Source organism: Ictidomys tridecemlineatus, chromosome 1 (genome assembly GCF_052094955.1).
Source record: "Ictidomys tridecemlineatus isolate mIctTri1 chromosome 1, mIctTri1.hap1, whole genome shotgun sequence".
Classification (NCBI taxonomy): Eukaryota; Metazoa; Chordata; class Mammalia; order Rodentia; family Sciuridae; genus Ictidomys; species Ictidomys tridecemlineatus.
The window spans coordinates 209,458,500-209,530,588 of record NC_135477.1 but is presented as its reverse complement, the minus strand read 5'-3'; the positions used below and the strand labels follow the sequence as shown (position 1 = coordinate 209,530,588).

Here is a 72,089-nt window from a genome sequence, read left to right as displayed (position 1 = left end):
CCCTCATATATTTTGGAAATTTTTCATTTGTTTGATATATCTGAGCAGATTTTCTATTCAACAGTTTTGGAACCAAAATATCAGCAATTTGTTCTCTAGTATAACATTCAATTATATAGGTATTCTTTTTTAATTTTTTTTTGTTTGTTTTAGTTGTAGATGGACACAATACCTTTATTTTATTTACTTATTTTTATGTGGTGCTGAGGATCAAACCCAGTGCCTCACACTAGCAGGCAAGCACCCTACCACTGAGTTACAACTCCATCCCTATAAAAGTATTCTTAAAAGAAAAATATCTTGCTTTTTTTAAAATATTTATTTTTTAGTTATAGGTGGACAACAATATCTTCATTTTTTTTTATGTGGTGCTAAGGATCAAACCCAGTGCCTCACACATGTTAGGTGAGCGCTCTACCTCTGAGCCACAACTCCAGCCCCAGAAAAATATCTCGTTTGATTTTCTAATTTTAAAAAAATCAATTAAAATATTGTCTTTGACTCTTTCTGTATTTTGCTGTATCTTACACCAAAAATTTTACAAAAGGACAATTCCTAGAATGTCTAAGACTATTTTATCATAAGGCCAAATCAAATTTGATAGTAAAAAAAATTTCCCTCCAAGTTTTAAACTACTGTATCAGGTAAGGCCCCCTGCCCCAAAGAACAAAAAAAGGATGGTACACACAAAATGGGAAAATTTGAAGCAATTTTATTTACAAGTAGACTAATTACAAAGCAGTAGGTGAGTTTTGGGGAACCATAAGAGATAAGAGAATAGCTGTTGCCATCCCTAAAGGAGAAAGGGGAGAACTTGCTGGAACCTGGAAAGGCAGAGAGTAATACAGAGTGGGCTACCTGAACAAGAGGGGTGGCCTTTTGCAGAGGGACACAGCAGCCTGGGGCAATCTCACAAGAAGGAACCAGGGAAACAAATACCCTGAACTCCTATCCCTCCTTTCCTCCACAGAAAGACAGAAAGTATAGGTGCCTTTGATATAATTCATTCAGGATAAACCCTTCCAGGACAGAGAATGTTCCAGAGAAAAGTGGAGAATACATCTAGAGGGACAAACCGAAGAAGGCCAACACTTGCCTATCCAAATAACATCAGATTCTATTCCATATATAGGAAAGGCAGGTGATTTAATAAAGCTATAAAGAATTGTGAGATAACTAGTCCGAATGGCAGTCACAAAAATACCCACAATAACCACCGTTCATCCCAGGTATCCCACTCCTCTGTCTATACCCAAAGGACTTAAAATAAGCATATTACAGGGATACAGCCACATCACTGTTGATAGCAATCAATTCACGATAGCTAAACTATGAACCAACTTAGGTGCCCTTCAACAGATAAGTGGATAAAGAAAATGTGGTACATATACATAGTGAAATATTACTCAGCCATAAATTAGAATGAAGTTACGGCATTTGCCAGTAAATGAATAAAAGGGAGACTATCATGCTAAGAGAAATAAGCCAATCTCAAAAAAACAAAGCCCAAATATTTTTCCTGATATGCAGATGCTGACTCACAATAGGTGTGCGCATGGGAGGAGATATGAACATAGCTTTCCTATGTTCGTATGTGAATACACAATGAATGTAACTCCACATCATGTACAACCACAAAAATGGGACATTATACTCCATGTATGTATGACATGTCAAAATATATTCTACTTTCATGTATAACTAAAAAGAATAAATGGAAAAAAAAATTTAAAGAATTCAAACAATAGTAAACGCTAGAGAGGATATGGAGAAAAAAGGAACACGTCTTTACACTGTTGGTAGGATTGCAAATTAGTACAGCCATTGTGGAAATCAATATGGAGGTTCCTCAAAGGCATGGAACACCATATGACTCAGCTATAGAACCCCTTGGCATTTATCCTAAGGAATTAAAGTCATCATATTGTAGCAATACATGTATACTGATGTTTGTTCCAGCACAATTCACAATAATCAAACTATAGAACCAGTTTAGGTATCCATCAACAAATGAATGAATGAAGAAAATGTGGCGTATATATGCAGTGGAGTTTTATTCATCCCTAAAGAAAAATTACATTGTGTCATTTGCAGGAAAATGGATAGAACTTGAGACCATTATGTTAAGCAAAATAAGCCAAACTCAGAAGGTCAAGGGTCGTATGTTTCCCCTCATATGTGGAAGCTAAACAGAAAAAAGGAAAAGAAAAATGGAGAGATGGGGATCTCATAAAAATCAAAGAGAGATCAGTAAAGGAAGGATGGGGTTTGAAGGGGAGGATATGTAAAGAGTGATATTGGCCAAATTGTATTGTTATATTGCATGCATGTACAAATATGTAACAACAAATCCCATCATTATGTACAACTATAATGCACCAATAAAAAATGTGGAAAGAGAAAAAAAGGAATTGTGAGACATTTTTCTTTATTCCCTAATATAAGTTTAAACCATGAGCTATTAAGTCAAGAGCCCACTGTAAACCTTACACAGTATACTACCATGCTCCAAGCCAATAAAAAAGTCATTTAATAAAGAACAGAACTGTTGAATAACTGACAAGTCCTTGTAAAGCCTTGTGTTCTACTATAAACTTTAAAATGTTAAAGGTGACTTAAAGCACTTTTTGAAATTACTCAAGAGTAATGAGAAAAAGAAACTGAAAGACTGATACTAGGAACAGATATATAGTCCACAGAGCACTTCATCTTCTCTTTCACCTCTGCCTAGGATAAAGATCAATGGATAGAAAAACAGTAGAATACTGGTCAAATTATATTGTTATATGACATTATATAACAACAAATTTTATCATATGTACAACAATAATGCATCCATTTAAAAAAAATGAAAGAAAGAAAATAGTAGAATAAGCATTTAGATAATAACCTAAAAATCCAAACTGGTAAAGAGGTTATAAGAAAGCACCTGGTTTCACTGCATCAGTGCAAACCTCCCAGCCCAGCAAATTACATCCCAGACTCCTCCTAGAAGAAGTTGGAGTGGAATGAGCTGATGTTTGTTATCTCAAAAAAAAAAAAAATCCTAGAAACTGAGAAAAGAATAAACAACACACTTCTCAGACAGGGCTATCAAACATCACCTTAAACACAGGAAGGTGAAAGGGTCACATTTAATCGTGCATAAAATTGAAGAAGGACAAATCATGATTGAATGAATTGACAGTAGTTCCTTCTTTATTCAAACTCTGCTGGCCTCACAAATCAGAAAAAGTCATCACATATCTTCAGTGTTTGAACTCAGCATTTGACAAGACTCTCACTTGTAAACAAGACAGGAGAATGTGGCCCAAATGACCACTAAAACAAAAAAAAAGGCAAATTATGAATTGGTGTCAGCCAAGTGTCTCTAGTGCCATGGGATTTTGTCTTCAGTTATGACCTGTTCATGGAATTAATGGCTGAGTGTACAGCCTACTGGCCTGTGCACTTCTTTCATAGCTGGGAGGTGGAATTGATAGATTAAATGGCAGAGGGAAGATCCAACGGCTATAACAATGAGCTAAATTTAACAATAAAAAGTTTAATTGAAATTAACGTAAAACCCTACACTAACACTTTTTCATTCATAAGAACAGAATTAGAAAAACATCAAATATCACCATTTATTTCTTGCTTTTATTTTTCTGTCTTCCAAAACCTATCAAAAGGTGAAATTACTCAAGAATAATTAAATTAAATTAATTTTTTAAAGAAAAAATATTTAAAAAGACAAACAGAATGAGAGAAGAAAACTAAAGAACAGGAGATGTGAGCAATAGTTTGAGAGATGAAAAGTACAAAATAATTGATTTGGCATAAACCATCACCAAAGCACCTGCAAGGAGTAATTCCAATGAGAATGAAGCCAATTCATCCCCAAGAACCTTGAAAAGACCTAGGACGAGGTGTTGCTCAAAATACTGCAGAAGGTACTAGTAAAACAAGAGCGAAAAGCAGAAGAGTGTGAAATCACTACAATAGTCTCCTCTGATTCTTGGTTTTGCCTTCTGATGTTTCAATCAATCATGTTCCAAAAATATTAAATGGAAAATTCCAGAAATAAACAATTCTTAAGTTTTCAATTGCATGCTATTTTGAGTAGCATGATGAAATCTCTCACCACCCTGTTGTATCCCACTCCATCCCAGCCTGTCTGCTGTCTACCTTACCTACCAGACACTTAGTAGCCAGCAAGGTTATCAGATCTACTGTCCCAGTATCACAGTACTCGGGTTCAAGTAACCCTTATTTTACTTACTAATGGTCCCAAATCACAAGCATAGTGGTGCAGGCAGTTCAAATATGCCAAAGAGATGTTGTAAACTGCTTCCATTAAGTGTGACGGATCCAGGGACTGTCACCAAAAAAAACAGCACCATGTATGTTGATTATTTTAAATTAAAGGTCTTAGAGAGAAGTAGGTGCTGGAAGAAGCTTTCCTCATTGTCTGCCTGAAGTCTGGGCCCACCAAGGAACCACATCCAAATCTAATTATCTCCCAAAGGCCCCGTCTCCAAATATCATCACACTGGGGGTTAAAGCTCCAACATGTGAGTGGCAGGTAGGGACACACTTCAGTTCACAGCAGAGTGTAATTACTTGTAGTGTTTTTTAGTGTTGGCCTGTTTTGTACTTTGTAAAACTTAGTACAAATATATAGTTTTGGGGGTTGTTTCTTTAAAAAGAAACCACTAAGAAAGAATATCACCCCCTATTTTACTAGGGGGTAAAATAGGGGGTGATATTCTATGAGAAGCTAAGATATAGCTTACCTCATTTCAACTTACAGGAATTTTTTTCAATTCACACCCAAGAAAGAAGGATTTAATTTATTTGTTGTACATGAAGCTAAAACACAGTGCTAAGTGTACCAGGATACCTGGATGTGTTAGGTTTTTTGGTATCAAAAAAACTTAAGGTTACCTCAAGCACTGAGGTGTTTTTTTGTTTGTTTGTTTGTTTGTTTTTTGTTTTTAAATGAGTTTCATTTGGGATTAAGATAAATAGGAATCTCTGCTAACTGGCAAGGCGTTATGGGGCACAGACGCATGGGAGAGCCTAGTCTGCAGTTTCAGAAGTATAATGAGACAATGCAGCAATGAAGACAAGAAACCTCAGGTGGCTTCAGCCCCTGGGCATACTGCCCTGCACTATTTACAGTGACTCAATGTCTCTCTTTCTCTGCTTCTCCAGTTCACCTGCCTTCAACCACCATCTCACTCTGAGTTATCTGTTCTCCACCCTACGGCTAACATAACTCCTGACTTCTGCCAGTTTATGACTTCTGCAGCCTCTTAGCATCTGCATCCTGCCCTCCATCTGGAGATCCAGGTATGCTTTCATTACCAATCACCTACTTCTTTCCCTTTATCAATCACTAATACAAACACTTGAGAAAAGCCAATTGATTTAGCTACTAACCAAAGACTATTTCATACATTGCTAGTCCAGTGGTTCTCAAACTTGAGCATGGAATCAACTGGACAGCTTATTAAAGTACAGATTGCTTGTAATCCCAGAAATTTGGGAGACTGAGACAGGAGTATCACAAGTTTAAGGCCAGCTTGAGCAATTTAGCAAGGCCTAAGCAACTTTGTGAGAATCTGTATCAAAAAAACAATAAGAAAGGGTTAGGGATAAAGCTCAGTGGTAAAGTGCCCCTGGATTAAATTCCCAGTATATATATATATATATATATATATTAAAAATTAAGAGCTGAGGCTGGGGCTCAGTGGTACAGCACTCATCTTGAAAGTATGAGGCCCTGGGTTCAATCCTCAGCACCACATAAATAAAAAAATGAAGATATTGTGTCCACCTACAACTAAAAAAAAAATGTATGATTAAAAGACAATGACTGATGCCATCCAATTTATTCATTTTTGATTTTTACTTCTTGCATTTTAGGAGTCTTGTTAAGAAAGTTATTTCCTGAAGGGACAAGTTGGAATGTTGGGCCTATATTTTATTCTAGTAGGTACAGGGTTTCTGATGTAATTATTAGGTCTTTGATCCACTTTTTTTGTGCAAGGTGAGAGGGGTTAAATTTCATTCTACTGTATATAGATTTCCTGACTTCCCAGCACCATTTTTTGAAGAGTCTTTATTTTCTTCAACATATGTTTTTGGCTCCTTTGTTTAATATGAGACAACTGTAGTTAAAAAATAAAAGTACAGATTGCTGCATGCCACCTTCAGAGTTTTTGATTCAGTAGATTTCTAGCAGAGACTCAATAATTTGTCTTTCTAACAAACTCCCAGGTGATACTGATGTTTGTAATTTTGAGATCACATTTTGAAAACCACTGCTGTAGCCACAGGTGGATGGTCCTTGGGAATGTTCCTAGGCAATAGGCAGTGGATAAGTTATGTGGTTTAGAGGTTTTATGAATAAGGAACTTTCCAGTGCCATTTCCCTCAGGAAAAGATTCTGAACATAAAGTTTTTATTATGGCCTATGGCTAGGCAAGCCACACTCCAACATTTTCCTGTTCTGACTTTTTCTAAATGAGGTTCATCAAGCATTTATTAAGTGCCTACAATTGAGTGCCTATTCAGTACTTAGTGCCTTCTTAGTACATTATTTCATGTGGCACAATGAAGATACAAATAGAGAATCAAAACCAGGCCATTTTAATTTGTAATGACAGAGGACTTTGCTAAATAATTTTAATAACCTGTAAAAATGAATAGGAAGACACATCACGAGAAAAGTATAAGTTCTCAAAGTCTCCACTCAAATCATATTGTGGTAGGAACAGAAGGTTGAGGGGGACACAGACAAGAAAAGCCCATTCTAAAAACTAAAATAATGAATTATGAACTATTCAGAATTTCTAACACTGAGAAAACTGAAGTACATTAGGTTGGAAACATCTCAAAATCCAACTGCATGCAAAGAAATAAACATTTTTGAAAAGGAAGAGGTACTTGGCAGTTCTGCTACATGCAGGAAATAAACCAAATATATGCTGGTATTTGGGGCAAGGGCAGGTATGGTCTGCCTCCAAATTGGGTGCACTGTTTTTCCCTTGAAAGTAGAAGGGCAGAAAGTAGAAGTCAACTAAAAACCTGCTCCCTTTCCGGGGCATCCCAGGCTACAAATCTCGCCCTTCACTTCTCTGAATTTTGGCAGCATTTGCACTGTCTGAGTTCACAGTGTATAGAGTTGTATTACATCGTCCTCTAGTGGTTACAAATTTTTCTTCTCCGTTTTCTTCAAGGCACTGTTTATCTCAGCGCCTGGCAAATGCCTGTTTAATAACTAGAATTAATGACATAGGTCCTATGTTCTACTTAATGACTGAGACTAGATATGACCTACCTCAGCTTCATTAGAAAAATGGGTGTTTGAGAGTCTTGGGCTTAGGTAAACTTCTGCCATCATTGATCTTTCTTTAAAATAGATAATGCCATAGAGTTTACCATTGCCTCTGCGATGGACTGAATGTCTATGGCCCCACATCCCAAAACTCATGTGGAAGCCTTAATCACAAATGATGGTATTTGAAGGACCTTTGGGAGTTGGTTAGGTTTAGGAGAGGCCATGAGGGGGGAGCCTCCATATTGGAATAAATGGCCATCTAAGAAAGGAAAGAGACTAACATTCCCTCTGTGCCATGTGAGGACACAGCTAGAAGGCAGCCACCTGCAAGCCAGGAAATGAGCCCTAGTCAGTACCCGACCATGCCAGCACCCTCATCATTTATTTCTCCAAAACTACAAGAAATAAATGTGTATCACTTAAGCACCCTCAGCATTCTGAGCTACACAGCCTCTTGTACAGCTTCAGTGTAAGTTTTGGACATGCCAGGGAACACAAAAAATTTCAAAAATAATAAGTACAGGTTTCTTCTTGATATGACCAAAAGTAGTCAGTGAGTGCATTTGAAGCTGGTCTCTAGAATATTGTGACTACAAAGGATTTCAGAGCGAGCCTTTGCATCTCAGTCATGTCTGAAATGCAAACACCTCACTTCCTGAATAGGGAAAACATGTAAACTTAGGACACATTCATCCTTTTTTAAAATTTACTTATTTATTCTAATTTGTTAAACATGACAGCAGAGGGCTGGGGATGTGGCTCAAGCGGTAGCGCGCTCGCCTGGCATGCGTGCGGCCCGGGTTCGATCCTCAGCACCACATACAAACAAAGATGTTGTGTCTGCCGAGAACTAAAAAATAAATATTAAAAAATTCTCTCTCTCTCTCTCTCTCTCTCTCCTCTCTCACTCTCTCTCTCTTTAAAAAAAAAAAACATGACAGCAGAATGCATTTTAATCCATAGTACACACATAGAGCACAACTTTTTATGTCTTGATTGTACACAAAGTAGAGTCACACCATTCGTGTCTTCATACATGTACTTGGGGTGATGATGTCCATCTCATTCCACCATCTTTCCTATCCTATGCCCCCTTCCTTCCTCTCCCTTCCCTTTGCCCTATCTACATTTCCTCCATTCCCCCCATGCTCCATACCCCCATCCCCATTATGGATCAGCATCCTCTTATCAGAGAAAACACTTGGCATTTGGTTTTGGGGGACTGGTTCATTTTACTTAGCATAATTCTGCCAAGCAACCAGCACTGGCTTCATTAAAGAAGGTTTGAATCGTGAGTAAAACACCAGAGAATTTTAAATTAAAGAGACAAGACTCTAATTACCTTTAAAACCAGCTCTAGGACGGCTTCTCCTAGCTCCCGCCTCCAGCCACCTAATTCGGTAGCGAGGTTTACTCAAGAAGCTAGCTAGAGAGAGAGAACACACTAGGGAGTGGACTTTTTTATTGGGGAACAAAAAATTCCGGGGAAAATCCCATCCAATAAAGGTTAAGGGGGGCAGCATCCCAAGGTCAGGGGCTATGATTAGGTCTTCGGGGCAGTGGCCAGACACGCCTCTGCACAGACAAGCCCTCGGACTGGAGAAGAGTGGGGAAAGCTACGACACAGCTGTGTCTAAGCGACTCTCACCCAGCCAGGGAGGTAACTCAAATCACGTGCAAGGATGGCCTTCCACACATAATATTCTCCAACTCCATCCATTTATTGGCAAATGCCATAATTTTAATCTCTTTTAACACTGAGTAAGACTCCATTGTGTATATATACCACAGTTTCTTTATCTATTCATCTACTGAAAGGCATCTAGTTTGGTTCCACAATTTAGCTATTGTGATATTGATATTGATTTGGCTGCATTACTACAGTATGCTATTTTTAAGTCCTTTGGGTATAAACCAAGGAGTAACATAGCTGAGTCAAATGGTGGTTCCATTCCAAGTTTTCCAAGGATTCTCCATACTGCTTTCCATATTGGTTCCACTAATTTGCAGTCCCACCAGCAATGTATGAGTGTGTCTTTTTCCCCACATCTTCATTAATACTTATTATTGTTTGTATTCCTAGTAGCTGACATTCTGACTAGAGTGAGATGAAATTTTAGAGTAGTTTTGATTTGCATTTCTCTAATTGCTAGAGGTGATGAATATTTTTCTCATATATTTCATATATGTTGATTGATTGTATATCATCTTCTGCCTGTTCAGTTCCTTGGCCCATTGATTGATTGGTTTTTTGTTTGTTTGTTTGTTTTGTGTGTGTGTGGCTGTGTGTGTCAAGATTTTCAAGTTCTTTATGCATCCTAGAGATTAGTGCTCTATCTCATGTGTGTGTGGTTAAAAATTGACCCCCATTCTGTAGGCTCTCTATTCATCTCACTGATTGTTTCTTTTTCTGAGAAGAAACGTTTTAGTTTGAATCCACCCCATTTATTGATTCTTACTCACTCGTCCTTTTGTCTCAGTGTGTTATATGGTGTTTTAGGGGACTTATTGCTTTTCTTTTAACTTTGTCCATATGATAAGCATTTATTGCTTCTACTGTGTACAAGGCACACTGAAGTCAGTTTAGGGACATGGGGGATACACCCTTATCCTCAAAGTGCTTATAGTATAGAGAGAAACCAGAATACATACAGCTTCTATACCACCAGTATTTTAAAGTTACCCAAGACAGGGATAGAGGGAGAGTTTTAGGACTTCAAAAAAGAAAGAAGTCACCTCTCAAATAATTCTCTTTGGGTATATAGCATCTGCCTTTCATTCCTGAATGAAAATCATTCAATTGCAAACCAACCACAGGAAATCAACAGTATATATCAACATTCTATATAAATTTCATATCAAAGATCTGGGGGTATAACTGATATCATTAGTGTATATTGAAACTGACTAAGGACAAAGGACATCATTCCTGCTCTTCAGATGACAAAAATTTTACTAGATTTTTTTTATTGGTTGTTCAAAACATTACAAAGCTCATGATCATCTTTCATACATTTGATTCAAGTGAGTTATGAACTCCCATTTTTACCCCAAATACAAATTGCAGAATCACATCAGTTACACATTCACATTTTTACATAATGCCATATTAGTGATTGTTGTATTCTGCTGCCTTTCCTATCCCCTACTTTCCCCCCTCCCCTCCCCTCCCATCTTCCCTCTCTACCTAATCTGTTGTTGTTCAGTTCTCTCCCTTGTTTCCCCCCCTTTCCCCTCACAACCTCTTATATGTGATTTCGTATAACGTTGAGGGTTTCCTTCCGTTTCCATGCAATTTCCCTTCTCTCTCCCTTTCCCTCCCACCACTCACCTCTGTTTAATGTTAATCTTTTCCTCATGCTCTTCCTCCCTGCTCAGTTCTTAGTTGCTCTCCTTAAATCAAAGAAGACATTTGGCTTTTATTTTTTAAGGATTGGCTAGCTTCACTTAGCATAATCTGCTCTAATGCCATCCATTTCCCTGCAAATTCCATGATTTTGTCATTTTTTAGTGCTTCGTAATACTCCATTGTGTATAAATGCCACATTTTTTTTTATCCATTCATCTATTGAAGGGCATCTAGGTTGGTTCCACAGTCTAGCTATTATGAATTGTGCTGTTATGATCATTGATGTGGCAGTATCCCTATAGTACGATCTTTTAAGGTCCTCAGAGAATAGACCGAGAAGGGTGATAGCTGGGTCAAATGGTGGTTCCATTCCCAGCTTTCCCAGGAATCTCCATACTGCTTTCCAATTGGCCACACCAATTTGCAGTCCCACCAGCAATGTACAAGTGTACCCTTTTCCCCACATCCTCGCCAGCACTTATTGTTGTTTGACTTCATAATGGCTGCCAATCTTACTGGAGTGAGATGGTATCTTAGAGTGGTTTTGATTTGCATTTCTCTGACTGCTAGAGATGGTGAGCATTTTTGCATGTACTTATTGATTGATTGTATGTCCTCCTCTGAGAAGTGTCTGTTCAGGTCCTTGACCCATTTGTTGATTAGGTTATTTATTATCTTATTGTTTAATTTTTTGAGTTCTTTGTATATTCTGGAAATTAGGGCTCTATCTGAAGTGTGAGGAGTAAAGATTTGTTCCCAGGATGTTGGCTCCCTATTTACTTCTCTTATTGTTTCTCTTGCTGAGAAAAAACTTTTTAGTTTAAGTAAGTCCCATTTGTTTATTCTTGTTATTAACTCTTGGGCTATGGGCGTCCTATTAAGGAATTTGGAGCCCGACCCCACAATATGTAGATCAGAGCCAACTTTTTCTTCTATCAGGCGCAGAGTCTCTGATTTGATATCAAGATCCTTGATCCATTTTGAGTTAACTTTTGTGCATGGCAAGAGAAAGGAGTTCAGCTTCATTTTGTTGCATATGGATTTCCAGTTTTCCCAGCACCATTTGTTGAAGATGCTATCCTTCCTCCATTGCATGTTTTTAGCCCCTTTATCAAATATAAGAAAGTTGTAATTTTGTGGATTGGTCTCTGTGTCCTCTATTCTGTACCATTGGTTCACCTGCCTGTTTTGGTACCAGTACCATGCTGTTTTTGTTACTATTGCTCTGTAGTACAGTTTGAAATCTGGTATCACTATACCTCCAGATTCACACTTCCTGCTTAGAATTGCTTTTGCTATTCTGGGTCTTTTGTTTTTCCATATGAATCTCATGATTGCTTTATCAATTTCTACGAGAAATGCCATTGGGATTTTGATTGGCATCACATTAAACCTGTAGAGAACTTTGGGTAATATCGCCATTTTGATGATGTTAGTTCTGCCTATCCATGAACAGGGTACATTTTTCCATCTTCTAAGATCTTCTTCAATCTCTCTCTTTAGGGTTCTGTAGTTTTCATTGTATAAATCTTTCACCTCTTTTGTTAGGTTGTTAGTATTTTTTTTTTTGAGGATATTGTGAATGGAGTGGTTTTTCTCATTTCCATTTCAGAAGTTTTGATGCCGATATACAGGAATACCTTTGATTTATGCGTGTTGATTTTATATCCTGCCACTTTGCTGAATTCATTTATTAATTCTAGCAGTTTCTTTGTAGACCCTTTTGGGTCTGTTAGATATATTATCCTATCATCCACAAATAGTGATAATTTAAGTTCTTCTTTTCCTATTTTTATGCCTTTAATTTCTTTTGTCTGTCTAATTGCTCTGGCTAGTATTTCAAGAACTAAATTGAATAGAAGTGGTGAGAGAGGACATCCCTGTCTAGTTCCAGATTTTACAGGGAATGCCTTCAGTTTTTCTCCATTTAGAATGATGCTAGCCTGAGGCTTAGCATATATAGTTTTTACAATGTTGAGGTAAGTTCCTGTTATCCCTAGTTTTTCTAGTGTTTTGAACATAAAGGGATGCTGTACTTTGTCAAATGCTTTTTCTGCATCTATCGAGATGATCATATGGTTCTTATCTTTAAGTCTATTGATGTGGTGAATAACATTTATTGATTTCCGTATATTGAACCAGCCTTGCATCCCAGGGATGAATCCTACTTGATCATGGTGCACAATTTTTTTGATATGCTTTTGTATTCGATTCGCCAGGATTTTATTGAGAATTTTTGCATCTAAGTTCATTAGAGATATTGGTCTGTAGTTTTCTTTCTTTGAAGTATCTTTGACTGGTTTCGGGATCAGGGTGATGTTGGCCTCATAGAATGAATTTGGAAGAGCTCCTTCTTTTTCTATTTCTTGAAATAGCTTGAAAAGTATTGGTATTAATTCTTCTTTGAAGGTTTTGTAAAACTCCGCTGTATACCCATCCGGTCCAGGGCTTTTCTTGGTTGGTAGTCTTTTGATGGCCTCTTCTATTTCTTCCTTTGTTATTGGTCTGTTTAAATTGTGAGAGTCTTCCTGACTCAATCTGGGCAGATCATATGACTTAAGAAATTTATCGATATCTTCACTATCTTCTATTTTATTGGAATATAGGGTTTCAAAATACTTTCTAATTATCTTCTGTATTTCTGTAGTGTCTGTTGTGATATATTCTTTTTCATCCCGTATGTTAGTAATTTGAGTTCTCTCTCTTCTTCTCTTCGTTAGATGGCTAAGGGTCTAATATTGCATAAAAAAATATCAAAGATATTGACTGTAACCTGAACAAATGTATCATATAGTGGGAGAAAGTTGCTTCTGATTAACAACAGTCAAGTAATGTATCCGAACCAAGATCTTTTTTTTTTTTTTTTTTTTTAAAGAGAGTGAGAGAGGGGAGAGAGAGAGAGAGAGAGAGAGAGAGAGAGAGAGAGAGAGAGAGAGAGAATTTTTTTTTTTTAATATTTATTTTTTAGTTCTCGGCGGACACAACATATTTGTTGGTATGTGGTGCTGAGGATCGAACCCGGGCCGCACGCATGCCAGGCGAGCGCGCTACCGCTTGAGCCACATCCCCAGCCCCCGAACCAAGATCTTAAGAATATTTTCCAGCGTGTGCTGGGGATGTGGCTCAAGTGGTAGCACGCTCGCCTGGCATGCATGCGGCCCGGGTTCGATCCTCAGCACCACATACAAACAAAGATGTTGTGTCTGCCAAGAACTAAAAAATAAATATTAAAATTCTCTCCCTCTCTCTCTCTCTCTCTCTCTCTCTCTCTCTCTCTCTGCCTCTCTCTTAAAAAAAAAAAAAGAATATTTTCCAGCTTAAGCTCAGCTATTTTTCTATTTTTTAATTTCAAGATCTTCGTTAGCTTTATTTTCCAATTCTACAAGCAGGCAACACATCATTCCAGAAAAAATGTTCCCTTGGGAATATTTTAAGCTTTATAATATAAGTTGTACCATATCTAGGAGCTAGGATTGTAGTTGAGGGTAAAAATAAATTTTATCATTTTGCTGGAAAAATCTAATTTCAAAACTTTTGCTGACAAAGGAAGGGTATATATAGAATATAAAGAACTACAACTCAGTAATAAAAGATAAACCACCTATTCAAAAGTTGAGTGGTCTTCTAGAAAAATTTAGCCTTGGCCTATAAGGACCAGCCCCAATATGTTGTGAGACCCAAGAAAGAGGGGCAGACAGCTTTAGAATTGTACCAAGTGTGATTTATTGGGGGGCTTACTGACATAAAGGTGGTCCTAGGCAGTGGCAAGAACAGTTAAGACCCCACAATTAGGGTCAGAAAGAGAAGAGTGGAGGTGGGTTAGAACAAAAGTGACTTTATCCTAGTTAGAATGTATTTAGTTTATCTTAAGCTAATACCAAAGAGGCAGGCACATTCCTAGAGCTGGGATCTAGTTGTAAATCTCCACATACCATTCAAATGGTTTTGCACATTTACAGTTTGCTGGAAAACTATGCAGGAAAACCTAACTAAGATAACCTTGGGGCAATCATAGCAATTATGACTCAAGATGGCTGCTCTCATGTGAAACTGAATCCATACAAATGGAATGCTTAGACACTTTTCAAAAGAGGGCAGTTTTCCAAAGAGGTCAATAAGTTGTGAAAGAGTGCTCATTTTTTTATTAGTTATCAGGAAACATAAATTAAATGAAATACCACTAAGTATGTACCTGTCAGGATGACTTTCAATTAAAAATACTGATAGTAACAAATGTGGCACAGATAGGAAACAACTCTCATACATTGTTGATAAATTATAAAATGGTACGATTATTTGGGGGAAAGACCTGCCATATTCTTGTAAAGCTAAAAGTGCTTGAAGTGGTCATTGCATGTGACTTGACAATTCCACTCCTAGATACTTACCAAAGAAGAAAGAAAGCCACAATCCAACAAAGACATGTGTAGACCCCAGAATGAAAACAACACAAATATCTATGAATAAGAGAAAGAAGAAATTATGGTATATCGATACAGTGAACAAAAGTAACAAAATATACAGCAACAAAAAATAATAAACTACTGATACACATGGCAACGCTGAGAAATCTCAAAAATATTATGTTGAGTGGAAGAAGTCTTACTCAAAAGAGAACCTGTTAGTCTCCATTTATGTGAAGTGCTAGAACAGGCAAACATACTCTATGGTGGAATGAAAGTAAAAACAGCTGTTTCCTCTGTTGGTGGATGCCTTCATATATTGACATGTTATCATCAGTGCAATAATATTAACAGGAAGAGCGTCAGGGAGGTGACAAGTTCAAGAGGGCAGAATCTTCAAAAAAAAAAGAATAGGGTTAGTGCCCTTATAAAAGAGACCCCAGAGACATGCCTGGCACCTTCCACCCTGTGAGGACACATCAAGACTATGCCATCTATGAACAAGGAAACATCCCTTACCAGATACTAAATCTGCCAGCACTTTGATCTTGGACTTCCCAACCTCCAGAACTGTCAGAGATAAATTTTTGTTGTTCCTAAGTTACCCAGCCTATGGTGTTTTGTTACAGCAATCTAACCAGACTAGGACAGTGGAGTTAGAGATTGATTGAGGAGGAACATGAGGAAATTTGTGGAGTGATGGCAGTGTTTCATATTTTAATGGAAGTTTAGTCTCAAAAACTACTGTAAGTATTTCTCAAAACTTGACAAATGTTGACTTAAGATTTGTGCATTTCATTATATATAAATTTTATATCAAAAATCTGGGGGTATAACTCTTGTCTCACATGCTCAAGGACCTGCATTTGATGCTCAACAATGCAAAAGACAAATAATTTTATATCAAAAGAAATAGAAACAAATATTGAATTTAACAATACACATACTGAAGTATTTAGGGGGGAAGTACTAATGTCTACAATCGACTTCTAAATGCATCCAAAAACATGATGGAGCTGGGCATAGTGGCTCATACCTGTAATCCCAGCAGCTCAGAAGGCTGAGGCAGAAGGATTGAGAGTTCAAAATCAGCCTCAGCAATTCAGTGAAACCCTAAGCAACTTAGCAAGACCCTATCTCTAAATAAAATATAAAACAAGGGACTGGGAATGTGGCATAATATATTGCCAATAGTAGAATCTAGATCACAGGCATGTGGGCATTTATTCAAAATTCTTTCAACTGAATGATGTGTTTGGAAATTTTTGTAATAAAATATTAGAAAAAAACACATATTCAATAAACTTAGAAAATAAGTTTAATGGCATAACACTGAAATAACTGTATCTTATAAATATTTTTAAAATACGGTTGTAGTCAGGATTCATATAATCATATTATACTTTTATAAAATCGGGGGGGAGGTTTGGTGGAGGGAGATACTGAGGATTGAGCTCAGGGACACTCTACCACTGAACCCTTCTTATTTTTTTTTTATTTTGAGGCAGGATCTCTGTAAGTTTCCCAGTCTGGTTTTGAGATCCTCCTACCTCAGCCTCCTGATTCACTGGGATTACAGGTGTGCCACCACACCTGGATAAAATTCTGTCTGTATTTATATTGTTCCATGTTTTTTCGTTGTAGTATTTATCCTTTAAACTACACCAGTGTCATGATGTCAAAATCAATTACTATTCCCTTATAAATGACTGTTCATTATAAAACATGCAGAAGGAGAAACGCTACAATGCAGGTCAATCATTTGAAGTTCCAATCTCATCTGGCTAAGTGAGTTATCTGTCTCACCTTCTTTCATATTCTCCAATTTCAACTGAGGTACAAAGATGAAAAGAACCCTACCATTCTGCCAGTTCTGCATTTGGTGGGGAGGTTTTTAAACTTTTTTTTTTAATATTTGTTTTTTAGTTGTAGTTGGACACAATATCTTTATTTTATTTATTTATTTTTATGTGGTGCTGAGGCTGGAACTCAGTACTTCACATGTGCTAGGTGAGCATTTTACCACTGAGCCACAATCCCAGCCCTGCATTTGGTGGTTTTTATAGGGTAGTCTCCAGATTTTCCTGTGTAGTGCATAATACCATTATGAATACAATTTTAGAATATTAATTTCAAATTATAAAAGTAATAATATTGAGGCTAGGGTGTTTCTCAATAGTAGAGTACTGACTTAGCAAATATGGGCCTTGGGTTCTATTCCCAGTGCCATCAAAGGAAAAAAAAAAGCAATAATATTGAGTAAATAAAAAAAGTATTCAGAAAAACTTTTTAAATGTTTGAAAACTGACACAAAGTAAAATTAAACCATCCATAACCCTCTACCCAAAGATTAACATTTTCCACATTCCAGTGTCTCCTTCTAGTTCAAATTTGTCAAATGTTTAGGTGCCAATTTGAAATATTATAAAAAGAAAAGAGATCAGACTAAGGTTGTATTGCCCACCTGTGTCTCAGTTTCCATATAAGTAAATAGGTGATAACAATGGTACTGTCTCATAGAGTTGTTATGAGGAATGAATCATTACATATAAAGTCATTAATAGAATGATTTAGACCTCATAAAGCCTAAATAAATTATTGTTATTATTAGCATTTACCTAGTAGTCTTGCTAACAATTATTGCAGCAATTGATATCCTTGTATCTATGTGTTTGTGCATTTGTGTAATACATCTGTGAACTCTTAGATCACGTACTTTGAATTTTTATAGATATTATCAAATTGCCCTTGAAATAAGCTATATGAACTAACAATTCCATCAACAATTCAAGAGACCTTATTTTCCCACAAACTTGACAGTATATCATGAATTTTTTTGATTAAATGGTAAATATTATTATTTTTGTGGTAAGACACATAGAGAACTGTGAAGGGACTAAGATTTTACCCTGCAAGCTCATAATCAGCCTGCCACAGTTTCATGGATGCTGGCAGAAAGCACCAGACTCCTGTGTCAGAGACTATGTTAGTCAGCTTTCCTTTACTGTAATAAATGCCTGAGGTAGACCAACTTATATAAAAGAAAGTTTATTGAGCTGGGGTTGTGGCTCAGTGATAGAGTGCTTGCCTAGTTTGCATGAGGCTCTGGGTTCAATACTCAACACCACATAAAAAATACAGATATAAATAAAAATAAAGGTATTGTGTCCATCTATAACTGAGGAAATATTTTTAAAATAAATAAATAGAATATATTTTGTCCATCTACAATTAAAAATTTTTTTAATTATTATTATTTATTTATTTTTTTTTTTTTTTGGCTCACAGTTGTGAAGTTTTCAGCCCATGAACAGTTAGCCCCTTTGCTTTGGGCCTATGACAGCATAGTAACTCATGGTGACAGTGCATGGTGGAAGAAGTCCATTCACCTTATGACTAGGATAAGAAAGAGAGAAAGGACTCCCAAGTTGGAGACCAAGGGTTTACCTCTGGGGGACACTCCAGATCCAACTACAGCAGAGACAAAGGACTTTATTGCTCATCATACAGCAGGCAGCAAGAACCTTATGTTTGCATCATTTTCCTTGCCCTCCCCACCTCCTCCTTAGTCCATTGGGGGTAAAGCACAAAAGCCTAGGCATATGCTGTGCACACAGCAAGTGTGCATCACAACTGAGGAAGCCTGAATTTAACAAACCCCAATTTTTTTTGGTACCCAGAATTGAACTCAGTGGTGCTTAATCACTGAGCCACATGCCCAGCCCTATTTTGTATTTTATTTAGAGACAGGGTCTCACTGAGTTGCTAAGTACCTCAATTTTGCTGAGGCTGGCTTTGAACTTACAATCCTCCTGCCTCAGCCTCCCAAGCTGCTGAGATTACAGGCATGTGCCACCGCACCTCGCTTATTATTTATTATATTTATTTTTTTATTCTGAGACATGTTCTCACTAAATTGCTTAGGGCCTAGCTAAGCTGCTGAGGCTGACCTCAAAATTTCAATCCTCCTGCCTCAGCCTCCCAAGCCTCTGGAATCACAAGCAAGCTCCACTTCACCTGGCTAAAGAAACCTCAAATCTTTTAAAGGTACAATGAGCTAACTTGTCCAACTTTTGCCACAGAAGTAAATATATTCTTTATTATCTTGATCAGCAAATGAATTTTCCCTCTGCCTCAGAGGAAGATACTATCTCTGCCTCAGAAGACTGTTTATTATACAAACATACTTGAAGAGTTTGGAACAAAAACTGGAAACTGCTGGGGAAAAATGCAGAGAAACAAGAGGCCCACAGAGAATTGCCTTCCAAAAAGACTCTTTTCGGTTTGTTTTTCCCAATGTTTGTTGCTACCAGTTGAGTTTCTAACCATATTTCCCTCCACTCTGGATACTACCAACACTGGCACAGAGTAAGCTCCCACTAAGAAATCTCCTTTTGACTGGTGGGGGGGTATAGATGTATAAACAAATACTTGAAACGCCTACAGCATAATTATAATGAATGCCTTGAAATCCTCTGGCAGATATTTTTTTAATATTTATTTTTTAGTTGTCGTTGGACACGATACCTTTACTTATTTTTAATGTGGAGCTGAGGTTCGAACCCAGGGCCTCTCATGTGCTAGGTGAGCGCTCTACTGCTGAGCCACAACCCCAGCCCCCTCCACTGGCAGATTTTGATCAGCTACTTGAGGCTGAGCGTGAGCTGTTTCTCATCATCTTCTCATTAGCATTCTTCTAATCTTCCCTGTAGATCCTTGGTGTTTTCATTTTTAATATCTCACATTTAATGCTGCAAATGGGATTATCGCACACTGTTATGGGCCAGGCTATATGGGCAATGACCAAACAGATTCCATTTTATCCTGAGACTCCATACCATATAAGAAATGCTTCTCCCATGGGAAAGCCCCACTTCTGTACCCATTAATAGTTACCTAGCATAATAACATACTTGGCAACACAAAATAGCAATTCTTATACAATGTAAAATTGTTCTCTTTACTTTCCATTTTTCTTGGGCAATGTACCTTGTCAGAGATTGTTTTCTAGACATTAGTAACCATTCTCTAACTTGTACTGAACTAGGGTCATTTTGACTCTTCCCTTCTGCTTGCTTGCTGCTGTGCCAACCTGGAGAGTCCCATGGGAAATATCAATGTACCCATTGCATTGTCTCACTAACTGCCCAGTTCAGCTTCTGTACCTACTTGCTTGCAGCTATGTCAACCCAGAAGTTGTTTTTGCCTTTAAATACCCTAAAATGCTCAGGCTCGGGCTGTTCCTGCGGGGAGCAGTTGCCAGCAGGCCTGCTAAATACTCTTCAATTTGGACAAAACTGGGACTTTGTGTGTTTTCTAAGCAACATGCCCCACAACAACACAAGAGTCCCTAACTTCTAAGAAATCAAATCCTAAGAACTATTTAGTGCTTCCTTTACACCTCTGCCTTATCATGTGACGCCCAATATCCCTGAGAATTCCAGAGCACTCACATCCCCACTCCTCTTCCTATCTAGTTGAAGATGTTTGTGGAATTATTGAGCGTTGTCATTTTCCTTTTCTGCTTTCAAAAGAAGAATAAGAATATCTTTAGCATCAGGTAATGTCATCTGATGAGTTTGGGGTAAATTTATCCACCAAAGTATATTATCCACCAAACATATTAGGGGTTGACTTTTATGAAATAAAATGCATTTTATAAAATCCATGTACATCTTATTGTTATCCAAGGTTTGATACCACTTATATTCAGTGTTCTTAACTGCAAATCACTGCCACCACTCTGATTCCTGCAAAAATGAATTTTTAAAAGAAATAATGGATAATTCACAAAACACTTTGGAAGATCAGAGAGCCAGACTCTAAAGCAAGGCATCCTGAAGCAATGCCCAACCATGCCATAGAGGCCACTCTGCCAAAAAAAAAAAAAAAGAAAGAAAGAAAGGAAAAAAACACTGCCACAGACTCTTGGAACCAATGATTCAGGACTGGTCATCAGAAGCTCTGTCACTGCTATTTTCAAAGAAAAGGCCAAATGCTTCCTCAGGGTAGAAGGTCAATGCCCCTACTTGTCACCACCCAACTAAAGTCAAGTCATGTCTGGATATGTTTAATCAGTGAAACCGAAGTTACATGCCAAAAGTAGGGAAATGTGAATTCTCTGGTTAGACCTCAGGAAGGTGAAACATACAATGTGGAAGATAACCACAACACAGGTAGCCCTGTATATTGAAGGTGAAGATGAGAGAAGCACTCCATAAGGTATAGAAGAGTGGGCTGAGCAAGAAAGAAAGGTTCAAGGCCCCTATATCTAGAAATTAGTGTCTTATATGCCCAGCTGTGAGGCGTTCTCTTTTCTGTATGAATTGGATTGAAGACCTGACCCTACTTGTTCCCATTGTTTACCTTATGATATCTGATGAGAATGTTGTCCAATTTTCTCCCATTAGTTACTTTAGAACAGCTAATTTTACCCCCATTTTACTCCCATTGGTCATTTTAAAATATTGAATCAATGACCAGAGTTGTCATGATAATAGGACTATCCCTGTCTTGTCCTCCAAAAGCATCTTTCTCATATCCTCTCTCCACCATCTTGGCATCCCTGAACTCCTACCTAACAAAAACATCAGACAAACTGATGGATATTCTACAAAGTCATTGGCTTGTCCTCTTCAAAAATTCAAGGTCCATGCAAGACAAGCAAAAGAAAAGGAAACTAATGATGAAGCCAGAATTAGACAGGCACATAGGCAAGGGTGGGATCCAGAGAATGGAGGGATTGAAATGTTAATTCCCTCAGAGCCCTTCCTCCACCCTTACCAAGATAACCTGCCCTTGCTCCAAACTGTTGCTGAAGTAAACCTGTTCCAGGGATTGTCCCTCCCTCCAAGGAGTTATAAAAGTTGTTAATTACGCCCCCTTTCCTGATAAAGATCAGATCACTCCTCCCTGGCTTCTCCAGCCTATCTGCTTCTCATCTTTTGGCCATCCCACCAGAGCATCTCCTGGACCTAGTCACCTATGCAGGAGGGGAAGAGAGTAGCAGAACATATAAAACATATATGCCTAGGACATATAAAAAAAAATGCAGAACACCTTCACTTCTGGGGATACCAGGATACCAGCTATGGCCCCCTTCTCCCTCCCAGGAGAAGTCTGTTACTTCTTTTTAAATAAATCCTGCTTTATATGCTTGCCTCAGCGTGCTTCTCTAATGTTATACTTCAACATGTAGGGAAGCAGAACTCATCAATAAAACAGGACAATTAAAAGCAATACGTGATTCTGGATTGGATCCCCATTAAGTATTTTATGGGGAAAAATCTGAATGATGTTTGTGGGTTAGAAAGTACTGTGGTATCAATGTTAATTTCCTGATTTCGAGAGATACATTATAATTTTTTGAAGAATGTCCTTATTTTTAGGAAATAGACATTGAAATATTTAGGAGCAATGTGGCATCGTGTTTATAAATTATTCTCAAATGATTCCATAAAACAAAACAACAAAAAAATGTACCTGTATATAGAGAAAGAGTGGTAAGGCAGAGGTAGTAAATTGCTAACAACTGAGGAATCAGGCTTAGGGAATACAGATGTTCTTTGAATTCTTGCAACTGTTTCAAAGTTTTTTGTTCTTGTTTGGAGTGGGGGTGGGCATCAGGGACTGAACTCAGGGGCGCTTGACCACTGAGCCACATCCCCAGCCCTGTTTTGTATTTTATTTAGAGACAGGATCTCACTGTGCTAAGCACCTTACTTTTGCTGAGGCTGGCTTTGAACTTCTGATCCTCCTGCCTCAGCCTCCCAAGCTGAGCCCCTGAGATTACAGGCATGTACCACCACACCTGGCTTCGAAGTTTTAAATTCTTTCCACTTTAATAATTGTAAACTATTTCTAATAATTATTGTAATTCCCTGCAACAATCTACTTCAAAATCGGTATAAATAAAAGCATAGAGTTAATTTTAAAAATCACTTATGAACAAAATAAAAGAACTTTTAAAATGTCCTAAAATCTATGAGTCTTAAATTCTGTGTTTTATTTATGTACTAAATTTTACAATTAAGAAGCCACAGGTGAGGGGCTGGAATAGTCTAGCTCCTCAAAGGTCTTCTCTTCATATTATTAGGTTAAAAAATAAGGTACAACAGACCTGCAGTGGCATGTGGCTGTGATCCCAGTGACTTGGGAGGTTAAGGCAAAAAGATCTCAAGTTTGAGGCCAGCCTCAGCAACTTAGCAAGACTCTGTCTCAAAACAAAAATAATAATACTAAAAAATCAAGGGTGTGTAGCTCAGTGGTAGAAAGTTTCTGAGTTCAATCCCGTACTACAAATAAATAAATAAATAATAAGGTACAATGTCCCCAGAGGATTTTGTATCAGAGTTTTTCTTAATATGAATAAGCTTTAATTTATTTTATTTCATTATAAAACAAGTCAAACAAAAGTCTCCAAATTACATTATGTAATATAATGAACAGCCACCCAATCTAAAATAAAACATTTCTGTTTTTCCCATCTGAAAACATTTATTAGTTCTCATTCTCCTTGACATATACTTGTATCTTACATGCACACACCCACAAACACACAAAAAGAAGAAGTAACTTATATTAACACAACTAAGGTCACATATAGCTATTGGTTTAACCATTTTATAACAAAACAATATCTGAGAATTATACTTTCTAGTAATAATCTCCTCATTAAAAATACTATTTTGAAAAATTGTAGAACTACCTAAAGATGATTTAGATATTTTTGTTTTCTTATTTTGTTTGCTTTGTATAAATCATAATTATAAGGGTTTGAGGGCTGCCTTCCTCTGTGTTCTTCACATAGAATGTGTCTTCTGCCAATGTTTTTTTCCTGTGCAAAATCTTATGAGTGGGGTCAGGGTTGTAGCTCAGTTGGTGGAGTGCTTGCCTAGCATGCATCAGGCACTGGGTTTGATTCTCAGCACTTCATATAAATGAGTAAATAAAAAATAAAGGTCCATCAATAATGTTAAAAAATATTTTAAAACATAAATTAAATTACATTTTTTAAAAATCTTATGAGAAGCTGAGTACAGTGGGGCACACCTGTAACCCCAGCACCTCGGGAGGGTGAGGCAGGAGAATCACAAGTTGAAAGCCAGCCTCAGCAACTGTGAGGCGCTAAACAACTCAGTGAGACCCTGACTCTACATAAAATACAAAACATAAAATACAAAATTGGGCTGGGGGCCTTGCTCAGTAGCCCCTGAGTTCAATCCCCACTGCCCCCCCAACACACACACACAAAAAAAATCTTATGAGTGTCAGATAGGATTGTCTACCCATGAGTCTTTTCTTGTTATACCTTATTTGGGAAAGCTTAGCATTTGTGCTTTTAATGAAGTATACTACCAAGTGGGCCTAACTCTCAAATTGCTAAATATTTTCCACAATAGATTATCATGGCCCTGCCAGCAAACTCCTTGTTACTATGGCTCTTTGTGTGTACTCAAATTAAGAGTACTATAAACTAATTGTAATCTGTACTGTTCAAAATCCTATTTTCACTTCCAACTCCTATCCCCAAATTTCCCTATGAGCAATAATAGTTAATATCTATTGAGTGATACGGTATATCATTTACTTTTCTAGATTCTTTTTAACATTAACACATATAACCCTCCCAGCAACGCTAAGATATTATTATTCCTGTTTTCCATATGAGGAAAAGGAAAGTCAAGTGACTGATAGTAAATGGCAGTCAGGAATTAAACTAGAAGAGACATAGGAGCCCATGTTCCTAACTTTCTAGCAACAGAAAAATACCCCTTTTGAAGGTCTATGTTTACAAATGTGTCTGGATTAAGTAGCACAGTTCCACAGACAAAATTTAAAGAAATTCTATACTTTTTAAAAAGGGGATAAAACAGTTCACAGCAGCACTTTACCAAATCCTGTCCTTCTTATGCTCTATGTTGGAGCACTTCAGCAATTACACAGCCTCTGCCTAGGCATCACGACCAGTATTCCAGGCCCCAAGCAAATAACACCAAAAAAGCAGTCATTTCTCTTCATTCTTTCATTAGTAGGTCTTCCCAGGCTCCCAATATTTGTGATAGAAATTCTAAATTCAAGAATAGTTACATTTTGGGCTGGGGTTGCGGCTCAGTGGTAGAGCGCTTGCCTCACTTTTCTTGCATGTGTGAGGCACTGGGTTGGATTCTCAGAAGCGCATAAAATTACATGAATCAAATAAAAGTAGAGCAATATGAAAAAAAATTAAATTTTTGACTTGATGACTTGATGTTTTAAAGATTTTGAGCCTTCTCATTAGAAAAATGTTGATCCACTTATCACGCAAGTTCGAGGCAGCGAGTGTGTTACAGTCTACACAGAGGGTAAGACTATTGAACTTGGTTTAATCACACGTGTGCATTTTCTGTGACCCGTCCCTCGCTGTGCTGCAGGAACCCGCTATAACCCAGACGGCCCATAGGTGGCGCTGCAAGGGCACGTAAGTGCCTCATCTTCTTCAAAGGAAAAGACTGATTTGGGGCGGGGATTCGAGCCGCCATCCCCACGGTGGGAGGAGCCAACAGAAGGAGACGGGAAGGCGAGTGTTTCCTTGTGCGCAGGCGCAGGGTTGGGCACTCCCCCGGGAGTGAGGGATGCTGGGCCCGATGACGTGGCCTGGCAACGTCCCTGCCGGTGCGGCCTCCCGGGAACCGGCGAATCGAAACTTCTCGCGGCCTAGTCCCAACTCGCGTGCGCTTGTAAACCGGAGCTGGGAACAGCGGTGGCGGTCTGGCCTGCAGGAACCTGACGGGGCTGCTGCCATGGGGGAGTGACGCGCCTGCGCCCGCTGTTCCGCGGCAGCGAAAAGACATGAGGAGACCCCGCGGCAGGGGTAGCGGCGGCGGCTCCTGAGCCCGGGATGGAGGAGAAATACAGCGGGGACGCGCTGACCGGCCCCGGCGGCGGCGGCAGCAGCCTCGGGCGGGTGGACGTGCCCAGCTCTCGGTAAGGGACTGATCCCGACTCGCCGCTCGCGCACTGCGGCCCGGGACGGCAGCTGCTAGCCCGGCGGTTCGAACACACCTTCTCTCCGGCCTCCCTTGGACTCCGTACGCGCTGCCGAGCTTTAGGTCCTCTCCCGCTGCTTCCCAGCCTGCTGCCTGCCTCTAGGTTCATTGGCGTCTGTGGCGCCCACTGCAGAATGGACGCTCTGAGATCCAGGAAGCTTTTGCTAGATTCCCTGGGTTTCAGGGCAGACCGTCAGCCTTAGAACCAGTTTCTAATCAGAGAAACATTTCTCATGGCTGTTTCTCCCTGGAGCAGTAGCTTGGTGACAACTTAACCTTAACGACGTCTCCCTGCGTAAATTGGGGGAAGGTGTCACTGTCATCTCTGAAAAAATCAAAGTACAAGCAGATTAACTTGGGTGTGCAGGTTAACCCAGCACATCAAGAATTAAGCCCCGTCGTTGAGTTTTCTTTTCCTTTTTTTTTTTTTTTGGTTTCTGTTATTATTTAAATGAGAAATGTATGCTCGCTGTCAAAAAAAAAAAATTATAGAGGTCCTCCCACCAACATCTAAATGCCAGAGACCAGGTAGCACAGTGACACTGTCCAGTGTCTTTCCTGACCTGCCCTAAATTCTGAGGTAGTGTTATAGGATGCATAAAATAAGGCCCAGCAATTTGATTAGAACTGGTACTTATTGCCTTCGTTTCTAATGAGGTTAAGTTTTAGTGGTTCTTCACAATTTTGAGATTTAAAAATTATTTTGACAAATTCCTTAGAACAGCAGTAACAGCCTTACTGATGTAGTTTTTGCATGTGAAAATCAAAACATCACATATGCTGGAGCAGAACTTCAACCAACTGCATTTTTGTAGCATAAATTTTCTAATCTATTTTGAGCAATTCATTTTGTAAATAACAGCATATCAGATATTAATTTTTGGCCCATGACAACTAAATGCAATATAGGGGAGTTGTAGTCTAGATTTGGTAGTTGCCAAGGGAAAATGTTGTAAAAGACATGTCTTTTGACAAAATTGGACTATGGACTACAGATTAAAGTATTATATCATATCATTGTTAAGTTTCCCGTTGATAACCGTGGTGGTTTTATAGCAGAATGCCCATGTGTATTGTGGGGTTTTTCTGGTTTGTTTGTTATCAGGAATTGAACCCATGGGTATTTAACCACCCAGCGACATCCTTGGCCCTTTTTTGTATATTTATTTAGAGACAGGGTCTCCTGAGTTGCTTAGGGCCTCACTAAGTTGCTGAGGCTGAGTTTGAACTCAAAATCCTTCCTGCCTTAGCCTTCGAGTCACTGGGATTACAGGTGTGTGCCACCGTACCCAGCTTCATGTTCTTTTTTTTTTTTTTTTAGTTGTAGTTGGACACAATACCTTTATTTTATTTATTTTTACGTGGTGCTGAGGATCAAAGCACGTGCTAGGCAAGTGCTTTACCGCCGAGCCTCAACCCCAGGCCCTCCATGTTCTTATTTAGGAGTAAAAAAACATTGATGTATTTTACTCACTCTCAAATAATCCAGGGGGAAAAAAATCTGTTTGAGAGCACAACAAAACAAATGAGACAATATATTTACAATTAAATTGTCTAGAAAAGGGCATACTATTCTGTGTTAATTTGAAATTATTTTTAAATGAGTTGTTTAAATGCTTTTTTACTCAAGAACTTATTGTCTTAGGTAGGTAAATGTGGTAAACAATTCTTTGCCATCTGTTTGTTCAGCACAGTTATCATTGCAGAACCAAAGTCAATTCTGGACTGGCTGAATTTGGATTCCAGGTTACAAAAGTTTTTCTTTATAGAGGCTAAAAACCAAAACTGGTTGTAATCTCCAACAAAAACTGACTATGGTGGCACATGCCTGTAGTAATCCCAGTTATTCAGGACGCTGAGGCCGGAGGATCAAAAGTTTGAGGCCAGCCGAAGCAATTTAATAAGACCCGGTCTCAAAATAAAGACCTGGGGATATAGCTCAGTGGCAGGGAACTTGCTTAACATGGGTTTAATCCCCAGTATCTCAAAAAAGCAACAACTAATTGATAAATTATTTAATCAAATATATTATGCCTAAATTCACACTATTTTAAATATCTTTATTTTATTTATTTATTTTTATGTGGTGCTAAGGATCAAACCAGTGCCTCACATGTGCCAGGCAAGCACTGAACCACTGAATAACAACCCCAGCCCCTTGGACTATTTTAAATAAAGTTTCCTTTCTCTTTTTTTTTTTTTCCTTGCAGAACTAGGGATTGAACCCAGGAGCGTTTAATCACTGAGTCACATCCCCAGCCCATTTTATTTTTAATTTTGAGATAGAGTCTTACTGAGTTGCTGAGGCTGGCCTCAGACTTGTAGTCCTCCTACCCCAGCCTCCCAAGTCACTGGGATTGCAGGTATGCACCACCATGCCAGGCTCTGTGTGTGTGTGTGTGTGTGTGTGTGTGTGTGTGTGTGTGTGCGCTTAATTTTAAAAAGATAGTAAAGAAACCAGGCATGGTTGTGCACTCCTGTAATCCCAGCAGCTCAGGAGGCTGAGCCAGGAGGACTGCAAGTTTAAAGCCAGCCTCAGCAAAAGCAAGGTGCTAAGCAACTCTGTGAGGCCCTATTTTTAAAAAAAATACAAAATAGGGCTGGGATATGGCTCAGTAGTCAAGTACCCAAGTTTAAGTTCAATCCTCAGTACCAGAACATAAAAGGAGTAAAGAAAATTGGTGTCAGAAAGACCATAAGAGTAATAATATTATCAAGAAGTATTTTACATAGGTTAATGCTCCATATGACTAAATCTTGTCATCCAAGTCCCCTGTTTTTCAAGTTTTGTTAATACTTTAGTCAGAAATTATTTAGAAATATTAATCACCTTCCCAAGTACATTATAAATATAGCTCAGTGGTAGAACACTTGCCTGTCTGAGGCCCTGGGTTTGATCCCCAGCACTACAAAAAGAAATTACATATGTAGGGGCATACAGGCAGAGATACAAAATTTACGTTTTCCTTAATGACTTAAGAGTTATTATGAGCATCATCTCATGAACTGAGTAAATATAGTACTGTCTTCAAGGGTTCCTTCCCAGTACTATACACCTATGCTGCTGTCTTGTATTTTGAAATATTATTCCTATTCCATGCTTGGCATTTCCTACACTGTCTTCATTACAGACTATATATCTCAACTCTGTGGAGATACCCTTCCCTTCCCTAGTTAGTTGTTTCCATGTGTGTTCTTTCCAGACTCTGTTAAGTGGATCACATAGATTTGTCTATTTGCCAGTCTTTCCCAGTAGAACTCAAGCTCCTTGAGTGTAGGGTCTCTACTATGCATTTAGTGTCCCAGCTATTACCTAGAAATGTGTTTAGTTGTAAGAAACAAAAATAACAGAGGCTGAAACAAATAGGGATTTTATCTTCTCACAACAAAGAAACCAGAGGTTGCTGGTAATTTGTTCAGAGACCTCCATCTGGGAGGCAAATTCTTTTTGTTTTTCCTCTCTGCCATTAATTCTTAGTGTATTGGCTTTCATATTCAGACTTGTTATAAAATGGATGCAGCAGTTTGGGATTAAAATTGTTTAGATAAATTTTAAATAAAAATCCTCCTATTAAAGCAGGAATAATGAGATTAATAGTTCCAGGTACATCTTGCCCCTTTATGTGGAAGAGGGATGGCTATACCTGAAAACACCCTGTCAGTAAGTGAACCAGGAACTATGTGAAGAATGACTGAATAACCCTATGGAGGATTTATGTATAATCGTGAATAGTTAAGAAGATAAGAACCCTCAAAAGCCTTTTGGATGAACTTTGGCCTTTTGGGCAATATATTAAAAAGAGCAAGCTAAGAAGTCCTGGGATTAACCCTGCCTAGCTCTCTGCACTTCTTTCCCATCTACAACCTGAGAGGAGGTGGGCTAGACAATCTCGAAGGTGTTTTTTTTACCTCTTATTTAAATGTTAATGTCCTAACCTTTTTCCCCTAACATACATTTACTTTCAGACCTAGATAACTGCTAGAGATTTTCGTAGGCTTTGTAGAAGGGTTCTGCTGGGGGGGTTGAAGCCTGGCTGTTGGGATGTTGAAATTAAAGGAAAGAAGGTAAGCAGGGCTAAGAAGAGAAACTTCTTTTTAATCTCCACATTTCTAGTCCAATGCCTCATCCTTCCTTTTCTCTTTGCTTCATGTTCAGACCTAACCAGAGGCTAAAACTTATGACTCTTGTGGTAATTGAGAAGGGATGTTGCCTGTCTGTGAAGGGCAAGAACATGGGGATCTAGTTACTTAGAAGACTTCTCTAAGGATCCTCCCTTTGGTATAGCTTCCCACACCCTTTCTCAGATGCATATGGTTCCTGGAGCTTTTCAGAAATCTCTGGATCAGGGCACTTGGATTTTCAATCCTTACTGTAATCACTTAGCAAGTTAGTGTCTTCTGGTTTCATCACAGATAGAATTTAGTCCCTATTTTTGTTTTCCTTAATTGTTTGGAGTAATTGGTAAATTGAAAGATATAATACAGGGCTGGGGCTGGGGCTCAGTGATGGAGCACTCACCTGGCACACATGAGGCTCTGGGTTCCATCCTCAGCACCACATAAAAATAAAATAAATATATTGTGTCCATCTACAAATAAAAAAATTTAAAAATTTTTTTAAAAAGACATAGTATAGGGACTGGGGTTGTGGCTCAATGTAGGCACAATGTGAGGCACTGGGTTTGATCCTCAGCATCACATAAAATATAAGTAAATAAAGTTATTTGTAAATCTACAACTAATATGTGTGTGTGTATATACATAATATGAAGACATTACAGGCTGGGTGCGGTGGCACACACCTGTAATCCCAGCTACCTGGGAGGTTCAGGAAGGATGATTGCAAGGTCAAAGCCAGCTTCGGCAACTAACAAAGGCCCCCAGCAACTTAGCCAGAGCCTTTGTCAAAACATAAAAAGGGGTAGGAATGTGGGGATGTGGCTCGTTGGTTAAGGCCCTGGGTTCCATCCCCAATGCCAAACAAACAAAAAAAAAGCATATTATAGCCAGACATGGTAGCACTTGCTTGTAATCCCAGCAGTGCAGGAAGCTACAATGGAGGATCGCAAATTTGAGGGCAGCCTTAGCAATTTAGTGAGACCTTGTCTCAAAATAAAAAAATAAAAAGGACTAGGAGTATAGTCAGTGGCAACTGGTTGATCAAGAACATCTTTATTTTTAGTTGTTGCTTTTTCAAAAAATAGACTGCATCTATATATATTATCATTCATATACATTGAAAAGAAACCAGGAGTATAACATACACCAGAATGTTAACAATAGTTACCATGTGGATAATGAGTTGTTTGGGTTTGTTTTCTGTTTGGCTTTTTTGTATTGTTTCATATTTGTTTATGTGTATATCTTTGTATTCTGTAATGTCTGATACTTGTATAAGAAGAAAATTACTGAGTTCCTTGTGATTTCAATTATACTGAAAGTTGTTTGTTTTTATTTTCCAGATTAACAAAATATATTGTGTTACTATGTTTCACTAAAGTTTTGAAAGCTGTGGGACTTTTTGAATCATATGATCTCCTGAAAGCTGTTCACATTGTTCAGTTCATTTTCATATTAAAACTTGGGTGAGTATGTTCCTTATTTTCTAAGTTAAACCATGCTAGCAGATGGACATAGTGCCATATACCTATAGTCCCAGCATTTGAGAAGTTGAGGCAGGAGAATCCCTTGAGCCCCGGAGTTCAAAGTCAACCTGGCAACATAGTAAGACCTAATCTGAAGAAAAGAAGTTAAAAAAAAAAACCCAAACACGCTGAACTGCATTTCCTATATAATCATTTCGTAGTGTACTGTGTCCTCTTCTACATATAGTAATTCATTCTTCCTAAATAGAGATTTTTAGATCTTGAAATTGATAGTGACTACTTTCTGCTGCCTTCTATTACTAAAAATATATTAAACCCTTGAGAGTATAATTTTGGTAATCTGGGAAAGAGATTCTTTACTAGGAAATTTTAAGCACCAGTTGTATGCAACTGGGGGAAACAGGAAATTGAACCCCCCAGGGCTTTGCACATGCTAGACAAGCACTCTTCCACTGGGCTACATCCCCAGTTCCTTTTATGTTATATTGTGAAATGGAGACTCTTTAAGTTATCCAGGTTGTCTTGAAATTAAAATCTTCCTGCAACAACCTCCCAAGTAGCCATGATTATAGGAATGTGCTACTACCTTACATGGCATGTTTTTATATAGCGTTTTGGCAAAAGTGGGAACATATAATTAGTACTTTCTTCATTTCTGTCACATTGTTTTAAGATTTGTTATTTCTGAGCTCTAGAGAAAATAAGAATTATTTTCTTTAGTATGCCAAGGTATTAAAAAATATTGAGACTCCTCTTGTGTGGCTTGTGAACTGACTGGTTCCAAAGACAATTACAAAAGAAGAATTCCCTAAAATGTTGCCATGGAAACATTGTTAAAATATGTACTGTTTTCCAGTACAGTTCTTCAGAGGATAGCATGCCTTTCAAGTTCTGGTACATTTGTTTAAAATAAGTGTCCTTACTTAAAACCACATCTTGTATTTAATATTGATTAGTATGTTACTGTCTCAATATTTACAGGACTGCGTTTTTTATGGTTTTGTCTCAAAAGCCATTTTCTTCTGGGAAAACAGTTACCAAAAACCAGGTAAGGTTTCTGCAGAATCATTTATTCCTTGCTCATTTTTTGATCAGGGATACTTAATAATTTAAACGCACAACAGAAAATTTCTACAAATAATCTGCTCTTGACATATTTGACATATTTGGTTTATATCACAAATTAGAAACCTATTCCATGATTTTTATTAGAATGACAAATTTAAGTATTTGATTTTAGAGACCAAGAACATTTTTTAAAATAGCATTAATATTTTAAACACCCTTTTACATTTCTTTCTCTGTTTCTTTTAATTAACTTTCTTCATTTATATTTGACAGCAGAATGCATATAATTCTTATTACACATATAGAGCACAATTTTTCATATTTCTGGTTGTATACAAAGTGTATTCATACCAATTCCTGTCTTCACACATGAACTTTGGATAATAATGTCCATCGCATTCCACCATCATTTCTAACCCCATTCCTCCTCCCTTCCCCTTCCACCACTCTTCCCTATCTAGAGTGCGTGTATTCTTCCCATGCTCCCCAACCCTACCTAACTATGAATCAGCCTCCTTACATCAGAGAAAAAATCGACATTTCATTTTTGGGATTGGCTAACTTCACTTAGCATTACTTTCTCTAACTCCATCCATTTATCTGCAAATGCCATGATTTTATTCTCTTTTATTGCTGAGTAATATTCTTTTTTATCCATTCATCTATTGGAGGGCATCTAGCTTGGTTCCACAGTTTGCCTATTGTAAATTGTGCTGCTATAAAACATTGATGTGGCTGTGTCCCTGTAGTATGCTGTTTTTAAGTCCTTTGGTTATAGACTGAGAGGGATAGCTGGATCAGATGGTGGTTCCTTTCCCAATTTTCCAAGAAATCTCCATACTGCTTTCCATATTGGCCGCACCAGTTTGCAGTCCCACCAGCAGTGTATGAGTGTACCTTTTTCCCCCACATCCTCAACAACACTTATTGTTGTCTTCATAATAGCTGCCATTCTAACTGGAGTGAGATGAAATCTTAGAGTAGTTTTGATTTGCATTTCTGTATTGATAGCAATAATGAACATTTTTTCATCTATTTGTTTATTGATTGTATATCATCTTCAGAGAAGTGTCTCTTCAGGTCCTTGGCCCATTTATTGATTGGGTTATTTGGGTTTTTTGGTGCTTTTTGAGTTCTTTATATACCCTTGAAATTAGTGCTCTATCTGATGCATGAGGGTAAAGATTTGCTCCCAAGATGTAGGCTCTCTCTTCACCTCATAGATTGTTTGTTTTGCTGAGAAGAAACTTTTTAGTCTTTCCCTGTTTTTGAATAATTGGAGCACTAAAAACTCCTGATGGAAAAGAATTTAAAGACTAAATCATTCAGTATTCCTAGTGAGAAACTAAGAAAACAGAAAAACTGTAAGAAAAAGATTTCAAGATACAACAACACAGGTAATGGAAACAATTCTGTCTTGCAAACCTAGAGTTAATCAAGGGATATAAACATTTTCTAATTTTAATTTTAAAATATGTAGTTATTTAGTTTTTAAAATGTTTATTTTTTTCTTTGTTACCCTTTTTATCATTTGTCTTTTATATTTATTTAAAATGAAGTTAGTGAAATATGTGACTGAAATTTTTCATTTTTTTTTTTTCTATTTATAGTGGATCAAAATATTTAAACATGCAGTAGCTGGATGTATAATTTCACTCTTGTGGTTTTTTGGCCTTACTCTCTGTGGACCACTAAGGTAAATAAAAATGCATATTTAGAATGTTTGTTTATATTTCCTCATTTTGAATGTTAATTTTGTTCCATTTTATTTCCTGTCAAATATTTATTTGTACAAATATTTCTATTACTTCTATAGTTTTGCATAGAATTCAACAAAGAGAGAGAACCTCTGGTTTGTGGATTAGTTCTTTGGGGAATACTATAATGTTCATGATCTATCATAGATATTTTACTAGTTAGCATCCAAGGAGTTTCAGAAAATGTTTATCATAAGTGGCTTTTTTTTTTTTTAAATCACTTGTTAGTGATCCTTTTACTTGATAATTTGGAGGCTAAAAGGTCTGTAATGGTAAATAAAATCAACCAATAAGGAGAAACCCAAGTACTTAAAAGCATTTGTGTGTCTGTGTGTGTGCACTGGGAATTTAACCCAAGGGTGATTTACCATTGAGCTACGCTCCTAGCCCAGCCCTTTTTTTTAAAAACAGGGGCTCACTAAATTGTTGAGACTAGCCTAGAATTTGCAATACTGCTTCAGTGTCCTTATATGCTGGGATTACAGGCTTATGCCACTGTGTCTGGCTTCTTGTTGTTGTTTTTATTTGTTCTTTTTAGTTATACATGCCAGTAGAATTTTTTTTTTCTTTTTTTTAAAACCAAGGATTGAACTCAGGGGTGCTTAACCACTGAGCCACATCACCAGTCCTTTTTTGTATTTTATTTAGAGACAGGGTCTCACTCATTTGCTTAGGGCTTCTATAAGCTGCTGAGGCTGGCTTTGAACTAGCGATCCTCCTGGCTTAGCCTCCTGAAGCCGCTGGGATTACAGGTGTGCACCTCCATGCCTAGCATATTTTGATATATTATACTTACATGGAATACAGTTTCCCATTCTTCTGGTTGTATATAATGTTGAATTAATTACACTGGTCATGTATTCATATGTGAACATAGGAAAGTCATGTCTAATTCATTCTATTATCTTTCCTAGTCTCATACCCCCTCTCTTCCCTTCATTCTCCTTCATCTAATTTTTTGGCCCAATTCAGCAAGTCACTTATAAACAAATATTTTGAAATAGTGTATCAGTCATCAGCTTAAAGGTGGTAAATTAGGTAGACTACTCCCATTTCATGTTCCCGTAGATGTATGTAATCTTTTGTGTGCACATGAGCCAGTTTAGAAAAGAAATACCTAAGGACACTTAATAGAATATGAAACTGTATGTAAGGCTTCTTTCAATATTTTTTCTGTTTCTAAAGGGTTTTGTTTACTTGCCAATGATGAGGGGGAGTGTGAGGACAATAGGTGAGGAGTAAAAAATGAAGGATATTTTAAAGGCTTTCACTCAGAGTAGTAGTGTGAACAGAGAGGAAGGTCATGAATGAGAAATGCTTTGTGTAAAGTTTTTTTCCCTCGAATAGCTTCTGGGTCCCTTTGGGTGTTTTGCTCTGTGCTTTGTCAGCTGCAGAGAATGTTAAATCCAAATGTCATATCTCTGTCCACAACTGCAATAGCATCCTGGAGGGTTGGGAAAGCTGGCAAAATTTCTCATTCTGGGTATAACTTTTTCAATTTGTTCTTGAATATAATTGAATGGTACTGTTGCTTATCATTTGTAAGATTTTAAATTTATTATTCACAAAGTTATTATTTAATTCATATGCTGTTAAATCACTGTCTCTATATATTAAGAAAGGGAAGGAAAGGGGAAATAACTTAAACTCTTACTTGGCTCATTCTTTAGTCATCTACCTCCTACTCTTGTAACTCTACCACCAACAACACTCTTCCTCTTATTCTTTGACTAAAACCATCATGCAATTACTTGATGAGAAAGACTCCTTTCAAGCTAAATATGGTAGCACAGGGGCTGGGGATGTGGCTCAAGCGGTAGCGCGCTCATCTGGCATGCGTGCGGCCCGGGTTCGATCCTCAGCACCACATACCAACAAAGATGTTGTGTCTGCCGATAACTAAAAATAAATAAATAAATATTTTAAAAATAAATTAAAAAATTAAAAATTCTCTCTCTCTTTAAAATAAATAAATAAATATGGTAGCACATGCCTGTAATCCCAGCCATTGGGGAGGCTGAAGCAGGAGGATTCCAAGTTCAAGGCCAGACTGAGCAACTTACCAAAATTTGTCTCAAAATAAGGACTGATGGGCTGGGGATGTGGCTCAAGTGGTAGCCTGCTTGCCTGGCATGCATGCGGCCGGGATCCGATCCTCAGCACCACATATAAACAAAGATGTTGTGTCCGCTGAAAACTAAAAAAAAAAAAAAAAAAAATATATATATATATATATATATATATATAAAAAACAAAAACAAAATAAGGACTGGTGACACAGCTCAGTGATGGAGTCAATCCCCCGTGCCTCCAAAAAAAGAAAGAAAGAAAGATTCCTTTCATGTTTTATAGTCTATCTAATTTTAGGTTAGTATTACTGTTGACATTTATTTTCTTAAATTTCCAAATTTTAATACAGCTAAGATTATCATCAGTGTGCTCTCATTACAGATTTTTAGGTAAAGAGAAAAATTGAAAACATTAATAAGCAGATGAAATAATTACTATTTAGAAAAGTCTCCTTATGAATAGTGATAATGATTTCTATTTTTTTAAAAGAAGTATTTCCACATAAGAAGAATAAATATAGATAAAAATATATTTGAAGAATAATAAAATGATATGCATGTATCTTAACACTCAGCCCCCAAAATAAAGCCTTATTAATACCTTTGGAGCCCTGTGACTCTCCTGATTATATCTCCTCCTTTTCCTGCCTTTAGATATAACCAATATCTTAGGTTTTGTTTTTATTACTGTCCACTTTTTGTAGTTTTCTTTTTTTTCTCTCTCTTTCTTTTCCTCCCTTTCTTTTATTTATTTATTTTTTAATATTTATTTTTTAGTTTTCGGCAGACACAACATCTTTGTTTATATGTGGTGCTGAGGATGAAACCCCGGCCGCAGGCATGCCAGGCGAGCCACATCTCCAGCCCCTCCCTCTTTCTTTTAGTGTTTAACTTTGCAAAGTTTTTTACTTTATTACTTTATATAAATGGAATTACATTGCATGTATTTTTCTGCAACATGCTTCTCCCATTCAGTGTTGATTATATATGTGTGTATAAATATATATATATATTTTTTTTTTTTATACACATACACACACCCACTTTGGGGGGGGCGGTACTGGGGATTGAACCAAGAGGTACTCAACCGCTGAGCCACAGCCACAGATCTTTTTATATTTTATTTATTTATTTATTTTCCCAGTTGCTTAGGGCCTTGCTCAGTTGCTGAAGCTGGCTTTGAACTTGGAATCCTCCTGCCTCAGCTTCCCAAACCTCTGAGATTATAGGCGTGCACCATTGTGCCCAACTCAGTATACAATTTTTTTTTTTTTAATTTTTTTAGTTATCGGCAGACACAACATCTTTGTTGGTATGTGGTGCTGAGGATCGAACCTGGGCCGCACGCATGCCAAACGAGCGTGCTACCGCTTGAGCCACATCCCCAGCCCTCAGTATACAATTTTTTTAAAATTCTTTTAATCATAGATGGACATTATTTGCTTATGTGGTGCTAAAGATCAAACCCAATGCCTCACATGTGCTAGTCCAGCTGAGCTATAAGTCCAGCCTAAAATTCACCTTTTCAAAGTGTACACTTCAGGGCTGGTTGTAACAAACACTGGTAGTCCCACCTACTTGGGAAGTTGAGACAAAAGAATAACTTGAGCCCAGGAGTTCAAAGCCAACCTGGGTAACACAGTGAGATCTTGTTTCCAAAAAAATAAAAGTGTACACCTTAACCAGGCACGGTGGCACACATCTGTAATTCCAGGGACTCAGGAGGCCGAGGCAGGAGGGTTGCAAGTTGGAAGCCAACCTCAGCAACTTACTAAGGGCCCTAAGCAGGACTCAGGAGGCCGAGGCAGGAGGATTGCAAGTTGGAAGCCAACCTCAGCAACTTACTGAGGGCCCTAAGCAGGGCCTTGTCTCAGAATAGAAAAATAAAAAGGGCTGGGGATGTGGCTCAGTGGTTAAGCAGCCCTGGGTTCAATCTCCAGTACCCACCTACACCACCCACCCACCCCCCCACCCCACCCCCCCGCAAAAAAAGTATATACTTCAGTATTTCATGTATCAATAAGATTTCATTCATTCATACTCCGTGTAATAATTTACTGAATGGAAATACTCTAGTTATGCTTTTATTAGTGGGTAAATGGATTAGTGGATTGTTTGCCCTTTGGACCTATTGCAAACAGTGCTGATATGAGCAATCTCAAGTATTTCTTGATATACACATACAAGAAATCCATATGATTAACATTAGGAGTGGTCTTGTTGGATATTTGTAGTGTTAGCCTTTCAAAGGTAGATAATATCAAAACGTTTTCCACAGCAATGTACCTACTTACTCTTCTCATAATGTGTATGTTTTTGTGAAATCAAGGGAAATACTTATTTTCTTTTCTTGTACTCTAGATGATGCTTCCTGATAAAGGTTAGATACATTTCATAAATGATATCTTTTTTCCATAGGACTTTGCTGCTATTTGAACACAGTGATATTGTTGTTATCTCACTACTCAGTGTATTATTCACTAGTTCTGGAGGAGGACCAGCAAAGGTAGATTTTCCATTATCAGTTACTCATAAATTAAAGTATTGTTGTAAAATATTATCCAAAGCAAAAAACAAAACAAAAAATCATATATTTTACTGTTTTATGTTGGTTTTGTTTTTTACATTTTTCTTACAAAAACATTTTTCTTGTGTTTATTTTGAAAGGATTAGATTCCTAGAAAGTTCAAAGAAAAGCAGAGATTCTACCTTTCAATCAGTTTCCCCCAGAGATTAACTTCTTACCTAACAAAAATACACTATCAAAAGCCAGCAAATTGATGTTGGTACAATCCAGAGATCTTATCAAGATTTATCGGTTTTATGTACACTTGAATATGTATATAGAGATTCATGTGGCTACCATCACAACCAAGATACAGAGCTGACATAAAACCACAAAGATCTCTTTCCCCCACCTTGTTCTTAACCCTGATAATCATTTTTGGAAAATACCTATAAACTTGTATTTAAAGTCTGATGAAGATTTGTCCAACATTTTGACAGTTAGGATCCCTGTTAAGTAATTCAAGTATTATCCTTTTTGGTAAAGTGAGTTACCAATCTATAATTTCAAACTGTTAAAGCTATAATGTTTCTGTATTACCAAATTAAAAATTTCCTGTGCATGGTATATTGTCCTGGACACACAGGAAAGAAGAAATAAAGACAAGGTATAACTGTGCTCTGAAAGGGACTTTCCAGTTAAGTTTATGTTCATTTATCAAATATAATGGTAATCACATATGAGTGGAGTAGAGGAAGATAAATAAAATAATAAAGGGAACAAAGTAACATGCCAAGTACAGCAAAGAGTGCCCAGAGTGTAGATTTCAAATTAGATCATTAGTGTGAAAACCTAGGCCATTCTTTTTTTTTTTTTAACAAATATGTTTCAGTTGTAGATGGACACAATACCATTATTTATTTATCTTCATGTGGTGCTGAGGATGGAATCCAGTGCCTCACCCATGCTAAGTGAGTGTTCTACCACTGAGCCCCAACCCCAGCTCCCCTAGGCCACTCTTTAATCATTCCCCCTCACTAACAGAGTACTCCAAGATAAAATTTAAGTGAATTGAAGAATATCGTGCTTTAAAAAAAAGATATTTATAAAAACATAAGAATAACTTATGGTTGAAGAAGAACTCTCCAAGCATAAAAGCAGTGGAGGAAAACTTAACCATAAAAATTACCACAAATAAAAACTGTTTTCAGGGATCATTTCTCAGTGGAATAGAGAAAGGAGACCAAGCAGAGGAGGAAGGGAGGTACTTAGAAACAAAATTTATCAAATTATATTGTGTGCATATACAAATATGTAAGAACAAATCGCACTATTATGTATAATTATAATGCAGCAGTAAAATGTGAAAAAATTACTACAAATAAAAGTTTTATATTTATTTTAAAATATAAATCACTCATATCAGTTAAGGAAAATGCTTAAGTTCCTCAACAGAAATGAGCAAAGAGCAGCGGAAAAACAGCTCACCAAAGAATACAAATGACTTTAAAACACTAAAAAAAAAAAAAAAGTTTGGTAGCACTAACAGAAGTGAAATGAGAGTGTAGATCTTATCTTACATATCCTCTCATTAGTATTAGTAATGAAATCAGAGCATCTGTCTAGGACTCATTGATTATATAAATATATAATTAAGATTCTGAAGCACTACAGAATTCTCAGCTGCCCTCTTTGTTAACATAAGATTAAAGTATATTTTCTCTATTTGAGTGTTCTTGATGTTACCATATCCTAATTCAATGAAACTTTAAGAACTTTTAAATTGTATGTTTTTTAATATATACTCTGTTTTGACATAATGCCTACCACACTGAAAATTTATCAAGTATAGTGGTCAATCATATGAATAGGATAGTATTTTAACTTTTCATTTTAAAACTTTATTTACTATAAATATTGTGTTATATTTTCATAAGTATTTATACTCACATATAAATATATGAAATATTACATATAAGTATGCATATTATGCAGAAAGTACCTGTAAATATCAAATGTATAGTAATGATATTTTAGATCATTTTTATACCTGACATTATGAAATATTTACATCAACTAGGCCATTGTATCCTTTCTATAATTTCCTTTCATCAAAATCCTTTCCCTGAAATGAGAACATAAAGTTTTTCAGGAGCTGAGAAAGTAGTTCCATGGTCCAGCACTTGCCTAGCATGCATGAGGCCCTGGGTTCACAAGCCCCAATGCCACAAAAAAAAAAGTTTATCAGTTTTTTACATCCTTATTAGACCTTAGAAATGACTTTGCTAATTTTCTTAACATAGCCTCATGGTTCTTCTTCCTTAGAGGAATGGTAGTAACTATAATGTTTTCTATTCTTTACATGTATGCAGGACAGTAACTCCCTGTTAATTATTCCATAGCTGATTGGGGCTTTTCACTCAAGTAAAGTAACATTGAGGAAGTTTGAGTTTATAAACATTAATATTTTGTTCATATTAACATGCCTAGCCATATTAGCAAGGAAATAATCAAATTTGTCAATATTATATGTCTTAAATAACCTTAAAACATTCTGCAGGAACCGAGGCGTGGTAGCACATGCTTGTAATCCTGTTGACTCAAGAGGCTGAGGCAGAAGGATGATGAATTCAAAGCCAGACCCACCAACTTCTCTCAAGGCCTTAAACAACTTAGCAAGACCATGTCTCAAAATTAAAAGAGGGACTGGGAATGTGGCTCAAGTGGTAGCGCGCTCGCCTGGCATGTGGGGGGCACTGGGGTTTGATTCTCAGCACCACATAAAAGTAAAAATAAAGATAGTGTGTCCACCTAAAACTAAAAAAAATAAATATTAAAAAAAAATTAAAAGAGTTAGGGATGTGGCTCAGTGTTTAAGCACTCCTGGGATCAGTTCCTGGTAATAAAAAATATATATTCTGCAGAATTTCTTAAATCATTTTATTCCTTATACTTTACTATTAATACTGTAAACTTATTTAAGGGCCTTAATGTCAGATATTGTTATTTAAATGTTGATTTTTAAAAACATATTTTGTTAGCATTTGTATAGTGATTTTAAGAATCAACCCTCCAAAATAGCCATCCTTTTTATTTTTTTATTTTCAGACAAGAGGAGCTGCTTTTTTCATAATTGCTGTGATCTGTTTATTGCTTTTCGACAATGATGATCTCATGGCTAAAATGGCTGAACACCGTATCCTTTTGCAGTAGATTGGAGTTAAAAAATCTTAAACTTATTTAAGAAAATAGAAGACTGGCAGAATGAAAAAGAGATGAATGAGTTAAACTGATCAATCATGATTTGACACTTTCACAGATTAATATAGACATCCTGAATCAATATTCAAAAAGTGAATAAATTCATTCTAAATATCTTATACCCCTCAATATTTTCTACATAGCCACAATTTTCTGAAATAGACACTGAAAGAATATTATGCTAAAAAAATCATTTAAATTCCATTATCTGATTTTTACTCTCTTGCTGTAAATTATTATTGCTAACTCAGCTCCCACTCTTCTCTTGTATAAACCCACCTTTCCAGTCAAATATGTCTACTCATTTTATTTTAAGTCCTGTTCTTTCCTATCCCCATGCCATTGCCCAATCCATTCAGCAGGACTCATAGCACCCATTTTGGTTCTTCTGGTTACTCATACTCACTGCCCTAAATCTTATTAGTAAACTAATAATAATTTACTTTGTGACTGCGAGAGAGGGTAGCACTTTGAAAAAGCTCCAGAATGCTTGTGATACAATGTCTCCTACTCATCCCCTTTTGCTTACTGCTTATTGTGGTTCTAATGTGGTCAAAGACTTCGAAGGCAGATTCAAGACTAATTTTATATGTTAGTCTAAATGTACAACTTTAATTCAAAGGACAGGAATGGTTCCTTTGTCCTACTTATAGTACATACACACCTATCTTTGGAGGTCAACTAAAATTTAGCCTCTGTATCCTAAGCACTATTATAATTATTTTGGAAACAACAAAAGAAACACATTCCATTATTAATTATTTCCTAGAACTGAATTTTAGGCTGTTTTGTTTTTAAGAGAAACATGTTATTGAGGGTAGTCAGGTGATACCCAGACTAGTCTGTATTCTGAACAATAATGTAGCTAAAATTTCAAAAGGACTTCATGCTTTGAAGAGTTAATATTTAGAATTTTTTCTTTACTCCAACTCCCTTAGCCGAAGGACATCATGACAGTGCTCTAACTCACATGCTTTATACAGCCATTGCCTTCTTAGGTGTGGCAGATCATAAGGTATGTTCCTTTCTTTGTTGTTAATGTGATCAAAAGATTTTGAAAAGTCATAGCAACTAAAACTTTAAAAGTGCGTTTAAGGGGCTGGGGTTGTGGCTCAAGCGGTAGCGTGCTCACCTGGCATGTGTGCGGCCCAGGTTTGATCCTCAGCGCCACATACAAACAAAGATGTGTGTCCACCAAAAACTAAAATAAATAAATAAATAAATAAATATTTAAATTTTTTTTTTTTAAAAAAGTGCGTTTAAGGGGCAGGGGATAAAGCTCAGTAGTAGAGTGCTGGCCTAGCCCTTGTGAGGCACTGGGTTCAATCCCCAATATCACCAAAAAAAGCATTTAAAATAAGTTATCAGGGTTGAGTGTGACGGCTTATGCTTGTTATCCCAGCAACTCCAGAGGCTGAGGCAGGAGGATCGCAAGTTAGATGCCAAGCCTCTGCAATTTAATGAGACCCTGTCTAAAAGGAAAAAAATTAAAAGGACTGGGGATGTGGCTCAGTTATAGAGTCCCCCTGGGTTCAGTCCCCAATAATCTCCAAATAAGATAAAATAAATAACCAGGGTGTAGAGTTCAGTAATAGAATGCTTCCCTAATATGTATAAGGCCCTGGGTTAGAATCCCCAGCACTACAAAGATAAATGTTTTTTTGATTACTGGTTAAATTACAATATTGCCTTCCATTTAAGTAGTTAGGTAATTGGGAATATAGGAAAAACATACTGGTTCCACTTCTTCAATGTATATTTAGGATTGAATATTAGACTGTGTGTTTCCAATAACACTTACCTAATTTTACTCATAGGGTGGAGTACTGCTGCTAGTACTGGCTTTGTGTTGCAAAGTTGGTTTTCATACAGCTTCCAGAAAGCTCTCTATAGATATTGGTGGTGCCAAACGTCTTCAGGCTTTATCCCAGCTTCTTTCTGTGTTTCTCTTGTGCCCATGGGTCATTGTTCTTTCTGTGACGACTGAGGTAAGAACAATAATTTTTTGGTAATTAAAATAAATTGCTATTACTTACAAGTTTTAGCCCAGGATATTGTATTTTAGTATAATATGAGGTTGAAAGTAGCTTAAATTATTGTTATTTTTTTCTTGGTAGTTTTTTAAATTTGGAATTAATGTTATTGCTTATAAAAATACGGGCAAAACATTATTACATTTACAGATCCCTCATCTTCCTATGGCCCAAACAAATCAGTGGAAGAAATAACAATTAGGTTCAAGGATTGTCAGTCAACTGACAAAAAGTTATAAAATTATTAAACAATATATTTTTTTAGGCAAGAGGTTTGCAAGTTAGCCTTAACAACTTAGTAAGGCCCTAAGCAACCTAGCAAGACCCTGTCAAGATAAAAAAATGAAGAGAGGGCTGGGGATGTGGCTGAAGCAGTAACACGCTCACCTGGCATGCATGGGGCTCTGGGTTCAATCCTCAGCACCACATAAAATAAAAATGTTGTGTCCACCGAAAACTGAAAAGTAAATATTAAAATCTCTCTCTCTCTCTCTCTGTCTCTCTCTCTCTCTCTCTCAAAAAAAATAAAATAAAGAGAGCTGGAGATGTGACTCAGTGGTTAAGAGATCTGGGTTTAGTCCTTGGTACAAAAAATAAATGTGTGTGTATCACATACGTACATTCACACATACACACACATACACACATACATACACACACAGGAGAATACTGGGGAGATGTACCAATTGTTTATAGCTCTTAGATATACTAAGTTGGCATTTTATGAATCATATTGAGTCTGTTTATACATATAAGGATTAACAAAAATATTTTATAGCATCGTGTGAAATATGAACTTAATGTGCACTTAGTATTGACTCTTTTCTTTTTTTCCCCAGAGTAAAGTTGAGTCTTGGTTTTCCCTCATTATGCCTTTCATAACGGTTATCTTTTTCGTCATGATCCTGGACTTCTATGTGGATTCCATTTGTTCAGTCAAAATGGAAGTTTCCAAATGTGCTCGTTATGGGTCCTTTCCCATTTTTATTAGTGCTCTCCTTTTTGGAAATTTTTGGACACATCCAATAACAGACCAGCTTCGGGCTATGAACAAAGCAGCACACCAGGAGAGCACCGAACACGTCCTGTCTGGAGGAGTGGTAGTGAGCGCTATGTTCTTCATTTTATGTAAGCATTTTTCCTTTTGTTTTAACATTATTTTCATTAGTGTTAAAGTCATTTACTTAATTTGGAAATTTGTTCACTGCTTGCATTTCAGTACTTTCTGACAGTTAATATGTTTGGTTTTGGTAGCTTGAACTTTGAAAGTTTCTGTAATATATACATTTTTTTCTTCGTAGCTGCCAACATCTTATCATCTCCCTCTAAAAGAGGACAGAAAGGTACCCTTATTGGATATTCTCCTGAAGGAACGCCTCTTTATAACTTCATGGGTGATGCTTTTCAGCATAGCTCTCAATCGATCCCTAGGTTTATTAAGGAATCACTAAAACAAATTCTTGAGGAGAGTGATTCTAGGCAAATCTTTTACTTCTTGTGCTTGAATCTGGTAAGATTTTTAAATATTAGTGTCATATCTTAAAAGCTCAATAATTTTAATTTTGGCAAAGTTGTTTAATTTTAGAACTTCCCAAATTTTAAATAATTAGAGATGAGCTAAAATTTACATTTTGAGTAATAGCAAGATCAAGAATCATTCAAATTACCTTAGTAAATAATTTTTGAGGAATTGTGGAAGCATTGTTTTGTATGCTATTTCAAATCAGTAAATACAGTAGTTTTTAAAGCAGTTTAATCTCCTCTTTATAGTATATCACTAAGACCACCAGTTGTGCTAATATTTTAGAGCCTTGTTTATTGATTTTTATAGACATATAAATAAAAACTATCTCTAATAGATTATAAGATGGATATATCTGATTTAGCTTAGCTTCTTAGAATTTATATGAAATGAGGTTTCTTGTATAAGTGGCAGTTAAATGACTGAAGATGCAGAGTTTAAGCAGATCTTCATAGATGATTTTGGTAATTAAAGGTTAAAAATCCTCATAAATAAATTCTGATCAATCTCTGTTGAAATATATTCCCAACATACTCTTTCTGGGTTTTGTTTTGTTTTGTTTACTTTTTTTTAGCTTTTTACCTTTGTGGAATTATTCTACGGTGTGTTGACCAATAGTCTGGGTCTGATATCAGATGGATTTCACATGCTTTTTGACTGCTCTGCTTTGGTTATGGGACTTTTTGCTGCCCTAATGAGTCGATGGAAAGCAACTCGGATTTTCTCCTACGGGTAGGTACAGTGTCAAGGTAATACAGTACAATGAAAAAAATCTAAGTAAACATTCCATCTTAGGGTAATAAAATTATATTACTTTTAATATAATAATTTTCAGGAATTTATTTTTCTTCTAGTTTGAAGTAGATGAAAGAGGATGTGAACTAAGCATTTGATAAATACAAAATGTCAGTGAGCTCAAGTTTACACTCCTTAACAAATTCTTTTTTTATAGGCAGTGAGAAAGTTAAAATCTTTAGATGTTTGCCCAACATGTTTCTTTGAAGCAGTGGACTATGCATGACATTCACATATTTGTTGTTAAAAAGATCATTCAAAATTTGAAATGGCCTCATGGGAAAAATCCTTTCCTTAGTTAAATAATTTACATTATCAAAATTACTTTTGTATAAGGTATTTTGATAAGATCTACTCTAAATTAGGCTGGGGATGTGGCTCAAGCAGTAGTGCACTCGCCTGGCATGCGTGCGGCCCGGGTTCGATCCTCAGCACCACATACAAAACAAAGATGTTGTGTCCGCCGAAAACTGAAAAATAAATATTAAAAAATTCAAAAAAAAAAAGATCTACTCTAAATTAATAAATTCAGTTTTAAACTTTATATTTTGCAAGCTACAAATAATTTTGGTACAAAGAGAATCTGTTTGTCATAACAGAGTACATCAAGGGTTTATGGGAAAGGAAATAACTTCTTGTTAAGAAATTAGGAAAGGCAGCCAAGTACAATTGTGCATATCTGTAATTCCCACTACTCAGGAGGCTAAGGCAGGAGGATCCCAAGTTCAAGGCCAGCCTGGGCAACATAGCAAGAGCCTGCATCAAGGGAGACCCTCATTGCTATACAAAATTACATATAAGAGGTTGTGAGGGAAATGGGAAAATAAACAAGGAGAGTAATGAATTACAGTAGATGGGGTAGAGAGAGAAGATGGGAGGGAAGGGGAGGGGGGATAGTAGGGGATAGGAAAGATAGCAGAATACAACAATTACTAATTGGGCATTATGTAAAATTGTGGATGTGTAACCGACGTGATTCTGCAATCTGCATTTGGGGTAAAATTTGGAGTTCATAACCCACTTCAGTCTAATGTATGAAATATGATCAAGAGCTTTCTAATGTTGTGAACAACCAATAAAAAAAATTTTTGGAAAAAAAAAATTCTCAAAAAAAAATAAATAAATAAAAGGACTGGGGCTGGCGATGTGGCTCAAGCGGTAGCGCGCTCGCCTGGCATGCGTGCGGCCCGGGTTCGATCCTCAGCACCACATACCAACAAAGATGTTGTGTCCGCCGAGAACTAAAAAATAAATATTAAAAATTCTCTCTCTCTCTCTCTCTCCCCCCTCTCTCACTCTCTCTTTAAAAGAAAAAAAAAAAAAAGGACTGGAGCTGTAGCTCAGCTATAGAGTGCTTACCTAGCATGCCTGGGTCCCTGGATTCAATTCCCAGTGCTGAAAAATAAATAAATAAATAAATAAATAAATAAATAAATAAATAAATAAATAAAGACTTTTATAATCAGGGTACTAAAGAAGGACTTTAACTATATAAAATTTCAAAAGATATATGTATCAAAGGACTTTTATGATTTTTTAAATCTTGGTAATTTTTCTATTATTATTTATTAATTAGTTGAAAATCTGGACTTGTTTCTTAACTTATAAATTAATAATATTTGTACTTTAAAAATACTTGTCATTTTCCTTGTCTAAAAAATTTTCTATGTTTTTAGGTACGGCCGAATAGAAATCCTCTCTGGATTTATTAATGGACTTTTTCTGATAGTAATAGCTTTTTTTGTGTTTATGGAGTCAGTAGCTAGATTAATTGATCCTCCAGAATTAGACACAAACATGTTAACAGTAAGTCTTTTTCTTTTCCTATTTGAATTTATACTTAAAGTTTTTCTGTGTTGGAGTGTAACTATTTGTTATCTTTAACCTAAGAAGTTTTAATTTTTGTTTAAATCAATATAACTTCCTTTCTTGCTATATAGTCATTGCTCAAGGTTTCACTTTCTGTAGTTTCATGGTCTGAAAATACTAAATATTCCATAGATTAATTCCAAAGTTTTAAATGTTTTATTACATTTTTATAATTGTCCTATTTTATTATTAGTTATTGTTGTTAAGCTCTTACTATGCATAATTTATAAATTAAATTTTATAAAAGGTATAAATATATAGGAAAAAGCATAGTATATGTGAGTTTATTACTGTCTGCAGCTTCAGGCATTGACTGGGGGCCTTGAAACACCTCCCAAGAATAAGGAAAGACTACTGTGTTTACATTTATACTGATGATTCTTGGAAATAATTCTTTTCTCTGAATATTTTAGTAGTCAAAATACTAGATTACATTGTAAAACATTGGTTTATTTCTGAGTTAATTTTGGCTTAAAGTTGTTTTGTTTGTTTTGTTTTGTTTTGTTTTGTTTGGATACTGAGGATTAAACCCAGGGGTACTTTATCACTGAGCTACCTCCCCAACATTTTTAAATTTTGAGACAGAGTCTCACTGAGTTTCCTAAGGCCTCACTAAGTTGCTGAGGCTGGCCTCGAACTTGTGATCCTTCTGCCTTAGCCCCCTGACTTGCTGGGATTATAGGTATGCACTACCACACCCAGCTAAAGATGTATTTTTAAATACCTGAGGAAATTTGTACAACATTAGAAATGAAATCAGAAAAATATTAAAATTTTAAAGGTTTTACTCTACAAATTATATCAGTACCATAGAAATGTTTAATGTTCTCTTTGTACCTCCAAACATTATATGTAGCATTTCTTATAGTTGGCACACCCTATCCTCACTTCTGCCTGCAGCATCCCTCAAGATTATGCTTGTATGTCTCTCTGGTAGTATATTTTCCATTAATCCCTCTCTTCCCTTCATTCTCTAAGAATGAGATATATATTTGCATGAAAAACATTTTCAAGATGTACTAAATAAAAAACACAGCAACCAAGTACAGTGACTCATGCCTGTGATCCTAGTCTAAAGCAGGAGGATTGCAACTTTGAGGCCAGCCTCAGCAACTTAGCCAAGACCTTTTCTCAAAATAAAAAGGGCTGGGGAGCCTCTGGGAGCAGTGGCACACACCTGATCCCAGCAGCTGGGGAGGGTGAAGCAGGAGGATTGCTATTTCAAAGCCAGCCTCAGCAATTTAGTGAGGCCCTAAGCAACTCAGTGACACCTTGCCTCTAAATGAAATACAAAAAATGGCTGGGGATGTAGCTCAGTGGTTAAGCACCTCTGGGTTAAATTACCCCCCAAAAAAGGGCTGGGGATATAGCTCAGTAACAAAACACCTGTGGGTTCAATCTCCAATACCCTCCCCAAAAAATTACAAAATAATATAAGAAGTACTATTCTCTTAGAAAGAAGAGACTGTAGTTCTGGAGGGTAGAATCATAGAAGGACTATCACTTTCTACTACATTTTTTTTCCTGATGAAATATATAAAAATGAGGTGTTGGGCTGGGGATGTGGCTCAAGCGGTAGCGCGCTTGCCTGGCATGCGTGCAGCCCAGGTTCGATCCTCAGCACCACATACCAACAAAGATGTTGTGTCCAACGAGAACTAAAAAAAATAAATAAATATTAAAAATTCTCTTTCACTCTCTCTCCTCTCTCACTCTCTCTTTAAAAAAAAAAATGAGGTGTTTCTCAGTAGAGGAAAAGGAGTATTTATGAGATAATGGGGTTTTTTTTTTTTAATTTTTAATTTTTTTTATTGGTTGTTCACAACATTACAAAGCTCTTGACATATCATATTTCATACATTAGATTGAAGTGGGTTATGAACTCCAAATTTTACCCCAAATGCAGATTGCAGAATCACGTCGGTTACACATCCACAATTTTACATAATGCCCAATTAGTAATTGTTGTATTCTGCTACCTTTCCTATCCCCCGTCCCCTCCCCTCCCATCTTCTCTCTCTACCCCATCTACTATAATTCATTACTCTCCTTGTTTATTTTCCCATTCCCCTCACAACCTCTTATATGTAATTTTGTATAGCAATGAGGGTCTCCTTTCATTTCCATGCAGTTTCCCTTTTCTCTCCCTTTCCCTCCTATCTCATGACTCTGTTTAATGTTAGTCTTTTCTTCCTGCTCTTCCTCCTTGCTCTGTTCATAGTTGCTCTCATTATATCAAAGAAGACATTTGGTATTTGTTTTTTAGGGATTGACTAGCTTCACTAAGCATAATCTGCTCTAGTGCCATCCATTTCCCTGCAAATTCTATGATTTTGTCATTTTTTATTGCTGCATAGTACTCCATTGTGTATAGATGCCACATTTTTTTTATCCATTCATCTATTGAAGGGCATCTGGGTTGGTTCCACAGTCGATAATGGGGTTTTTGTAAGCAGTATTTGGTTTCATTCAAACTCAATTAACTACCTGCAAGCTTATAAGGCTAACAGAATTTTTTTTTTTTAAAGAGAGCAAGAAGGAGATAGAGAGCAAGAGAGAGAATATTTTTTAATATTTATTTTTCAGTTTTCGGTGGACACAACATCTTTATTTTATTTTATGTGGTGCTGAGGATCGAACCCAGCGCCCCATGCATGCCAGGCGAGCGCGTTACCGCTTGAGCCACATCTCCAGCCCACAGAAATTTTAAAATCTGGCAGACAGCTGGGCACAGTGGCACACACGTATAACTCAGGAGGCTGAGGCAAGAGGATTGCAAGTTTGAGGCCATTCTCAGCAATTTAGCAAAACACCATCTCAAAACAAAAAGGACTGGGGGGCCAGGGTTGTAGCTCAGTGGTAAAGTGCTTGCCTAGCACATGTGAGGCACTGGGTTTGATCCTCAGCACCACACATAAATAAACATAAAATTTTAAAAAAAGAAAAAGAACTGAGGATATAACTCAGTGGTAAAGCACCCCTGGATTTAATCCCCAGTAAATTTTTTTTTAATTAAAAAAAAAAATCTGGCAGGGGCTGGGGATGTGGCTCAAGTGGTAGCGCGCTGGCCTTACATGCATGAGGCACTGGGTTCGATTCTCAGCACCACATAAAAATGAAATAAAGATTTTGTGTCCAACTAAAAAATATTTAAGAAAAAAAAATCTGGCAGACAAATGGTCTGAATCACAGGAAGGAGCAGATAAGCTTTAAACATATTCACTAAAATAAATCTCTTTTCTTACTGCCTTGAAATACAGAAATATAGTTTAAATTATTTGTCTCCCTCAATTTTATATTATCCTTTAATAAATTAATTTCTCTAAAGGAAAAATTGTAGACACATGTAAATTAAATAACATCCTTAGCTACTGTTCAGAATCATAAGAGAATAATCAAAGATTAGTAGCTTTGTTTATACTTTGGAGTATTATTGTGGCACCATTGGATCAAGATAATTTCATACATTTTATTAGGAGATTGCTACCGTATATTTGCTTTTTCATTGTATCTTTTGTATTTCAGAAAATTTACTATAAAGGCACAGAAAGATGATATTTATTTGGAATCAGTTAATAATTTACAATCATTGTCATATAAATTGTTAAAATTTATATAGTAATATAAATAAGATTTCAAATATAGTATATACCTCTCCTAGTAAACATTCTTTTCCAACTCTTTATTTAAACAAAACTTTGTGCTGTTTATTTACATGTGCATAAGCCGTGAACAAATTACATATCATTCTTTAATGACTTGTTTAAAGTAAATCCAGTCCCTCTACTTGTCAGTTTTGTTTGGTGTCTGAAAGAATGATTCTTCCAAAATATTCTAAAATTCACATTTTTAACATTTGGACTTAAGTTATACTTAAGTTTTACTGTAAATATTTTCAAAACTGTAATATGTAGACATATAATAGCTTTTATAACAAGTTTCTTTTGATTTTACAAATTTAAAGGATTTCTTTCCTCCCTTTTGCTAGCCAGTCTCAGTTGGAGGGCTGATAGTAAACCTTATTGGTATCTGTGCCTTTAGCCATGCCCATAACCACAGCCATGGAGCTTCTCAAGGAAGCTGTCACTCATCTGATCACAGCCATTCGCATCATATGCACGGACACAGTGACCATGGGCATGGTCACAGCCATGGATCTGCAGGTGGGGGCATGAATGCTAACATGAGAGGTAAGTCCTTATGAAATACTCTCCTACCTTTCACTTGTGTTCTGAATTGATATTTTGTGCTTATTTTTATTCACTATTGACCCTATAGGACTCTGTTATTTTTAGAGCAATCTGGCTAAAAAAAAGTCTGAGCAGGACACATTGGTGTTCCCCTGTAGCAATACCAGCTACTCTAGAGACTGAGGCAAGGAAAATTGTGAGTTTGAGGCCAGTCTCAGCAATTTAGTAAGACCCTGTCTCAAAAAAAAAAAAAAAAAAAAACTTTAAATAAAAGAACTAGGAACATAGGGCTAGGTATGTAACTCAGTGCCCCTCAGTTCAACCACAGTGCTAAAAAATAATAATAATTAATTTAAAAATTAAAATTAAAAAATCTTAAGTTACCTTCAGTAGAAAACACTGCTATTTGACCAGGTATGGTGGTACACACCTTTAATCTCAGCTATTTAAGAGATTGAGGCAGTAAAATCGAAAGTTCAAGGCTAGGCTACACAATTCAGTGAGATCCCATCTCAAATAAAAATAAAGGGGGGCTGGGGATATAGCTCAATTGGTAGAGTGATTTTCTCACATGCACAAAGCACTGGGATCAATCCCCAGTACCACAAAAAAATTTTAAAAAGGACTGGATTGTAGCTCAGTGATAGAGCATTTGGCTAGTATATTCCAGGCCCTGGGTTCAATCCCAGTATTGCCCACCCATAAAAAAAGAAAAGTCACGTTTGTTTAATTAAAATGGAATATTGTTCATCTTTTTTAAAAAATAAGAAAATTCTGGGGCTAGGGTTTTGGCTCAGTGGTAGAGTGCTCACCTAGCATGTGTAAGGCATTGGGTTCAAACCTTAGTACCACATAAATAAATAAATAAACAAACAGAATAAAGCTATTGTGTAAAAGAAATTCTTTTTAAAAAAGTAAGGAGATTCTGTAATATACAGCAACATGTCTTGAGGATACTATGCTAAGTGAAAGAAGCCAATCACAGAAAAACTGTTCCTGTGTGATTCCACTTACATGTGATGATATTCATAGAACAGTGGTGACTAGGAAGAGATATAAAGTTGCTAGTCAACAGGCATAAAGTTTCAGTTAATAAGATGTATACGTTTATGAGATTATTTGTATAACATACCTCTAGGCAACAGTGATGTATTATGCTATTAAAATTTGGTTGAGGGTAGTTATTATGTTAACTGTTCTTACCACAATAAATAGATTTTTTAGAAAGTGAAAATCAAGGGCCTGGGAGTGTAGCTCAGTGGTGGAGCACTTATCTAGCATGTACGAGGTCCTGGGTTTGATTGCTAACACCAACAAATATATATACATATGTATTTGTTCATAATGTCTACTTTTAAATTATTATACGTCAAAACTTGGCTCAAGCATGATTTTTTAGGAAGCCTTCCCAAATAAAGTATATCAACTTATTAAAACTTAACCACACTGTGTCCTAGTAGCCTTTACCTTTTTTTTTTTCTAATTTTTTTTTCTTAGTTGTTGATAGATTTTTTTTTATTTATTTATATGTGGTGCTGAGAATCAAACCCAGTGCCTCACACATGCCAGGCAAGTGCGCTACCACTGAGCCACAGTCCCAGCCCTGTCCTTACCTTTTTACAGTACATTAAATTCCCTGAGGACAGTAACCATGTCCCTTTTTTTTTTTTTTTTTTAATTTTTAGTTGTAGGTGAACATAATACCTTTATTTTATTTATTTACGTGGTGCTGAGGATCAAACCCAGTTCCCCACACATGTGAAGCAAGCACTCTACCACTGAGCCACAACCCCAGCCCTAACCATGTCCTTTTGAAGTACCACTAGCAAAGTGGTGATGCCTAGTAGGTACCCAGCAATATCGGTAAGATGGATTTAAAAAGCTAAATTAGATACTTTTATTTATAATGTTTTTATATATTTTCTTTGTAGGTGTATTTCTACATGTTTTGGCAGATACTCTTGGCAGTATTGGTGTGATTGTATCCACAATTCTTATAGAACAGTTTGGATGGTTCATTGCCGATCCCCTCTGTTCTCTTTTTATTGCTGTATTAATATTTCTCAGTGTTGTCCCACTGATTAAAGATGCCTGTCAAGTTCTCCTTCTGAGACTACCACCAGAATGTGAAAAAGAATTACATATTGCCTTAGAAAAGGTACTGTATGTAATTTCTTTACTGTTGTTTTTCTTTTAAAGTAGCATTTAAAAATGAGTAAGTTGACTGACAAGAAATGTGCAAATAAATTTTTTTTTTTACTTAATGGATATAAAACAGGAACCAAATAAAGAGACAGAGACATGTTCTTGGATGGGGATACTATATTATAAAGGTATTTATTTTTTTGTTGTTGTTTAAAACTCAATTCAGTTGCCTCACATTGGAATTTTGTTTTGCTTTTTATTTGTGGGACTAGACAATCCAGTATTATTTTGAAATTTGGAAGAGTTAGTTTTTGAGTATAAAGAAGCATACATAATTTTTAGAATTAACTAATTAGTTTAATAGGTTCCTGTTTTATTATTATAAAGTTATACATTAACATATAAAACTTAACAGTTTTGTCCTTAACAAGAAGAAAGCAAATGAATTATTTTTTAAAATAATCGTTTATCGGGGCTGGGGATGTGGCTCAAGCTGTAACGTGCTCGCCTGGCATGCGTGGGGCGCTGGTTTTGATCCTCAGCACCACATAAAAATAAAGATGTTGTGTCCACCGAAAACTGAAAAATAAATATTTAAAAATTCTCTCTCCTCTCTCTCTCTGTCTCTTTAAAATAAATTAATTAATTAATTAATTAATAGTTTGTCTAGAAACAGACCCAGAAACTTATGAAATTCAATGTACACCAAAGATGTCATTTCAGATCTGTGAGGAGAAGGAATTGATCTGCTTTGAATTAATTACATTTCTACTTCGTAGAAAAGAAAGTTATACCTCCATTCCATACTATAAAAATATATTTCCAACAGATTAAATGTATAAATGACAAAAAATTATAAAATTGCTGAAATAAAATAGAAGCTTTTTTTTTTTTGGTGATACTAGGGGTTAAACCCAAGGCCTAAAGCTCACTAGGTAAGCACTCTACTATTGAGCTATATCCCAAGCCAAGCTCAAAAAGTATATTTTTATAGTCCCAAAGGAAGGGAAAGGCTTTTTTTTAAATATTTATTTTTTAGTTGTAGTTGGACACAATACCTTTATTTCACTTATTTATTTTTACGTGGTGTTGAGGATCGAACCCAGGGTCTTGCACATGCAAGGCGAGTGCTCTACTGCTGAGCCACAACCTCAGCCCCCACCCCTGAAAAGCTTTTATAACCTTAAAGTGAAACCAGAAGCTAAAAAGTAAGGCAGGGATCTACACATTTAACAAATTGAAAATTGCTAGTTAGAGAAAGAGTCCCTTAATGAACATGAAATACAAATGGCAGATCAAGAGGAAATGTTTGAAGTACATATAAAAATACAAAGACTTACTATTCATATTCCTTTAAATCAAGAAAAAAACAGTTTTATAGAAAAATAGACTGGGGATATAGACAATTCCTAGTAAAAACAAATACAACAATGTTTATTCACTTTGTGGTTTGCCATATCAAATTAAAGAAATTGGGGTTGGCATAGAAATTGTGGAACATAGTGTTGTCCATAAAGTATGTTATGGAATGAGTTTCTTTACTAGAGACTGACATAAAAGCCAATCTTTTAAAAAGGAAAAGTTGAGGGCTGAGATTGTGGCTCAGCGGTAGAGCTCTTGCCTAACATGTGCAAGGCCCTGGGTTCGATCCTCAGCACCTCACAAAAATAAATATTAAAATAAAGTTATTGTGTACAACCAAAAAAGTAAATATTAAAAAAAGAAAGAAAGAAAAAAGTTGATTTTGTGATTTTATTTTGTTGTGTGTTTGTGTTGGATATCAAATTCAGGGCTTTGAAAACTAGACACATATTGTACCACTGAGCCATACCCCTGGTCCCAGAATTCTGAATGTATAAACTAGCCTCTTTAGCCTCTTGCACTAGGACATAACTAAGCTCAGTGGTAGCCTGCATATGCAAAGCCCTGGGTTCAATCCCTAGCACTTCAAAGAAAGAGAAAAAGACATAAACTATAGCATCTTTTTTTTTTTTTTTAGTTGTAAGGTGGACACCATGGCTTTATTTTGTTTATGTTTACACTGTGCTGATGGTCAAACCCTGTGCCTCACACATGCTGGACAAGCATTCTACCACTGAGCCACAACCCCAGCCCACATAAACTATAGCATCTTAACCCACTTTTCACAAATTAAGTTAGTCAAGGGGCTGGGGATGTGGCTCAAGCAGTAGCGTGCTCGCCTAGCGTGCGTGCGGCCCGGGTTTGATCCTCAGCACCACATACAAACCAAGATGTTGTGTCTGCCGAAAAACTAAAAAATAAATATTAAAAAAATTCTCTCTCTCTCTCTTAAAAAAAAAAATTAAGTTAGTCAAGTTTTCTCCCTTTCTCATAATACATTCTACTTTTTAAAGTATTTTTTATTTCAGCTAGGCATGTGGCACACACCTGTAATCCCAGCAGTTTGGGAGGCTGAGGCAAGAGGATTCCAAAGTTGAAGCCAATTTAGTGAAGCTATAAGCAACTTAGCAAGACCCTGTCTCAAAATAAGAAATGAAAAGTGCTGGGGATGTAGCTCACTGGTGAAGTACCCTTGGGTTCAATCCCTAGTACCTAAGATAAAATAAAATAAAATGAAAAGTATTTTTTATTTCAAAGATAATATATATCCATTACAGAAAACTTCAAAATAAAGAAAAGTACAAAAAAGAAAATCACATAAATTTTACCACCTGGGAAGAAATATTTTTCCAAGTTGTTTTTCTATATAAAAATATTTCAAAAATAAAAAGAGCGGGCTGAGATTGTGGCTCAGCGGTAGAGCGCTTGCCTTGCAAGTATGAGGCACTGTTTGATCTCCAACATCACATAAAAATAAATAAATAAAGGTATAATAAATAAATAAATAAATAAATAGAGCAAAAACTGTTCTGCACCTTACTACTTCTGGCCTATCCCTAATACCGTTTTCTTCTTTTTTTTTTTTTTTGTAAAATTTTCTCTATTTAAGTATGTTAGATTGGATAATATTCTAATAGATTTTTTATAATAACTTTTTTTTACCCATGCTAGACAAGTGCTCTACCACCAAGCCACAACCCCAGCCCTCTAATACATTTTTAATGACTCTGTACTATTTATATAACCAATCCTCTATTGTTGAACATGGAAGAAACTTTTGAATATGTTAGCTCTATATAACAAATAATGTGTATATGTATGTATCAGTGTAACTGAACTGTGTATTTCATTGAACATATTCAGATAATGTTTAGAATAGGCAAAGTACATGTTATATAAAGATACCTTTACTTCAAGCTAGCTATCCTTATGCACCTTACTACTTCTGGCCTATCCCTAATACCATTTTCTTCTTTTTTTTTTTTTTTTTTAATCAGCATAATGATTCTAGACCCAGGAATCTATGTTTGATTTATAGCAGAGAACATCCCATTTTAAATAAATTAGCCTTAGCTGGGTGTGGTGGAACATGCCTGTAATCCCAGCAACTCTGGAGGCTGAGGCAGGAAGATTGTGAGTTGAAAGCCAGCCTCAGCAACTTAACAAGACCCTAAGCAACTCAGCAAGCCCCTGTCTTTAATAAAATAGAAAAAAATGGCTGAGAATGTGGCTTGGTGTTTAAACATTCCTTGGTTCAATCCTTGGTACTAAAAAATTAAATATAAATAAATAAACAAATTAGTCTTTGAGACCATTTATATCACCTCTCCTTTGATTTGACAGATACAGAAAATTGAAGGATTAATATCATACCGAGACCCTCATTTTTGGCGTCATTCTGCGAGCATTGTGGCGGGAACAATTCATATACAGGTGACATCTGATGTGATGGAACAAAGAATAGTACAGCAGGTAATAGTATTCTTTTGTTTTAGTAATTTCAGTTGAGATGATTTATACATAAAATTGCACACCTCTGTTATGTGGCTCAGTAGTTATTTACTCCTCAAAAATATTAATCTTAGCCAGGCATGGTAGTGCATGCCTGTAGTCCCAACTACTCAGGAGGATGAAGTAGGAAAACTGCAAGTTGAAGGCCAGCCTGGGCAACTTAGCAAGAACTTGTCTCAAAATAAAATAATGGGAAAAAAGGACTACCATTATTGCTTAGTGATAGAGTGCTTGCCTATCATGTACAAAGGCCTAGGTTCAATCCCTAGTATTACCAAAAAAATTTCATTTATGATCCATCTTGGTTCCCAGTAGGTTATCAAGAAATAAATTATTGTAAATATGCCCTAAATTAGTAATAACCAGGTTGGCAGGGTATATGCTATGTTTGGAGATAAAGGATCTTGTTGAGAGCCACAGTTTAGTAGAATGACGCCTGGCATTTTGCCAGAGGGAATGGTTGAAAGGTGACCCTGCTCCAGGAGTAGGGCGGATCCTGCTAGGAATAGGGCGGCTCCGGGATTAGGGCGGATCCTGCCGGACCCACTACTTTGGAGTTCCATTGAGTTCTCGCAGGGTTCCAAGAAAATTGACACGCGGAGCCCAGTGGAGGGAATGTGTTCCCGGGAAGTGTGTGTAGAGTGCCAGTGATAGTTCAGGAATTAAGAGTTGTTGTTTGAACCTACAAGGCTTTGTAGCAGCTGGGTTATTTGTGCCCAGCAGACTTAGGCAGGATCAAAACAGCCCCAAGGGTTGGAGATGTGGCTCAGTGGTAGAGCACTTGCCTGGGCATGTGTTAAGGCCCTAGGTTCAATCCTCAGTACCACCAAAAAGAAAAAAAAAAAAAAAAGAAAAATTCCTGTGGCCCTATGGTAGATGCAACATATGGAAACCTTAGCTGTTCTTATTTTCTACTTTAAATGTCAGGTCAGTAATTTAATGACCTTCTTACAGATGTATCTAACTTTTTTTATTTTATTTTTAGTTACAGATTGACACAATACTTTTGTGTATTTTTTTTTTAAGGTGAGAGAATTTTTAATATTTTTTGTTTTTGGCAAACACAACATCTTTGTTTGTATGTGGTGCTGAGGATTGAACCCGGGCCGCACGCATGCCAGGCAAGCACGCTACCGCTTGAGCCACATCCCCAGCCCTGTGTATTTTTATTTTTATGCGGTGCTGAGAATAAAAACCTAGTGCCTGACACATGCGAGGCAAGCACTCCACCACTGAGCCACAGCCACAGACCCACAGATCTATCTAACATTTTAACTAGATAATAAACATTTCTCTGAGGGTTTAATCTTAGATTATCTATAACTATAAAAAATATATTAATTATGTAAGATGTAAAGATGTAATACTTTATGTAAAGATTAAATACTTTAAATGCTTTCAAATGTCTGGATTTTTGAAACAGGTTACAGGAATACTTAAAGATGCTGGAGTAAACAATTTAACAATTCAAGTGGAAAAAGAGGCATACTTTCAACACATGTCTGGCCTGAGTACTGGATTTCATGATGTTCTGGCTATGACAAAACAAATGGAGTCCCTGAAATACTGCAAAGATGGTACTTATATCATGTAAGATAATCGGGAATTATCCCTGGGAAATGACAATGATTAAATGACACTATTTATAATATTGCCAGAAGGACAAAAATTGCACATAATTGTACAAAAACTTTTAAAGCTCCCTACTGTTGGATCAAGGAATCTTTCTTAAAGAATATTTAAATACAGAATGAAGCATAATGGTATAAGAAAAATAATTACCATATTTGAATTATGAGAGCAATTTAAAATTTGAGGGAACATGACGTACTGCATCGTCTTCAAAAATGGACACGTAATGATGGATTCTAGTGAAGACCAAAATTACTTCTGTATGTTTACTTTCTATCAGAAAGCATCTCCATTGTAAATATGTATTTACATGTTTATTACAAAGACCCAAATGAAAAGTTTTTAGTCAATTTTTGCATAGCCTGAGGATAAAATAGGAATAAAAATTCTATATTTATGGATTTTCTGTATATAAAACTGGTTTCTAATTATAACTTAAAAGTAAAATCTGTATTGCCACTTTAAATGTAAACTAAATTATTTAGAAGAAACTTCAGCCACTGATTTGAGATAAGCAGTGAGAATAGGGAAGGATAACTTTGCAGTTTTTGATGTATTACAAAACCAACCACTCTGTAAAATAAATTTTTTTACTTTTGGTAATATTTGCAAATGAATAATTAATTTATTAGGGTAAAAAACTTTAATACTAAGTTGTGTCCATGTTTTTCATTTACTTGTCATCTTTCTCCAGAGTAGAATATTCCATTTCTTATTATGCATTTGGCATTCCAAGCTGTTTATCACACTGGTATCCAAGCAATCCTAGGCTTTTCAACTTCTCATTTGCCTCCATATGTTGTAGAAAAGCCAGTTAAGAGAATGATTACCAACTCAGAGTTGAATTCTCTGCCTTTGGATATAACTTTTTTCTAATTTCTGGAACATGTAGCTAAGTAAGAAATAATCAAGTCGAGCGTGGTGACACACATTAGCCCCTGTAATCCCAGGGACTCAGGTGGCTGAGATAGGAGGGTTGCGAGTCCAAAGCCAGCCTCAGCAACTCAGCAAAGTGCTTTGCAACTCAATGAGACCCTGTCTCTAAATAAAATACAGAAATAGGACTAGGAATGTGGCTCAGTTGTCAAGTGCCCCTGAGTTCAATCCCTGGTACCAAAAAGAAAAAGAAATAAACAAAAAATAGTTATTTCGGGGTTTAATAAGTAAAATTTGTCCGTAAACATTTAGACAGCATGAAATCAAACTGACATATAATTACTTTGAATAATGATATCTAATTATATTTTCATTTCAAATTTTAAATGGATATATCATCCAAAAAGACTTTATAATAAATATATAATATATGCTGTTTTATGAATACCAAAGAATGTTATCCCAAAGAAACTTTTGAATATCTATTTATAAGCATCTGAATAGTTTCATTCTTATGCTAGGAATTTTGAAAAGTAGCATAAATTTAATATGGGTACTATTTTCTTATATATTATAATGGCAAACATGTACTGTAAATGATATTTTTGTCTTACTAATTTTAATATGTGAGGAATTTTAGAAATTTGCTATAAGTTATTTTTATATTCCATGTCTTCTCTTTGCACATTTTTTTGGTCCAGAATCTTCAGTTCATATTAAAATTTTTGAGTGGTGGGAAAAATAATTGCACATTGATGTTTTAATGCAATTTTTATACATTAAGATTTTTTAAAATAAAAAAATTTAAGGGCTGGGGTTGTGGCTCAGTGGTAGCGTGCTTGCTTACCATGCATGAGGCACTGGGTTCGATCCTCAGCACCACATAAAAATAAAAAGATAATAAAGTCCATCAACAACTAAGAAAATATTTTTAAAAAATAAAATAAAAAGAAGGTCTAAGGAAGAACTGGTTGTCTTGTCCCTTAAAAAAAAATAAGTAAATAATGGGCTGGGGTTGTAGCCTAGCAGTGGAGCGTTTGCCTAGCACATATGAGGCCCTGGGTTCAATCCTCAGCACCACATAAAAATAAATAAATAAAATAAAAGTATTGTGTCCAACTACAACTAAAAAATAAATATTAAAAAATAAAGGGGGGTGGGGTCGTGGCTTAGCGGTAGAGTGCTCGTATAGCACATGCGAGGCCCTGGGTTCAATCCTCAGCACCACATAAAAATAAATAAAATAAAACCAAGTATCCAACTACAACTAAAAAAAAATTTAAAAAAGAAAAAGGGCTGGGGTTGTGGTTCAGTGGTAGAGCGCTCGCCTAACATGTGCGAGGCCCTGGGTTCAATCCTCAGCACCACATAAAATAAAGAAAAACAAAGGTATTGTATACAACTAAAAAGAAATAAATATTTTTTAAAAATAATAAGTAAATAAATTTTAAAAAATTTAAAAATTTAAGCAGTTAGGAGGGTACGCTAAATATTACACCAATGTTAAATTTTTCATTTTCCTTAGAAGGCATATAACAGCAAAAATAAATTAATGTGATTGATTGAGAACTATCAGGGTGGAAGAGAAGTGGGCTGACAGTTAAGGGGTATAGCTGGAAATTAGAGCAACTAGGTTTTGAAAGAATCAGGTTGCTAGTTCCATTTCATGGAGACCATGTGACTTTAGGCAAATCAGCCTCTTTTTTATATTTTTTCCCCTCATTCTTAAAGGCAATACAGTGTGCTCAAATCTGCTTTACCAGGGTTTGGGAACAAAAGGATATGTGAAAATAAAAAGTTGCAAAGGGCTAAATAATTTGAGGAATTATTATTTTAACTTTAACTTCAAAGGCAGCTTTCATTAATTTCTCTCTTTTTTAAATAATCATCATTCTAAGAGATTTATTAGATATTAAGTGTACAGATAAGTTTAAAATAATATCCAAGACAGAAGCCTATTTGATAGTTCATTTGGTCCGAGAAAGGAGGTGATTGTTTATCAGTCTCTCAACCATTATTTCTGTTATTACGAACTTAGGAGCATATGATTTCCCCTTAAAATAGACTTTGCATCTTTTATTTTATTTTGTTTTTAATATTTTTAGGTTTTTTTTTTTTTTTTAATTTTTATGTGGTGCCAAGAATCGAACCCAGTGCCTCACACTGTAAGGGTCCAGCGAAACGTCGGAGTAAGAGACCACAAGAGACTGTCTTATGCAAAAGCAGAAGGGTGGGTTTATTTGGAGACCAGCATGCTGGGGCTCCCTCTATAGCAAAGAGAGAGAGAGCCCTGAGAACCGCTTGAGCAGAGCTTATATACTTTTCTTGGAGAGGGCATGGAGGGAAGTTCATTGATGGGTCAGGGTGAGTGGGCAGTTTGCCTGCAACCGAGTGAGGGAGTGCATCCTGCAGTTTGGCAGTTGGGGACAGCACATTCTGGGAACAAGATTAGCAAAGAGTTCACAATTGGGGACAACACATCCTGGGAACAAGATTTCAACAGTGTTTTGTTAAGCATATAGAAAAACAGAGTGACAAGTACCTATTTTATTAACCTTTCAACACATGTAAGGCAAGTGCTATACCACAACCCCCACCCTTTGCATCTTTTATAGTATAAATTTGTTGTTCCCATCGCTGGCCCTAGTGGCGCACACCTGTTACCCAGCGACTCATGAGCCTTAGGCAGGAGGATTGGGAGTTTGAGACCAGCCTCAGCAATAAGGCCTTAATCAACTTAGTGAGACTCTGTCTCAAAACAAAAAATAAAAACAGCTAGGGATGTGGCTCAATGGTTAATATCCCTGGGTTCAATCCCCTGGTACCAAAAAAAAAAATTTTTGTTGTTGTTTCTTTAACATAATAACATTAACCTTTTCTAGTTTCAATAGAAAAGTAATGAAGCTACATAATTAGATACTTCTCAACAAAGGATTCTGTTTTTGCTTTATATTTAGATAAAATGTACATATTCATAATATGTGTTTGGAATACTACTCAGCTATAAAGAGCACTGCAAAAAAATAATTAAAATAAAATGACTGTTACATAACACAGAGATGAATCTCAAAAACATGTTAACTGAAAGAAGCCAGACAGAAGAGTTCACACTGATTACTTTATATGATTAAGTCCAAGAACATATAAGACTAATCTAGGGTTTGAAGTGTAGCACAGTAGTAGAGTGCTTGCTTAGCAAGCATGAGGCCCTAGGTTTAATTCCCAGCACCAAAAAAATAAATAAATAAAGACTATAGTGATAGAGCATGGGAAGTGGTCTGTATTATAAGTTTTCTATTGCTGTTATAATTACAAATTATTGCAACCTTACTGGCTTCTGTAGGTCACAAGTCCAGTATAGGTTTCTCAGGACTAAAATGGAGGAATCAGCAGGTCGGTGTTTCCTCTGGAGGCTCCAAGAAAGAATCTGTTTCCCTGATCATTCAGGTTGTTGACTGAAGTTAGTCTTTCTGTATATAGACTGAGGTCCCTGTTTCTTTGCTGCTGTTCACACCTTCTAGAGGTCACCTGTTTTCTTGGGTTTGTGGACTCCTTCCTCTATCTTCAAAGCTAGCAGCAAGTCACTTGTCATGCGTCAAATTTCTCTGCCCCTTTTCCTACTGTTGCATCTCTCTGGTTTTTCTACCTTCTTTTTCTACTTTTAAGGACTCAGTGTGATTACACGAGGCCCACACACATCTAGGCTATGCTCCCCGTCTCAAAGTGCTGTAAGACCCTTTTGCCATGAAAAGGTAATATATTCATAGATTCCAGCCATTAGGACCTGGACATCCTAGGGGAGGATGTATCACAGCACGTGTGGTCTTGAGGGTGTACAGGATTTGTTGGAAAGGAGGAAAAGGGAATATTTGGAGAGTGTTGAGATCATTCTACATCTTGGTCAAGACAGCGATTACACAGCTGTACACAACTGTCAAATCTTTGAAATTTTAATTTCTACATTATTCATTTTCTTTCTCAAGTTTTTTTTGGGGGGGCCTTGGGGTTTTTTGAGTTTTTCATTATTTCACAATTACTTTGTGCTAAGCACTACATTAGCATTTTACATGATCATATGCATTTTTTCCTCCTATTGCTCTAGTGTTACCATATATTAAGTATGCTTGAACTGATCAAGCTTGATAGTGCAGTGTGGTTGACTAGGTTTTTTTCAGATATATATTGTTCTATTTTATGGCTATTTTTCATTTGAATTTAAAGCCTAAGGAGGTTCCCCCTGCAACTTTGGGAAGTACCTAAATTTTTCAATATTAACATTCACATAGTTATGGAAAGCCTTTTTAAGAAAATGTGCTAGCCAGGTGCAGAGGTACATGCCTGTAATCGCAGCAGTTTGGGAGGCTAAGACAGGAGGATTGCAAGTTCAAAGCCAGCCTTAGCAATGGCTGAGTGCTTTGCAACTCAGTGACTAATAAAATACAAAATAGGGCTGGGAATGTGGTTCAGTGGTTGAGTGCCCCCGAGTTCAATCCCTGGTACCAAAAAAAAGAAAGAAAGAAAAGAAAATGTGCTCGTTTGCTATGAAACAAGTCTATAAGCTACTCAGGAGGCTGAGCCAGGTGAGGCAGGACTACAAGTTTGATGCCATCCTAGACAACTTATCAAGACCTGGTCTCAAAATGTAAAAATAAAGAGCTGTGGCTATGGCTCAGTGATAGAGTGCTTGCCTGGAACATGTGAGGCACTAGGTTCAATCCTCAGCACCACATATAAATAAATAAAATAAAGGTAAAAATTTTTTTTAAATAAATAAAAAGGGCTAGTTCAATCTCCAGTACCAAAAAAAAAAAAAAAATGGTAGGGGGGTTTTTGCTGGGGAGGTAACTCAGTGACAAAGCACTGACTACACTGCTGTAGTTGCTAGGGATAAAGTCATCAATAATTAACAGTCCTGCCCTGAGGAAGTATACTTTCTAGTGAAGACAGCCTAATATATAACAAAATGTCAGGTGTGCTAAGTGCTATGAAGAAAAGCAGTAGCTATGGAACCCTTCTCGTGTCAGATGAACACCGTTTTAAGCAATAAATACATACATAATTATTATCTTCATTTTACTGATGAGGAAACTAAGGCAAGGAATGTTTAATTAACTTGCCCAAAATTATATACCTAGTAAATGGGAAAGCCAGCTCTTCAAACCAGGCATTATGGATTCAGAGTTTACATTCAACAAAAGCAGAGTTCAGGTCAAAGTGCCAAAGAATGTGCTAAAGAATGATTAAAGAGGTTCTCTGTGGAAGAAGGCTTAAGGACCTGATGGAAGAAAGGCCCCAATATCAACTATTCTAGACTGAGAGTACATCAAATGCAAGGGCTTTGAGGAAGGAAGTACTTCGCATGATTTCAAAACAAAACAGGCTGGGGGGGGCGGTGTAGCTTAGGTGATGGAGCACTTGCCTAGCACATGTAAGGCCTGGGATTTAATCCCCAGCACCACAGGAAGAAAAAATATATGTGTGTGTGTGCGCGTGCGCATGTAGAGCAAGAAGGACAGTGATGCAGCAAGATTAGGCAGATGACACTTTGAGGACTTGGGAACCTGTAGATGTACCTCCCTGAGTAAAGAGATTGTCATGAACCAATGTGTTTCAAAAGGATCAGAGGAGGAGAGTGAGTAGGATATAGGGGACAGTTGGCAGGTTTTTTACTGAAGCTCAGTAGAGAGAACAATGGCTGGGACTAGGTAATGTACTCATTGCCTTTTATTTGTGAATTTGCTTTTCCAAGATAAAAACTATAGGGTCTTGATTTAACATCTGAGTAGTCATTTTATATGTTAACCGCCATTTTATGAGATTAAGTTTCACTCTCCTGTACTTCCTTTTACCCGAACTCCTCCCACCCCCATTAGTGACCTACTGCATGTTACCATAACCCTAGGCCAATACCAGAAGGACAGGACCCCTTGACTCTGGAAAGCCCCAGGGTGCCATAGACCTAAGCCAATCCCATGCTATTCCTACCCGCCCAACTCTGAGGCAAGCACCCCCCCCACAACCTATCCCATGGCACCACAACTACAGCTCCAAACCCTTACCCCACAAAAGCTGAACACCAGAATATCTCCACTCTACATATAGAGGGATGGCCTTTATTTGTCTGCTTTGACAAATAAACCTTTTGTGTGGATCTCTGCCTGGTCTTTCATTTCTCGCTCGCTGGTCACTCGCTGTCTCACTTTCTTTTCAAAAACATGAATCAGACACAAACCTTTTCTTTAGTATGCTTTTTACCATGCTTAGGGTAAGATAAGACACATAAACAGTTATAAATAGGGCTGGGATTGTGGCTCAGTGGTAGGTAGAGAACTCACTTAGCATGTGTGTACCACATAAAAATAATAAAATATTGTGTCCAACTACAACTTAAAAATTATAAGTAAATATTTAGAGAGGTTTGACGCCTTCATAGAGTGACAAATTTCAGAATGTAGAGGTTACTTTTAACTAGAAGGAAAAGAAGATTTCATGGAGATAGCATTTACAGACCTAAGAGATGAATGAGGTTTGGAAGTAAAATGAGAAGATCATTTGTAGTTGTTTTTGCATGATCATGAGAAACTAATGTGGCTCCATTTTTTAAAATAAATAACAGCAGTTTCTACCTCAAGGCCTGTCCTAAGGAAGGGGGCGTGACCCTTGTCCTTGGAAAAATCCACAGAGCACTCCTAAGTACATACCCACCCTGCTGAGTTGTTTGTCTGTAAATAACAGGAGAGGTCGGTGGCACCAGGTGTCCCTGACTCAGGCTTAGTGGGGACCCATAGCAACCCCCCTAGCAACCTCCAATCAGCATAAGACAGGGAAAATACCTGGGATGCCATGATCCCCAAGTAGTTTATGGTGGTTGATAACATGTTGGGAAACCATGTAGTTAAGCACATACACCCCTCGTGGCCTAAACCAATCAGCTCAAACGAACCCCCCTCTTGTACTAGCCAATCACCTCTACCCAACTTGCTCCCGCCAGTGAATGTGTTAATCAATGTTAAGAAGAGTTGAATGATTTGCTGTGTGATGTTGTGATGTATAGAGTGTCCCCCTAAAACCTATAAAATCTCACTGAACAAAGGACCAGGACTCACTCCCTGGGACCGCTGCTTCGGAACGGTTGTGAGTCCAGGCTCCAGCTTGCAATAAAGACTCTTGTGTGATTGCATCGGATTCGGCTCCTGGAGGTCTATTGGGGTCCCATGAATCTGGCATAACAATCACATACCTCATGGGCTGGGAATGTGGCTCAAGCGGTAGCGCGCTCACCTGGCATGCGTGCGGCCCGGGTTCGATCCTCAGCACCACATACCAACAAAGATGTTGTGTCCGCCGAGAACTAAAAAATAAATATTAAAAAAAAAAAATCACATACCTCAGATTTGTAGACCTATGGTTAGAAAGTAAGGTCAGGAGTGGGACTTTGAGTCTACTTGAATACCAGGTTAAATATCTGTAACTGTGCCTCTCTTTATCAGTTACAAATTAATCAAATTATACTGACTTATCCTTTTATTGGTTGCCTCAATTTTCCATAAGAGCAAAATAGGAATGCCTAATATGAAAGACTGAAAATTTATACTGAGATGGGCTGACCTAGGAATCAGATTCTCCCAATAGATATGGTCCAAGGGCTACTTATTCTCTGACTTAAACAGATAAAGTCTGGATCCACTAAATATATGGCAGATTCCTGCAGAATTTATGGAAGCAGCTAATTTATTGGAACAGTTTTATCAAAGGTAAGTATTTAGTCAATAGATGTATTAAGTGCCCAATATATGTAAAGCAGGATGATGATACAAAAAATATATAACATTGTCTCTCCCCTCATAAGAAGGCACTAGTTACTGAGCATATAAAAAGTTGTAAAATAGGAGCTGAGGATGTAGCTCAGTAGTGTGGCATTTGCCTGAGTTCAATCCATAGCACACACACACACACACACACACACACACACACACAGATACCCCAAAAATGTATAAAATATAGAGCCAGAAGCCATGCAAGCTCTTGAGAATGAAAAAAAGTAATATTATTCCACATTCAAAGGAGAACAAGAACTCTTCTCCTAGAAGTGAGAAAAGCCTTTATGGATGAGAGGGCATATGTTTATAATGTAGGAAAATCAGTGGAATTAGCCATTCTTTTTTTTCTGGTGTGGAGATGGAACGGAGGGCCTCTGCACATGCTAGGCAAATGCTCTATTGCTGAGCCTATAAGCAATGATTTTGAAGCTTGAAGCTTGGCTCATTTCATATACTGGCTGACACTTCTGTTTAAACTCTGATCTTCAGGTTAATTAACTGTGAGCACCATAGTTTTTGGGTAATCAGTGGGCCATTTTGCCACAATCTGGCTGGGCACAATTCATGAGCCACTTATCAAGCAGAAACGAACTTTATTTTTAGAACACACCCTGCACCACAGGAGCTCTTCAGGAATTCCCTCAGAGCCCAACTGCCACCACCGGCTTCCAGAGAGCCTCTCCACCCCCCACGCGCCGGTTGGCTGGGTCCCTTGGGTGGAGCCAAAAGAGTCCCCCAATGAGCAGCTCCATGATCTGAAAGGGTGGGGAAACAGCCCAATGAGCATCACTGTAGAGGAGCCAATCAGCTGGCAGCTGGAAGTTTGCTGGGGCCATGGTGAGCCAATCATCTGGAACTTTGCTGGGGCCCCTTCAGCAGTGGCTCTCAACACCATTTCTTCTGTTCACCACCCCCATATACCCTACCCCCACCAATCAGCAGATTATAAAGTATAGCTGGGCACCAATATAAAACTATATATTTTGTTTTTTTTTTTTTTTTTTTCCAGTACTGGGGATTCCCAGTGCCTGGTGCATGCCTGAGTCTACCTCTGAGCTACATGCCATCCTTTTTATTTCCTTTTTTTTTAAAGACGGGGTCTCGGGCTGGGGTTGTGGCTCAGCGGTAGAGCGCTCACCTAGCACATGCAAGGCTCTGGGTTCAATCCTTAGTACCACATAAAAATAAATAAACAAAATAAAGGTATTGTGTACAACTAAAATATATATATATATAAAAAAAAGACAGGGTCTCATGAATTTGCAGGACTTTCAATCCTCCTAACTCAACCTCCAGGGTGGGGATTACAGGCATGCACCCACGAGCCCAGTTTAAATTGTGCTTTCAAATTCTCACTGTTACATTTCATGTTCCTCAGTCCAGTTTGAGGGCATCAGGCTACTACTCAGTCTTCTACAAAAACAACTTTCTGTTTAAAGAAATGGAAGATAAACCAGGAGTGGAATGTGGAAAGAACCCTCACTTCAATTTCTAGGACTGGTAAGGGTCCTCTCTCATTCTCTATTCTCCACCATTCTTCTTTGCATCCTCCTCTTACTTGCCCTTTCTCTTATTCATTTCCTTTAATCTGCCCCATCATTTTTTATTTGGTACTGGGGAATGAGCCCAGGGACACTTAGCCACTGAGCCACATCCCCAGTCCTTTTAACTTTTAAATTTTGGGACAGGGTCTTACTAAATTGTTTAGAGCCTCTCCAAGTTGCTGAGGCTGGCTTTGAACTTGTGATCCTTCTGCCTCTGTTTCCCCAGGCACTGGGATTACAGGTGTGGACCACCATACAGGGCTTCTTTTTTATTTTTGAGATGGGGGTCTCTCTGTCTAGCCCCAGCTGGCCTCAAACTTCTGAACACAAGCAATCCTCCTGCCTCAGTCCCCCAGTAGCCTGGCCTACAGGGCTCATGACACCACATTCTGCTTGCCTCCATCTTCTTGCCATCACTTAATTCAGCAGACTGAAGGTAGCATGAGGACTAAAGTTAAGCCTTGAAACAGATTTCTCAAATAGGATATTTACTTGTGAAATACTCTGTCTCAGGGACTATAACTTACTCCTAGAGCAATGTTTTTGTAGAAAACAAAAACAAAACTAGTTATCCTCCCAAGACTATAATCATCACAATAAATAAAGCTTTTATGCTGAGGAGACTTTTATGCATGAGTCAAAGAAAGTTCAACTACACAAGGCCACATTCAAAATATAACAAAAAACTAATTTCACTACCTTCTCAAGTACTGATTCCAAAAGACCTCCATAAACCTACCTGCACTCCTGTAATCCCAGCGAAACTGAGGCAGGAACATCACAAATTTGAGGCCAGCCTCAGCAATTTAGAAAAATAAATATTATTTTTTAAAAGGGCTGGAGCCAGGAGTGGTGGCACAGGCCTGTAATCCCGGCGGTTCGGGAAGCTGAGACAGACGATTGCAAGTTGCAAGTTCAAGGTCAGCTCAACAATTTAGCAAGGCTCTGAGCAGTTTAATTAAAACCTGTCTCAAAAAATAAAAAAGGGGCGGGCGTAGGGACACACGCCTATAATCCCAGTAGCTCAGGAGGCTGAGACAGGAGGATGGCGAGGTGCTAAGCAACTCAGGGAGACCCTGTCTCCAAATAAAATACAAAATAGGGCTGGGTATGTGACTTGAAGTCAAGTGCCCCTAAGCTCAATCCCTGGCACCAAAAATAAATTTAAAAATTTTAAAAAGGGCTGGGGAGGTGGCTCAGTGTTTTGAACACTCCTGGGTTCAATTACTGGTACCAAAAATAAAAAGGGCTGGGAATGAAGTGCAGTGGTAGAGCACCACTGGGTTTAATCCTCATAACCTAAAAAAAAAAAAAAAAAAAAAAGAATAACTGAAAAGTAAATGCGTTAACTTTGCTTCAAGAGATGCCCGTTTGTAGCATGTATGTGTATCCCATAACACCATATTGTAAATCCACG

The 72,089-nt window shown here is 37.0% G+C and overlaps 1 protein-coding gene and 1 long non-coding RNA gene across 3 annotated transcripts; one reads left to right on the top strand and one right to left on the bottom strand.

The window, feature by feature from the left end:
- The first annotated feature begins 25,906 nt into the window (after positions 1 to 25,906).
- Slc30a5 (solute carrier family 30 member 5) lies at positions 25,907 to 61,085 on the top strand. Of its 2 annotated transcripts, XR_005727910.2 has the most exons (17): positions 25,907 to 26,044; positions 31,569 to 31,691; positions 32,694 to 32,760; positions 34,391 to 34,476; positions 39,025 to 39,112; positions 42,221 to 42,308; positions 43,312 to 43,388; positions 44,191 to 44,361; positions 45,246 to 45,534; positions 45,708 to 45,916; positions 46,503 to 46,660; positions 48,400 to 48,529; positions 52,581 to 52,782; positions 54,714 to 54,940; positions 55,061 to 55,115; positions 58,633 to 58,761; positions 60,224 to 60,373. XR_005727910.2 is itself a non-coding variant. In XM_005319541.5 (16 exons), the coding sequence occupies exons 1-16, from the start codon at positions 25,959 to 25,961 to the stop codon at positions 60,392 to 60,394; spliced, it is 2,301 nt and encodes a 766-aa protein (XP_005319598.2). In that variant the 5' UTR covers positions 25,907 to 25,958; the 3' UTR covers positions 60,395 to 61,085. The 2 variants fall into 2 exon arrangements, 1 of the variants encoding a protein (XP_005319598.2); XM_005319541.5 differs by lacking the exon at positions 55,061 to 55,115 and having other exon boundaries at positions 60,224 to 61,085.
- Positions 46,579 to 48,121, bottom strand: LOC144365009 (uncharacterized). The gene is made up of 2 exons (XR_013423260.1): positions 48,083 to 48,121; positions 46,579 to 47,193 (listed from the first exon to the last, which is right to left on the bottom strand). It is a non-coding gene; the product is annotated as an uncharacterized LOC144365009 (long non-coding RNA).
- Positions 61,086 to 72,089: the final 11,004 nt, after the last annotated feature.

What these genes read in the sequence shown, in the direction of transcription:
- Slc30a5 (XM_005319541.5), top strand. Translation starts at nt 25,959, where the DNA reads ATGGAGGAGAAATACAGCGGGGACGCGCTGACCGGCCCCGGCGGCGGC. An exon ending in CTGGAGGAGGACCAGCAAAG is followed by an intron (nt 39,113 to 42,220) that starts GTAGATTTTCCA and finishes TTTTATTTTCAG; the next exon opens with ACAAGAGGAGCTGCTTTTTT. An exon ending in AACAAAGAATAGTACAGCAG is followed by an intron (nt 58,762 to 60,223) that starts GTAATAGTATTC and finishes TTTTTGAAACAG; the next exon opens with GTTACAGGAATACTTAAAGA.